Genomic DNA, 70,512 nt, shown 5'->3' with positions numbered 1-70,512 from the left:
GCAGCATTTCCTTCTTTGACGAAGACGGGCGGTGCAGGCCCGAGAGAGATGAGAGAAGCGCATCTTGCGCGGGAGGCGTCTCTTCGTCGCTGTACGCTGGCGAAAATGTCTTGCATTTGTTTTTATTTTATTTTGGTTAGTTGACGCATTATATGGCTTAGGGGCGTGCGCACGTGGCTTCCTCTGCTTTCCCGAAAACTCCTCGGCACTACTGCCTCGCCTAGCCCAAGCCGCAAGCGGAAACGCCGAGAGGCGCTCTGCGGACTCTGCGACATTTCTCTCCGCAAAGCTGCTCCCCCCGTACACGCCTTTCTGTGTGTACTTGCATTGATAGCGACGGCGACCCGTCGGGGTAGCCTGCCGAGCGGCAGCGGAGACTGGTTTACTTCTCTCGCGTGCGAGCGCTTCTTTTGCTGCTTGTCGTCTGCTTTTTCCTTCCTCGTCGTCTGTTACTGTTTTTTTTGTTGCCGTCTGTTTCGCTTTATTTGTCGTCTGTTCGGTCCTTTCGCTCCCTGTCGTCTGCTTGCTCGTTTTACTTCTGTTTGTCTTCTGCTCGCTCTGCCAATCGAGGGGCGAGGCGGCGCATCATCTTTGAAATTTTCGTTTCTCGTTTGTTTTTTTTGTTGTTTCGCTCGGCTTTATTTACATCCGGCGGCAGCAAGGGTTTCCCGGCTGCGCGCCGGCGCTTTGAGAAAAGCCGACCGGGCGGACCGCGCGCATCGAGATTGGAATGCTACTCGGGACTCCTGCTGCTGCTGTTGCCGCTGACAGACGTTGCGCGCAAGCGCTGACCCCCAAATCCCCCCCCCCCCCTCCCACCCTTTCCCTTATATGGCGCTTCTGTACGATCGTGCAACTTCGTTTATATATCCTACACCGGGCCGAACGTAGTACGTGGGCGACGTGGAACGTGAAAGACCTGTTTAAGGCAGCCCAGAAGCCACGGGAGTGTCGTTACGAGTAGTTTTCGCCCTGCCCGGCCCATGGTTATTGATGGCTTTTTTTGGCCAACGGGTGCGCGGGCATGCGAATTGGTCGGATGAGCAGATATGCCATGCCGTGTAGGCGGTCGCTTTTCTTTTTTTTTTAACGCGATAGCGTGATGGGCCCCGTGTCGCAAAAAAAAATAAATAATAATAATAATTAAATTCGGGGTCGTTGCCGACCGTCGTCTGGAGAAAAATCATTCAGAACCACAACTACGCATATCCCTCCGTAGACACTTAAATACTTCCTTTACCACGAAAGTTGCCCCACTTTGTCCTACATTCTTTCCAGTTATTCCTCGGAATATTGAGAATGACAGCCCACGAACAAGTGTCATGAAACAAAACAACGACAGAGCATGCCTTTTATGTTAAACCTTCTCATACTGAAATATTAAAAGTGCGAAACGGTAACAGAAAATTGGCCCGTGCAAGAGGCCGCGTTTCTACGTACCAGAAAGCGCGCCTTCGTGCGTAGCGTTCACCGGCCAGCGTTTCCTGGTAGACATTACGGTTACATAAGCTGCAGTTGCCGGGAAGCGTGAGAAGTAGTCGAGCATCTTTGAATGTTATCGCATTTCACTATTAAAAGCGAAGCTTAAGCGTCCTCGAATTGGTCGTCCTTTCGCTTAATTATTATTGCGATAGCAATTATATGGACACTCCAAAGCAGATTTCTGCCGTCGTCGTCGCCGTGAGGTTCCGTATGACGTCAACGGCGATGAAATCGTCGCCGCGCTCCGGACGCTGTATGTGCGAGTGAAAGGGCGCGAGGGACGCGCGCTTTCACGGGGAGCGAACGCACGTCGGACAGCAAACGCGCGTTCTGCGCCGTGCTCCATGAAGGGCTGCAGAATTAAGCGTCTCTTTCCTCCTTTCCATATATACAGAGCTAACGCAACTATTTCCGTCGCGCGAAAGGCTGGGGGCGGGCGGGAGGGAGGGGAGGCGACGTTTAGCTGTGGCACCAAATACGTATTTATGTTGAACATTGAACTTTATTTGACAAATTCTGGTGCTACAGAAAAACATGTTTATGGACATCTGTAAAAACGCCGCGCGCGTTCGGTGCGAACGCGGGCAAAACGCCGACGGCGTCGACAACAGTTCTGCGCGTTGCTGGTGCTGCTGCATGTCCAAGTTTATACAGCTGATAAAACTACTATCCTTACTCCATATAGCTATTTACTAATTTGCTATCGCAATTCGTGCTTCGCCTTTCGGGTGAAACTTCGACAAATTTTTGAAACGCCACGTGATCAAGAAACAAGGAGGTAATATAGAGCACCGGTCTTTCTCATTGGCCTGCTAAAATTTAGCATTAAGGTAAATAGTTGATTGGCCCACTCAACAACGTGATTCAAACCGATCCAGCCGAACCCAAGCCACAGACCGATTGACTGATTGAGCTCAGCATCCTAAAGAATTACAGCGTTATGTTGGACTGCGTAGAGTTGAAGTTTTAGCTAAGTGTACCTGCATGTAGTTATTTTAACGCGCGCCCCAATGTGAGTAGACAACTTTTTTCCTTTTTATTGCGATAGCAATTATATGGACACTTCAACCGGATTTCTGCCGTCGGCGTCACCGTCGCCGTGAGGTTCCGTACAGATTCCAAGGGCGATAAAATCGTCGCCGCGCGCCGTATGCGCGAGCGAAAGCGCGCGGGGGACGCGCGCTATCACGGAGAGCGAACTCCCCCGCGCGCTATCACGGAGAGCGAACGCATGGCGGAAAGCAAACGCGACCGTCGCGCGAAAGGCCGTGGGGGTATGGCAGGCAGGGAGGGAGGGAGGCGGGGCGGCGCTGTGCTCCGGCACCAAAGGCGTATCTTGCCACTCAATCTCCCACGCGAAAGCAACGAAGCGGAAAGAGTGGGGGAGGGGGGGGGGGCAGCTTCTCCTCTGCCAACAACTTCTCCTCTGCACTTTGCCCGGCGGTGCCGATCGCCCGCGCCGTCTCTTATCTCCACACGGCTCTGACCTTTGTATGCGCCGTGCATTCGCCGCTCAGTTTCCGTTGAAGCGATAGACCGCGCGAACCTGCGCTTGCTGCCAGCGTTTTGACAGTCGTTGGCTGCGGTCATTCAGTGTGATCTATTCATGTTTGCTTGAGCCCGCTGACACCACGATTGTTAATTCAGTTATGTCACAGCTGTCCCCAATTCGTCGTCGGCGCGAAGTCGATCGACGGGGTAGACAAGCTGGTTGGGCGTTCCCTACTCAAGCGAACACAGTGAAAGGAGTCAGAGTCGGGAGTAAATAAAAAAACAAGATATTTATCGACTGATAAATATACACAAAATATTGAAATAAAATAATAATAAAAAACACAAGATAGACTAACACACCTGAACTTAATATAACACAATGATGAGGACAAATAAATACGAGCGATTAACAGTAGATATAAAAATGAAACAGTGCGAGGATCAAATACACAAGAATACACTTAACAGCATTTCACTAAAACAAAGTTCAAAAGACATCAAAGTTCCAAAGAAAACAAATGGTGTCATACGCATGGCCGGACAGCAGCAGCAGCAAGTCCATAAACCGTGAAGTCGGTGCACAACGCTTTCCCGAAGAATGCTGGCGGTCCGATCTTGTCGAGGTGGATGCGAATTGCTGAGCTGGGTTGCTCGGGAGTCTAGATCTGACGACTTCCCTCGAGCAGGTTGAGCTAACTTGAGGCGAACTACCGTGAGCTTCGTTGCAGACGCTGGTTTGACGTCTCGTACGTCAACAAGTTCATTGGGGTTCCGACGTGGCCAGGCGGCCCAGGCGATACTGGACGGCACTAGCCCCCCAACGGTTTCTCAGCAGCGCATAGGTTCAGCTTCTAGACTAATCAGCAGAGCCCAAAACCTGCGCTTAAATAGCCTCTCCTTTCCCTAGTTCCCTGTGTAGGGAAACTGCCGGTATGCAGAGTTCTCCTAATTAATTCACGGCTCCTCCCAAAAGTCTTGGCCGCGCCCTTTTCACCATGGACGAAGCACCGCAGATTCTCCTCTCTCCCAAGGTCAAGGGCCAAGGTCGAGCCCGGCATTACCACGTGGCCGTACACGCACACTTCGGGGTCCGTAATCGGCGTGTCGCATCTCGAATCGAGATGCCGCCCTGTGAGGCCACGACGCCTTTGACGCCCGTAATTCGGCGTGTCGCTAATCGAAATTATACACCGCATAGTGAAGACCCTACGTTTTTGACGCCCGTAATTCGGCGTGTCGCTAATCAGCGTCAAAACCGCTCCCAAACTCTCGAAAATATGCCGCTCCGTGACAAGTTAGTAAGCCAATGTGTCCAAGTTTATGCAGCCGATAAAACTACTATCCCTACTCCGAATAGCTCTCTACTAATTTTCTATGGCAATCGATGCTTCGCCTTTCGGGCGAAACTTTAACATTTTTTTTTTCTTTTCCCTTCAGTAAGAGCTTCCAAAGTTGCCGGGCTGAGCTGGTCAGTCGCGACTGAATTCTGTGACGTCACAGGTACCTGGTGAGAGAAACAGTCTGTGGCGTCGCCACCTTTCACGCGTCGACTTTTTTGCGTAGCTAAGACGCCAAACCAAGGTAAAGAGGTTTAACTATGCCGTGAAGCGTGAGCTTACACCGATCCCCTTAAAGTCGGCTTCACATTTGAACTGAGATGCATTGCTAGAAAGACGTTTTTCAGGGGAAATATAAGTGGTCTTATATTAAAATGTGAAGGCCCTAGCACCTTTTTTATTATTTTATTAATTGTTTGCTATTGCCCCGACGCGCGCAGGTCTGGTAGAAATGCTGGAAAAGGGGTTTGTGTTTGAGTTTCCTCGTAGCAGAATTAGGTTTTCTCTTACATTCAAATTGCAATCCGACGCCGATTGGTAAACAGTCCGACGGCGAATCCGACGCCGAATAGTAAAGTCGTACTTTACCATTTTTCTGGCGGATTTCACTGTGAGAAATTCAATTTTTATTCATGTAAACCTTGCACCACGTGGAGGGCCTGCGCGGTTGATGTGGTTGGATGAGTTCTCCGCCACCCGCGATCACACGCCGCTTGCCGCCGCCGGATTTTTTGCGACACGGGGCCCTAAACGCTATCGCGTTAAAAAAAAAAACTGTCAGCCCTTAAAAAAATTATGGGGTTTTACGTGCCAAAACCAGCTCTGATTATGAGGCACGCCGTAGTGGGGGACTCCGGAAATTTGGACCACCTGGGGTTCTTTAACGTGCACCTAAATCTAAGTACACGGGTGTTTTCGCATTTCGCCCCCATCGAAATGCGGCCGCCGTGGCCGGGATTCGATCCCGCGACCTCGTGCTCAGCAGCCCAACACCCTAACCACTGAGCAACCACGGCGGGTCTGTCAGCCCTTGCACTGGGGTGGAGATGGAAGACCAGCGAAGCTGTATACAATGGTGGGAATTATGTATTACCAATTATGACTATTAAGATGTGATGGTGTAATTGGTTATCTGAACTATTAAAGAATGAGAAATATATATGATCCGGTGGTTTTCATTTATTCAGTGACCACAGGGACCATGGCTTATGGTTGGTGCGGTACACCGCCATAGGGTGTACGGCAAAGGTTGGCACGTTCTTCATAAACACGTCAACAACGCCGCGCGCGTTCGGTGCGAACGCGGGCAAAACGCCGCCGCAGTCGACCAACAGTTCTGCGCGTTGCTGGTGCTGCTACATGTCCAAATTTATACAGCTCCTCAGAGGAGGCTGCTATTGCCTTAGCAATCGCTCAAACCAATGTGGCTTACATAGTTAGCGACTCTAGAGCAGTCATTCTTAACTTTGCCCGCGGACGCGTCCATCCCCCAGCGTGTAAAATATTGAGAATGTGCGTCCAAAATTCTGATAGACGTATTGTGCTCGTTTGGGTGCCGGCTCACTCTGGCAATCCCGGAAATGAGGCCGCCGATAACATAGCCCGAGTACTTGTTAGCCGGGCAAATGACGACCCCAGCCGGGATTAATTTCTCAAGGGAGCGGGCACACACGTTCTCCGAAATTAGCCCACAAGCACGCCTTTCCCGTCGACTCTGCCCCCTCCCTACCCCCAACTATCCCACTGCCAACAAATCCTCTGGATCAGGGGACTCCAGACCCGAACTCTTCCTACTGCTCGTGGGGATTGAGGGAGGCGCCGGCGCCATTGCGCGGGCTTCACCTGTTCTGCCGTCCCTCGCCTATGCCCGCCCGCTCCCAACCGGTTCCAGCGGTGGCGCTCCGCACGCGGTGGTTTTAGGGTTCCTCGATGCGCGCGGCGCGCGCATCGAGGAACCCTAGGTGGTTTTGACTGTAGGTGGTTTGCGGTGAGGGCGGGGCGCTGACGTCACTACGCGGCCGCCTCGGCTGCTAGTTACTGAGCGTGGCTCTCTTATCTCCGAGACCGGCGCAAGGTACGTATGTACCACGTGCTTATTCTTACACCGTGGTATCTAGTACGTACATACATGCTTTCCTCACGTCCGCCGACACCTTTGTGACTAGGACTTGAGCTCGCGCACGGTGCCTTTGCCCATGCGGGGAGCGCGTACTTTGTGCTACGTGCGTCCTCACACGACGGCGATACTTCGACGGAGCACAGTCAGCTATCACCAGTCTACCGCTCTAGAGAACGTGGCCGCCCGAGGAGAGCCACGTGGAGCGCTGAGCCGGCAAGACAAGGGCCGACCCGGAATGTCCGTACGACCGACTCCACCCTCGGCTACCCCACGGCCGCGACCAGGGGTCACGCACCGGACCATGACAACGTGGACGAGCCAGGCAGAACAGGAGCCCCCCCCGCGATGCTTCGCGACCGAGGCGCCCTGGAAGGCACAGCGACGCGTCTGCCGGGAGCTGCCGCTAGACCGGATGCCCTGACCGTTCCCCGGCCGCACGATTGCCGAGATAGATCGTGCGGCTCGGGGGGGCACAAATGCCTGCGCCGGCCGACGTGGCGTTTTGTGCTTTGTGCCGCGCCACGGTGTACTACCGAAGTCACGTCACCGGGACCTTGCACGTGGCGCGCACGAGGGAGGCCGCGGAAAAGGCTCGTGGGGTTGGCGCCACGAAGAAGCGCCAGCCGTCGCCATTACCGGACGCGGACCTCGCGGCCCTGTGCCACCAACGGTTGCTGGAGAGCCCGGACTTCGCGGCACTCATGGCTGGACCGCCCGGGCCTAAGAAAAAAGCGGGCGCATCCGCCCACGAGGCCGCCCACGTGGAGACTTGTAGAAAAAGACGTACATAAAAGCCTCCGTCCTTCTCCGTCGTACTCGACCTAGTTTTTTTTTTTTCTTGCCGTTTCTTTTTTTCCCTCCCTTTTGAGACAAAGAGCAATAGTTTTTTTTCCCCCGCAGTAACAGGTTTCACCATTAGTTTTTTTATTATTACTATTATAGTGCATGAAAGTGTTTTTGTATGTCGGAACGCGGTGTTAAGAGAACTTGCTGCGCTGACGTTGACATTTAGCTTGTGCATGAAAGACTCAATTGTATTTGGTGCATAAGCCCCTACTAGCTGTTTCGCCAGGCTGGTAGGGGGGCATTTAAGGAGAGGAGGATGTGGGGATTGAGGGAGGCGCCATTGCGCGGGCTTCACGTTGAAACTTTCAGGCCGGGCGCGCGCCGCCGCCGGAGACTGCGGCTGCGCAGAAGTACATTCAACATGGCTCTGAGGCGGGAAAAAAAAAAATATATATATATATAAAGAAGTCAAAGCGCGCGCTATTATCGTCCAATCGGATGTACAGGAGAGAGCGAAGCGGCGTTGATCAAATTTGGATGGCGGTACTTTTCTTATATGGGGACTTCAAGTGGTTTTAGGCAACGTTTGTTTAACGTGGTTTGCGGTGAGGGCGGGGCGCTGACGTCACTACGCGGCCGCGTCGGCTGCTAGTACGTTATTGAGCGTGGCTCTCTTATCTCCGGGACCGACGCAGGGCACGTAGTACATGTTTTCATCTCGTCCGCCGACACCTTTGTGACTAGGACTGGAGATCGCGCACGGTACCTTTGCCCGTGCGGGGAGCGCGTACTTTGTGCTGATCCTTTCCTGACGCTAAGCAGACGAGCGTCTAGTGCTCGCGTGAGGTCGTACCACGCCGAGCCGCACTTGCCGAAAGCCCAAGCCGAAGGAGATTGCCCGAGCTCTCGCGAGTTGACCCATTGGTTATCGCCAGAGCAAGTAGCATGGCCGCCGGGACTAGCGGCGTGTCCCAGATTGAGCCTGTGCTCTCGCAGCGACGTGCTATAGACGCCCGTTTCTGTATTTTCGCCCTGGTGCAGGACCCCTTTGGTTCCCTGCCGCGCGGGCGTTTGTGCAGTGCTGGTACCGACGGATTCAATAAACGGTTTCCGTTTATTCTCCGCTAAGCTCGAACCCGCGGTGGTCGGTCTCCTGTGAGACACTAACAACCCACAACCTCAGCTCCTATCCCACTTCCGCCCCGTTTCGCCAGAGTGCACTCTCTGTGGAGAGTCGCACGCCACCTTAGACCACATCCTCTTCAGCTGCCCTGCCGATCCTCTCCCGCAGGGACAGTAACATACAATCCGTATGTTACTCTATGACCCAACTTCGCTGCGTGAACCGGGGTGCCAGTGCTATGGCCCTACGTGGCCTGGACACATGCGCGTAATGTGAGGGCTGTGCGGTGGCCCTGGGCCCTTGAAGGGTCCAAACTCGCTCGCTTAATAAAGTTTTTCCATCCATCCATCAGAATTTTGAGAATGACAGGCCATAAACAAATGTCATGAAACAAAACACCGGTAGCGCGTGCCTTTTATGTTAAATCTTCTCAGACTGTGATCGAGTCGCCAGCTCCCCTTGCGCCCGGTCGCAAGATACGCATTTGGTGCCGCAGCTAAACGTCGCTTCGCCTCCCTCCCTCCTGTCCCCCCACGGCCTTTCGCGCGACGGAAGAAGTCGCGTTTGCTCTCCGCCGTGCGTTCACTCCCCGTGAAAGCGTGCGCCCCTCGCGCGCTTTCACTCGCACGTACAGCATACGGCCAATGCGAGTTTTTTTTTATTGCGATTATATGGACACTTCAACCGGATTTCTGCCGTCGGCGTCGCCGTGAGGTTCCCTATAGATAAGATCTTCGCCGCGCGCCGTATGCCCGAGCGGAAGCGTGCGGGGACGCGCGCTATCACGGAGAGCGAACGCACTCAATCTCCCACGCGCAAGCAAGGAAGCGGGAAGCCAGCGCTGGAGGGAGGGGGGGGGGGGGGCGCACTTCTACTCTGCCAACAACAGCGCTCGTCGCTCGCTCGCACCGTCGCTTATCTCCACACGGCTCTGACCTTTATGTGCCGTGCATTCGCCGCTCAGTTTCCGTTGAAGCGATAGACCGCACGTACCTTCGCCCGCTGCTGCGGTGTATGCGCTTGCTGCCAGCGTTTTAACAGTCGTTGTCTGCAGTCATTCAGTGTGATCTATTCATGTTTGTTTGTGCGCGCTCACACCACGCTTGTTCAATCAGTTAGTAATAGTCGGGCCACATTTTCCAAGGCACGCTACACATGCAATGCTGCCCGGGTCGGCAGTGCAGCGCTACAGGTGTGTCCCTTCGCACGCGCTGCCCACGGGAAGCGCTTCTCATCAACACCACCGTTTCACACGCGCCTTCTCGTGGTCATCGAGTCTCTCTTCATGTCGGTCTACTTACGCCGCAGCACACCTGCTTACTTAATCAGCTCATGTTTACTACAATTCATATTGCTACCAAAGCCGCTCACCTTACTTCGTATGGCATTGCTGTGTTGCTATTGCATTCATTGCTTCGCCTTTAGGGCGAAACTGTGACATTTTTTTTTTCTACGCGCGGACACGACCATCGCAGACTGAGCCCTTAACAGCTTCGCTGTAAGAAATATTTGAAGAGAAGTTAAAGAAAAAAAAATTCTAGCCAGCCTACTCTGATAAAGTATTCTTTCACAACTAAGATAAAATAGTCGAAGTTCCATTGTTTTTTCTTAGTTTGCGCCAACCCCAACGGGCGTGCATGTATGACGTCACGGATTTGAAAGTAGATTATTGGGGGCGCTCTGACACCGTAGAAGTTCTTTAGCCATAGCAGGTTTAGTCTTTGGTTCGTTTGGTGTACACTGCAGTATAACTGTTTACCGATGTCTTATACCCGTGTCACACGGGCACCCAGAAACTCCTTTAGGATAAGGGAGCGCGAAACTTCCTAAGGGAGTTCGACCTCAAGGAAGTTGTGGCCGTGCCACACGGCCAATAACAAGTTTTCATAAGAAGCCGCCAGAGGCGCTATCAGCGGCGTTTGATGTTTGTAGAATTACAAAAATGTAACTTCTAATTACGCTCGTAGCTATTATAATTAACGCTCCTTCGATAAAAAACACTATTTATTATATTTGGTGCGAAAAACATACACCTCGCTAAAAATCAAAGTGCACTTGCTAAACATAGCAGTGCTGACAGCGACGCTAGCCACCATGTGCTTCTCTGTGTTCCTTTGCGGCGGGGCGAGTATGCTGATTTGCTCTTGAAAGTTTATTTATTTCAGCAGAACTGTTTTGAAAAACACTCGACATTATTTTTAATGCAAACCATAATTAAATTCTCAGCTTTACAACAACAAGCCTGGGCACGAGAGTACTCCCTTCAGCCGCTGAGGGAGATCGCCGATCTCCCTTGACCAAAAGCTCCGTTAAACTCCCTTAGTGGAAGGGCGACCGTGTGACATCGCATGCATCTCCCTCAACATAAAGACGACGGAGTTGAAAGGAGTTTGCGGATGCCCGTCTGACAGGGGTATTAACTAGGCCCCAGCAGGCGCTATCAATCTATGACGTCACGTCTACCTGGCGCGGGAAGTTGAAGGAGGTGTCGCCACCAGTCTCTTTAGGCATCTGACTTATCAAACGTGCTGGAAACCTCAATAGCGCTGAACAGACGGCGCTTCTAGGTCTGTCTTTTGTCGTTTTAGCGCCATTGAGGTTCCCAGTATGACAAACTAGCTAGCACTAATCAATGCCTGGATCCTCTCGTAGTTAAGAGGAAACTTTAGCTCGAACCCAACTCCGATGCTCCGTATTCAAATACATATGTAAACCGCAGAAACGCTTTTACGAGGCAACCATTCGACCGATTTGAATGAAAATTGTTGCATTTTAAGAGCAAGTTAAAAAAAAAAAAGCACAGTAGTTTACAAATTCGTAATTCTTCACTAAGTACAGTTATCGCCGTGGCTATTGCAGTTCTGTGAACTGCATCCGTTACAGCATCTAGAGCGGACAAACTTGATGTATTTTAACCTACGTGGATATATTACAATGGTTACGGGGGTTTTGCAAAAGTCCTACTCGCACATTAGTGGTGTATTTGAGAGCCATATATAACACATCAATTTTGTCCTCTTTAGATTTACTATACGATGAGAATCGCGATATCGATTTTCATTGCCACGTTACAGAGTCGGAGGAGGAGGAACAAACTTTATTGTGGAACTAGCACTTTATGATGGCCGGGCCTAAACCTCCCATGAGGGGACGTCGAGGGCTTGCCTCGCCGCTGCCTCACGGGCGTGCTGGGTCGCCCAGGTTTGGTCGTCGAGGGCGGAGCTCCGCAGAGCCTCACGCAACCTCGACGAGAGGGTCGTGGTGTTGATTTGTGTGTACTGTGCTGGGCACTCCCACAGCATATGCGGAAGCGTAGCCGGATGAGTGCCACAGCACCGGCAGTTGGGGGTACTGTAAACTTCAGGGAATATAAGGTGGAGGCGGGCGGGTGAAGGGTACGTATTTGTTTGTAGCAGAGTTGGAAAACGTGATATTATCATTTTTTGAAATTAGCGATTTTTAATTTATCAAAATATTAACGGCCTAAATCAAAAGTCAGCTTGCGGCAGTGACTACATTTTTAACTTTTAAATGCCACAAATTATCAAATTTCGTGCAGTGGTTGCCGAAAAAAAAAAACTGCTTCCTCCTAAAAGCGTTTTTTTTTTTTTTTTTGTATTGTAGAAGGGTGACTTACTATCTCTTTGTGCACGTCAGTTTTTGGAACAGTGAAATCGTGTCATAAAAGTCACAAAAAAAGAAAGCACCGCTAGTCACAAACAATTTTTTTTATTGATACCACTTTTGTTTCTTTACTCTAACAACAAAATGTTCTGCATGTCTCCGAACATTTGTCCAAAAAAAAAACGCTGTTCAGGGGCTTTGCAACAAACAGGTCGGGTTGCGGGAGGAAGAGGAAGGATTGCAACAGGATAAAGCAAAAAGCCAAGCCTACGTTTTCAAACACGAAACGGCACGCAAGAATGTATACATACATATTTTAAAAAAAGACAAGTGAAACGGGAGTAAGCGCACATTTCAACCATAAAAACACAATGCCGTTCCTGACAGGATAGGTCTTGGGGCATCTGCAAGAAACCCCAATCGAAAGCATGTACTCGTGTTGCAGCCAGTGGAATGCATGGCTCTTGGTACTCCGCCGTGACAAGTCTGCCAGCCGTCCTAACAAAAAAAAAAAAAAATTCTTAATTTCGAGCCACATGGAAAAGAGGAAGATGTCGACAAGTAAGATGCTCCTTCAAAAGATTGTTCACAGCTCTTGAAGGAGCACCTTAATTGTTGACAAGTGGAGAGGCAAGAGGCCGATGCTGTCACTGCTCCGAGGTGACGACATTAGCTGCGGCTGCAAATACGACAGCAGCTGTAACAATTTCTGATGAGGCCCTTTACATGCTACCGGGCCGCAGGTGCAATACGGTTCCACAAAATTCAGAGCCAGCCACGCATGTCACCAGCTGCAAGACGCGTCCAAGCAACTCCGATATCCTTTCCCATCACGGACGCTTGCACGTGGACAGTACAAATCTTGTCTCAAAAGGACCCGCCGTTGGCTTGTTAGAAATGCGGTGTTACTGGAAACGCATTGGCGAGAGAGAGAGAGACCGCGGTGTGCGTCATTCAGAAAAAAAAAGAAGGGAGCCACTTGCCAGATGTTGAAGACTTTACTGGTGTCGCCCTCAAATGCTGAAATTGTCAGATTCTTCATTCTGTCCAGAACGCAAATGCGAAGAACACATTTTTCTATTGGCATGTCATGCCAAGCGTGCCCCTCGTTGACAGCCCTAACTGCATCACAGTTACTCTGTGACAAAATGCTATGCCACGGCCGTATCTTTTAAGTACCAAAGACACCTCACCTCAATGGAGATGATGGAAACTGCGGGCTATTCTTGACAACGCTGACAGTGGCAGCAGCCCCCCCAGCACTACTACTAGCATTTAATTTGAGGGCGACAAAGGGTATGCCTTTGCGACAATGCACAGCGACGCACTGTATGGCCCTGCTACCCTGAAATACCCAGGACGTCATGCGCCCGGCTAAGAACACGGGGCACACATGCAGCACTGCCCGAAAGGACATTGGCTACCTCCATGGCACGGAGGTGGTGTGCATTTTTCTGGGAGTACAAATTGCATGTGCTACGAAAGCTAACATCCTTGATACAATGCCATGTGCACTAAAAAAACAACAAAACACTGCATCTGGAGGATAAGATTGCTTTCGAAGCGTTTACTGCATCGAGGTGACCATTATCAGAGGTACAAAAGGAAAATGAAAGTCGAGACAGCTAACTAAATCAGTTCCTTCGTACGGTGTGCGACTAAACTAGACACAGCTATCTGCACACAAAAACATTTTGGTGCGCTGAAACAGACTATGGCTGGTCGATTGAGCCTTCAGCAAAAGCAACTAGGCACAAAGTTGCGGTGTCACCGGCGGGGGCAAATATGAGCTGCCTAGCAGAGCCAGACCGAAGGTGCCGGTCGAGTCTGATACTGAGACAACTCCCACAGATCACTGCCACAAAGGACTTCCACGATGGGTCCTTCATAACGGGGCATGAAAAAGCTACTCCCTTTAATAGCAACCGCCAGGCAAGAATAATTTAGGAGGAGAGATCCATTCAGAAGCATGGCCATATAATGTCACAAATGGGCTGGGTCAGCACTGAGGTGAGCTAGTGACTGAAAATCGGACAACTGACTCCATCATCATGGCAATCGGGCAAGTCATTGCGAACCCACACTTGTTTCACCAGATCGCTTTCATCGATGCTTCTCCTTCGACACCTTTTCTTGTGTTTTTCTCCTTTAAAATGCTGCTTCACCAGTTATGTGTGTGAATTTTAACCCTTTCAGGTGTTAACCCATTGAGTACACCCTTGATAAACAAACTTGCACCACAAAAGGAGTAAAATCTTTAGGAGTTCATTTGCCCATTCACACCGGTGCCAAATGGATGGTTCTCCTCCTACGTATTTCTTGCTCTGTGTGCAAGTGACGACGCACGCCGACACGACACTACACGAGAAGGGACAACCATGACTAGAGTCACTAAGTGGAAATCTATAACACAACTGGCCACTGCCGAGAATGACAGAAAAATGCACAGAAAGAAGGCTGGCTGCAGCTTGCAATGCAGGTAAAAGAAGCTCTGGAGAACTGGTTGTCTTCTCCAACACTTGCACGCACACACACACATGCACACGAGTGAAATAAAGGGGGGCACAAAACAAGCACATGCAAAGCTAATAAAAAGTGGGGTAGTCAACCTGCTCTTTTAGAGGAGCAAAACAAAAAAAAGATTCCATTCTTTCCGTAGATGACAAACTTCCCAAAGGCCGTGGAAGCCGCATGCATCTCTTTGTGCCTCAAAAACATATACAACAGCTAGTTCTATGTACAAGTAAAACAACAGCAACAAAATCACTTGAGGAAATAGCGCAAGTCGCAGGTGAGTGTGCGAATTAAAAGAAACGCTGCAACTGGCGAGACGGTACTCGACTGCTCTCTTTTCCACTAATTTCTCTTTCTGAACCTTCTTTTCTGAGCTCCTCTTTCATGTGGCCATACAAGGTTTGGGAGAGAACAATGGAGAAGGACAATGCAAGGGAGAGTGGGAGGAAGTTCACGCCCGCGAAATATTTAGCCATGCAGTAACAATAATTTTGTCGTACAGCACAGTCTGTTGACATAGTGTAGCTATCGGAGTCTGACAATTTTATACACACACAGCAGCGACTTGTGCATTTACACACGTTGCAGAGAAGCTAATATCCAAGCCGATACGAGCCCTTTTTCATAATTTTTGTTGTAATCCTAGCAAAACAATGAAGCCCATGTTCTAAGTTCAAGGCAAAATACTGACAGCAGGATATGAACTAAAAGTTGCTGCTCTTGGCACACACTGCGCTGAAGATGACTTGTGGCTCATACCACGTCCTGGCTTACCGTGTAGCCAATAGAATGCGTAGAAGCATGCAGGAAAAGAAATAAAACAATTTGAGAAGCAAGTCGTTCCCAGTGTCTCTCAAGCCCTTACGACATCAGCTAGTCGCACGAAGACACAAGTGGGGAAAGTTCTGGTTCGGAGGCAGGGCAGATAAAGAACGAAGGATCAGGCGGCACTAAAGTTTGCAGACGACGAGAAGGAGTTTGGGGGCGCAGCATGGTTTCTGGTGCTTTTAAGCCATTTGCAAAAGTGAGAAAACAGGTTGGCAACTTCTGTTCTTCTGCGATGCCACTTGCTACCTTTTTCTTTTTTTTTTCCTTGTGAAACAGCCGCCAGATATCTGTAAAGAAACAGGAAAGAGAGAAAAAATAAAAAGAGATGACTTATGGCATGGCCTCAACTTTTAGTACTGTGAAATTCTTCGCTTTTGCAGCACTCAAGACATCGGCATTACCGCATAACTGTCGCAACCGTAGCAATCTGGCCCTGTTGGTATACCATGGTAAATTTTGAAGAGCACAAGTACATGAGAAAAGTACAAAGCGCTCTGTCTTTCCTAGTATTCTTCTCATGTACTTGCGCTATACAAAAATCATTTACCATTCAAAACTTTACAATTCCAGCATAAAACATCAGGCATAACCGCATAACTGCACTCTACAATGACTATAATCCGTGCATCACAAAGAGAGTGTTACACTTAAAATTAGCTAAGCAGTTTGATGTTTGAAGGGTAGCGCAAAGACCAGCACAGAAGTAAAGAAAGACGCAGAATGACCATACTGGCTCACACTACTCTTCAAACGCGAATCAGTGCCAACTTGCAGAGTTCATTATCTTCCACCAAAGCAGTTTGACTAACTTCAACATTGAAAGTTCACTTGGCTACTCTCCATTTGTTTTCATACTGTCACGTAGTAGTGACGTAGTAGTAGTAGTGACAGTCGCAAAAATGTGAATGACGAAACGAACTTTTCATTGGGCGAACTTGTGCCCACAAAAGCAAGTGACATTCGAAGCACAACGATAGTGGCGAACACAGTCGGCGATCGTCGAAATCTGATCAGTGGGCCAAGCCCGTCGGCTTTTATACATGAGTCATCGAAGGTTCCCGAGTAATCGCCGGTGCCCGCGTGTTTTCCAGAAAGTACTACACAATTCGCGTCGCACATACATGCAATCAGATTACACAAGGTTCTGTGACAACAAACAGTGGACAGAACCATCAGTAACACTCGAGAAACTTCCAATACATGCAGGCGCGTCCTGCGCTAAGCGATTACATTTGTTAGCCCGTGACACGCGGTCACCCGAGAAAATTAAACAAGTACACGTGTCAATATATACTGCAATGAAGTGGAATTGTCTATCTCAAACTGTATTTGACAGTGTTATAAAAGGAAGTAACGTAACACTATGGTGTCCCGTTTTGTGTATCTGACCTGCGCTTTTGCACTTATAGTTGATGCAATGCAGTGCCAAATGTCTTGAAGAAGGACTGACACACATATTTAAAGTTGTAGAAACTTTAAATATGTGTTTAAAAATGGTTCTCTCAGCTGAAAGGACCACACTTAGTACGAAGACTGAGACACACTTATCAGATTTAATTTGATCTAGAAGATGTCTTGAAATGCTGGACCTGGCGCCATCGACATAACTGTGATGCCTTGGGACAGAGTAACAAGTTTTCTGCCAACGTTCTGAAGCAATAAGACTAGTTATAATGGTGTTACTCATAAAAAAAAATTAAACAAAAGTGCTGTGCGCATTTCTTCTGGCAGCACTCGCAGCCATCACAGTTAACGCAGCGAACCAGCGCATCATGACATCACGACACACTCATCCTCCTGGGAACCGAAACTGGCTCGTATAACAAGTATTATATACATTCAACTCGACTTTAGTTAATTCGATCCCGGCTAGTACCCATACATTTCTATGGGCCCAAACTTTCGTTATTTTGATCATAAAATTAGCCTTCACCGGATAATTCGAACTTGACCAGCCAACATGTGCCAGACTCCTATAGTGAGACCCAATAGTGGCCCCTTTACAGCTTTGATGTCATTTCTATGTTAGTTTTCTACTCGGGACACATACAGAGTGGGTGCGCGTCTGATTTGGGGGCATGTTAGAATCGCGCAAGTACTGCCAAATGAATCAGCGGTGTGTATTCTAGTTTTTTTTCTGCATCTCATTTTATTCTGACTCGCCGGATAATTAAGGTCCCGTCAGGGTCAGATTGATGGAAGTCGAATGTATATTATTCGGGATGCTTTGGTGCTTTCCAGTATTTGTTTCTAAGAACTGCAGGGCTTGGACCTTCGTTTAATTGCAATGAATTGAAAAGTAAAAAATCAGTACTCCCACAAGAGCCAAGCAGAAACATCAGAATAAACACCCCAACACATCAATTATACAAGTATTTGCACACTTTTCCCCTTGGCTTTGCTGCAACAACAGCATGCAGAATTAAATCCCCGTCATGACCGTGACAGCACAGTCCCTTAGTTCTGCGGCCTCAATAAGTCTACCCTTACTACAGTGTAGACCGCTTATAACGCAAGTCCCCGGAGTCGCGAATATCCGCACTATAAGCGGTACCGCACTATAACCAAAGCAACAATTTTCAAGGCCCGCACATATGCAAAACATGTGCACCGAGCCGCCATGCGTATGCGACAGCCGAGGAATGCGGCTAGAATGTTTGCATTCAATTTACAGTCGAATCTCGTTAATTCGAACCAAATCACGCGGCGGCGCCGTCTCCAAACGGCATTGCTCCGGCACCACCATGTGGTGCCATGTGGTGCCGGAGCAATGCCGGCTTAGGAGCACCAGCTTAGGAGAGACCCCTCAATGTCGCGCGAACAAAACAACAACAAAAAAGAAAAAAAAAAAACAACAAAGAAAAAAAAATGCGGCAGAAATTTCACCCTCTCTCAAATGGCAAGGTCGCCGATTCTGCGTTGCGCCAGAACACGCGTGTACGTGCCGACGTCTTGGCCACGTTACCGTAGCCACGCGTCGAAAATGGCTGTGAACCCTTCTTTCTCCTTTATGCTTCCTCTACTTTCTAGTCACGTGTTGACCTTGCACGCTGCGGCTACGGACGGCGCAGAGGTAGCCACTGTAGCGGAGGGAAGCAGCGGCGCTGTCCCAGGCCGGCCAACAAAACTGCCCACGCCGGCAAACGCACGCTTCCAGATAACGGCAGAAAACGAAACTTCGGGGAGCTGGCGCTGGGCCGGCTGGAGCGGCGGCGCCTGCACGGCGGCGGGCGCGCAGGGTGACAGTCGAAAGTGAGGGAGCTACGGGGGAGGGGAGCCAAAGCGGCGGAGTTGCCGAGGCGAAATCCGCTACCCTGACACCCTCCTCCCTGACATTCCACGGTCTCCGCATGCGCCTTTCGCCGTGCTGTGCCGGCGCCGCCTGCTCCCAGAAGTTTTGTTTACTGCCGTTATCGTGAAGCAAGCGTTGGCCGGCGCTGGCAGTTTTCGTGGCCCTCGCTCGCTATGCGCGCCGTGATATTTCATGACTCGCACTCAAGATTCTGGTTTCAGCCTCACTGGCTGTTCGATTCGCACCACGTGCCCTTCTCAACTTCGTCTCTCTTTCTTCCTCGAGCACTCCTTGGGGCACCCGTTTGAGGGGAGCATTCGCCGTCTCCACTGACTTCCGTACTCCCAGGCAGCCGTACTATAACAGGTATTTTGTTTCCCGCAACTGCACTATAAGCGATACGCGTATACATGGAGTGCTATGGGAAAATTAACGGGAGTCTGAAAAGACCGTACTATATCCGGTCCTGCACTGTAAGCGGTTACGTTATAAGTGGTCTATACTGTATATTCGTGGCCGCACTGCCGACAACATTGTAGTGGTTTCCGTGGTAAGGTTCCTCCGTAGGCTTTTCTCAAAGCTCAGAGTTACGACTACTCACCGATCATTGCCCCCCTACACCGAGAGGGATATGAGGCTGTTGTAGTGGGTCATGTTGCGCTTGAGGATCTCGGCGCAGGGTCCCAGCACGCGCTCAAAGCGAGACCGGTCGAGCTTGACACACTTGAGAGGCCCACGCGACACCACTGTGGCCGCCCGCGGCCGGTCCAGCAGCAGCGCGATCTCACCTGCATGCGGGCAGTGACCAGTGGGGCTAAGGAACATGTCAAGAGGAGCGCTTACATCCTCCGCGGACCCAAAGACAGATGAGGGTCATAATTGCTTATCAAGTCAGTTCATACTATCAACGTAGACGCTACGAACTTGAAAAACACATTTTTTGTTTAATTAACATGGTTAGATATCCATGTATCTGACCAAAGTAACCGTCTCCTCTTTTCGTGTCATAAAAAAAAATATATAAAACATATTATAGCAGGTGTATGCCACACCGAGCAACTCAATATGAAAGACAGCAAAGCTGCACAAACGAGTTCTCATGCCCTTCGAAAATCCGAGGAGGCCTGTCTTGCCCCGAAATCTGCCCAAGACTTTGCAAATGCTTCCCTAAATCTGACAACCGTTGTGAAGTTCCTATTAATGGCTTCACAGAACAGCCTTTGTTTGATTAAACACAGCGATGAAGATGAACCATCGTGTGGTAGGTTGCCATTTCTAGGACTTTCAAGTAAACCTAGCGATGCTGGAAAAGCACTTTGCAGGTGCTTTTCCAAGGCGGACAACAAAAATATGCTTGAGCCACTTCCATACAGGCTTCACATCTGGGATGAATATTTCAGTAATCGCTGAAAGGACTGAGAACAATGTCCATTACAATGTACAAGGGGTTGCATGAGGATACATGCATAACATTACTTCCTTCTTGGTACTGCTTGCATAATTGGCAATTACAAATCGCAAACAAAATGTGCCAGGCAATTATTAACAGGGGCCATCTGCTAGTACACTGTAGGTCAAGCCGCGAGTCCATCACACGGTTACTGCGAGAGAAAACTGCACTGCTTGGAACGATATTTAGTGAGAGCTAAGACAGTAAGCTATGAGGTTCCTTATGACAGTCACAGGACCACATAGTTTCTAGGGTGGGAAAAAAATGTTAGAATTTCGTGGAAGAAAGACAGGGGACAGGGCAGAAACTTCTTTCCTGTCCCTCCCTTTTTTTTTCTGTTAAAATTATTTTTTGTGCTAAGAACAAGCAACAGCACCAACGCTCTCCTTTAGACAAAACCACAACCTGGCTCGGGTGTTCTCGACGTCAGATGAGCTGCACTGCACATGAGAGAAAACCATCGAAGATGCGTGGAAGCAACAAGGTTGACCGAGTGCTTATTGTTCGTCGAGAAGTGGCACTGGCCTCCCATTTATGGAGTTGAGTTTTGAACAGAGGTCTGTCAAAAGTTTGGAAGTCAAAACTGGGAGGCTCAATGTCCCCCGAAAAATGTACAGTGGGTTACGAGAGATCTAGTACAAGTTATATTTTGACCACTTCAGGTTCTTCAACGTGCGTCCCAAAGCACGACAGACAGGCGTTTTTGCATTCCGCCCCCATTGCAACATGGCTGCTTCAACTGGGAATCGAACCTACAACCCAAGTACTCGGCAGCGGAGCATCTTCGCCACCGAACAACCGTGCCGAGTTCAATTTGGAAGAATACATCAACCTCTGCGTGAGGAACAAGCTCTACCTAGCTGCTCCGCTAACATGGTCTACTGATGCTTGCTCTGCTTGAATGCTGAAAAGATAGGGGGAAAAGCATAGCCTGACACCACAGAAGGAAGCAGCATTGTGCCTGAAGTTATCGCAATTAAAAACCAGCACCTATCACACAGAAATAATGAAGAAAAAAGAAAAGGCATGTTTTTCTTCACAGAAAAATACACGTTGTCCACATCGGAGTTCTCAACACAAACAGAACAAGGATCAGGGGCAGCGTACCAAAGTAATCAGAGGGGCCAAGCCTGCCAACCTCTTCCTGTGGCTCGTTCTCAGATCGTCTCTGCAACACTGATGCTGAACCCTGCAAAGAGAATGGAGAAAAAGTTGAGAACAGCCAAGTCGAGCTCATTTCAAAATGATGGTGTCAAAGGGCACAGGTCAGAGCCATGATGTTGACGAGGTCGCACGCACACGTGCAGTGCACCGTGCACAGCATGTACCACAAAGCTGCTCACCTCTTCAATAATGAAGAAGTCGTCGCCGGGCATGCCTTGTTCCACAATGATGTCGCCATCGTTGAATGTGACAGGCTCGAGCGCGTCAGCCACTGTGAGTCGCTCCCACTTGTCGAGGCTCTCTGTCGTACAAAACACCACAAAGAGTTAATATTTTGATGCAGATACTGTCGCACACTATGTCAACACCTTAATTGTTTCCAGAGGCGAAGCTGAGCCATCCCACCTCATATGTGCGATGGAAGTGCTACTAGACACATTAAATAGCCTACCGCTTGTTACAGTGAAGCTGTCTATGGCTAGACCATGGCGCACGCGCGGAAAAACAATCATCATCAGCAATGGCTCGAGCGTCGTCGTCTTCTTCCACAGCTGGCTCGCTGGCGCTCATCATTCCAGCGTAGAATTTCACTTCTCCTTTGTCGTCGTAATAGGGAGGCCGCGTTTATGGGGGTATGAGCCCTTGCTTAAGGGGGTATGCACCATTCATTGTCTCACGTAATGGACAGATTGAATACCATAGGTGATATGCGAATGTGTGTGCGGTACTATCGTCACGATGACCTCCGATCAGGACAACAAATATGTTCGTAACTCCGTTCAAAATTCTGAGTCACCTCTGTGTCGTGCGCTAAACTGCTTCGCAGGTCATCCACCTTCACAGAGTGAAACAGCTCATTCATTTTTTTTCCCATTTTTTTAAAGAAAAAAAATTCTGTAGTGGGATATCAAAATGATCTAATTTAACTATCAAAAAAAGGAGACCACATGAAAGAGTAGGCAAACGCAAAGAAGGCCATGGCTGGCCTACTTTTATGTTTATCACAAGCCATGTAACTTTAGTAGGAAACACAACATGATCATTGTCAACAGAACATTAACTACCTGAAACTTGAAATACTTGTACGGAAGCATGTTAAAAGTATTTCTTTAGGAAAAGACCAACTCACACTCACCCAGAATGGAGACTTTGCTAAGAAATGCTTCGTACATCTTGCGTTTGCGAATGGTGCTTCCCTGGAACGCAAATTAGAGGTGTAAGCCAATGTGACCCGAGATCAGGATGCACGAAACTACTGAGAAAAAGCACTGTTTTGCCCATTAACTCACCATCAAAATTCTTCTGTACGTGTCTCGGTCAATGGCCCAGAGCTTCACGTCTGTCTTGGCCTGCAACAAGGGCACGACAACAGAGTCCAGAATAAAACAGGTAATTTGTCAGCAAATCACAGCCACCGAGTTGGAAAACAGTATAAAACCAGACACTTCGTGCGTGGTTTCTAATAGAAATCATTTCAACTATGGCATTGAAATTTGTTTTCACAACTACATTCAATTTTGTAGGGCAAAGTTTAAGACACCAAGTAGCTCCAAAGGAAGCGAGATGTGCAGATAATTATTAACAGGGTGCCACATGTATGTTACTTTAAATAGTGACAAGTTCTTTTATGCATGCACATTTGCTCCTTCCTCTAATGCTCCTAACTGATGAAATCTACAGCCCCAGTAGATAGTTCGGGTGCCTGCAATGTGCCAAGGCTGTTAAAGGGCCCCTACGCCACCCAAAGGTAGAAAATTAGTTGTGGTGTTGCAGCTGTGCACGAGTCTACAACGAACATGTAGCCAAAAGAATTTTTCGAAATGGTACCGTAATAGAGGAGTTACACGCATTTGATGGTCGAAACACGGCCCTCGCTCGTTTCGCTCCTTCCTTTGCTACACTCTATTCGTCGGCTGGTCTCTCCTCCTCGCCGAGTGCTCCTCCAAATGTCACGTGACATACGTCATCGCCAACGCGCTTTTCAAAACACTGTCCACTGTCCACGTCCACGCTTGCGGCAAACATACCGACAGCGACCCGGCCTCCAGTGCTGTAGAACGTCTGCCGTGCGAGAGGTGCCCAAAGTAGACGGCAGTTCGGCCGGCGCACCGCCCACCGCACGACTGACGGGCCAATCGACGACTGCGAAGCTGCGCGCCTCCGCCACCGGCGACGCAGACATCGGCTGCAGCTTCTGTTCCAAGCAAAATAATTTCTGCTCGATAAAGTGATGCGTAAATTGTACATCTTATGAAAAACGATATCCACTGTCAAACGTTAAATGCTAACGAGAGCTCCGATACTTGTCGAGCTCAGCTGCAGTGCAGGGCTACTGACGGCGTACGACCGGCTCGGCTGTGCTCTCATTGCAGCTGACAGCGCCACTAATATAAGCGAATTTTCTTCTTTGTGTCCAATTATTGTGAAGAGCGACAAAAACGGTAAGAAAATATTGCGGCTTGTGAGCGTCGGTAATTCATTCCAAAGCGCCGTCCGCTTTGGCTTTGAAGTGAACCGGAGGAGGCCTAACGACGATATTGGTGCTGTTGAGCGATCAGCGGCGGTGAGGCGGCCGTACAAATGGGTCCCGGTCTCATTCTCTCCACAACAAGGAAATCTCGCCGTTCACGAGCAAAACCGCCGTCGAACGGCGGCCCGCGAATGGCAAATGGCGTGCGGCGAGTTACCGTGCTGGTAACATGGACGGACCTTAGTCGCGACTTTGCGCTTCTTGGCTACCCGCTGTTGCTGTCGTGCCGGCCCGTGCTTATGCGAAGCGCGCCGCTATGGACCCTGTGTTGCATGCACGTCTAGAAAGGCAAACACTGTCGCAATCTGTTCGCACAGCTACTCAGACTGCTAAGCACGACTGTGCTGGAACGTGAGCGATTTGGCACTTGCGTTGCGGGCTGTAATTACCGATTCACAAGTGAGCAACACGGCGAGGAAGAGCACGGAGCGCGCGTACCTGCTAGCAGACTAATCGAAAGTATTAGGTTCTTGTTCGACCAATCTACATCCTCGCCCCCATTGACATCACCAGATGCATCCTGGTGACGTCATGATGACCGCTGGGGATACCGGAAAGGCCCGGAGAGGAGCACGGCATTGTTTTTTGATTTTGTGGCACGCCCGCTGCGCGTGGCGTGGCGCTGGTGCGTTTGGTATCATTGATCTTGACGGCATTCTGAACTCGATGCACGTGTTTACTTGAAATGTTCAAAAAATATCTGAGGTGGTTTAGGGGCCCTTTAAAATGCCTGCACACTCTCTTCAATCAATCATATGAATGCCCTCTCACTCTCCTTGAAGTTAGCATAAAGTGCAGTTCTTATGTGTTATGCAAACCACAAGTAGTGACAGAGCGCAGTAGCTTGTCTGTAAACCTATTACTCTTTACGGAATACTGGGCCACTGGAACATTGCTGGTAGCGACACCTATTGACAGTTGCGATGTGCTTGAAACGTGGAACGTTTTCGTTGAAGGAAAAACGTTAAGAAAAAGAATTTAAGACAGCAGGATATCGTAGATTACTGCAATAACCACTGTACTCTCTCTCGTTAAACCTTGCTCCACAAGGTGGCGCCAGCTGCTCATGCCTGCATCTTCACTAACCCAATGTTCCATGAAGGATAATAAGTGTGTGGGCAAGCTAAAGCGATGAACGCGACATGTGACGTACCTTGACTGTGGCTGCCCGAGGTGTTCCGTAAATGAGGGCCAGCTCTCCAAAGCTGCCATTTTCCGCAATTGTGGTGACATGCTGTCCATTGACGTATACCTAGGGAGAGAGAATGCATTAACCAGGGTGAGTGAAAGTCCGATTTCACGGTGATGGCTGTTCAGAGCTCATCTGGACTTTACAACACTATCATTTGTCCATCCAGTCTACTCTAGCGAAGGTAACCAGCAGTCAAATCCCACTTCAGGTGTCACGCCAGAGGTTATGCTTATGAATGTGCTAACAATCTTTACAGGATGCAGAGTAGACATATCGTGGGGAAACTGTGTAGATAGTGAGTAGACCTGCAGCTAGTTTAATGGGTGTCTGATGAAGTACTAAAGCCTGTAATTAGCAAGGTGGCAAGGAACCTTGGAGACGCGAGACGGCACTACAGTTGCCAGAGGAGTAGGGAAATTTTCAAAGAAATATCGCAGACAAAAACAAAGCATCAAGGTGCATTGCAGAACCAAAACTTCCACTGTACTTGTATGATTTCTTACAAAGAAGTGCACATTAAAGTGACAATACTCAATCAGACTGGCCATATTGGATAAGCAATATATGGAAAACTCTATTTTCACTCATTTGGCGGTAAAGCCGAAGAGGGAAATTAGTGCAACAAAAGCAACAAAAGCCAAGACACACTGGAAGGGAAGACGGAAGGCAAGTGCCTCTTCAGCAATGCAAGACCAATTAATACTTCTAGAGTATATCTGGTGGTAAGCGGTTGAATATACTATCAAAGAAAATGAATTTGAAAATATTTGGTGATAAGGGGCTGAATACTAGCAAAGAAAATACATAATGAATTTCAACGTACAAAGTATTTCCTCGTATTTCAGTTGTTTTGATGTGAGAAAAGTTCTTGAAACATGCTAGGCAAAGTACTTTGGTTCCTTTTAGAATGCAATGCAACACTTCTTCACAGATAAAATATTTGCTGGACATGAGTAGGTGCTGTCAAAATCCGTGACATCAGAGCAAGGTGGAATGGCCAGTCTCATTTTTGCATCATTTCTGAGTTACCAGGGCTCCCCTCACTAAGAGAGGCCACTTTGCTATTGCAAAAGCATAATTTACTAATACAGCTTAATGTTTTTTCTTCAGCATTTTTTAAGTTCAACACTTTGGTGTCCACCTTTAAAGACGAACTGCATTGAACTTTTAGGCCACGTAAGAAGCCTAGTTTCAGACAGCGTAGATAAAAAGCAGCCCCCGTTCAAAATGTTACCTTTGAAATGCTAGCTGACGTGCCACTATAGGCTCGGAAAAGATGTTCACTAAGCAAATAATTATTTCCGTTTCGTATCCGCGGTCACGGCGAAAAATCTGGAAAATTGGACAGCGAAGGATTTCAGCATCTGAAATTTCAGACGTCCTTATACAGTGGCTCTATGGGCTACGTGACGGCGCCACCAAGGAGTCCGACTTATCGGGCACGTTTGAAAAATCGGGCATCCAATAATTGGTGGTTGACAGTAGGGGCTATAGTTGACTGTACGGAACACGTGTTATTTAATCATACACGTGCACACCCGCCATCTTCGGTCACAGTATGAGGGAGATGCCCAATAAGGGTACTGGCAGGCCTTCAGAGCTATTTCAGACGTGGCTGTGGCAATTTGAGCCCTTGAGGTCAGTAAAAGGCATGCATTTGCTACTTTGGACTGCCCGATCTTTCAAACCATTTCGCAGTCCCTAGAGAGTCAAAAAAATCGGAAGTTGACTATCTTTTAACCACCAGGTGCATGCGTCATCTGCAAAGGTGCTATTTAAAGGCTACTAGTCAAAACTTAAGACAGTTACCAGCCCTACAGCTTTGTCAAGTCTCCTTCAGCGGTAGAGACTGCTCATTCATTAGCAATTTAGCCAAAGTGATATTTCATTGTAGTTGGCCTTTAAACGAAGGTTCAAGCCGTAAAAGAAACTCAACAATCAGTGCGAGCATTGCGAAATGCGCCACACTCACATCCACTTCCCCTTGGTCGATGACGTAAAAGTTGTCTCCCTCGTCTCCCTGCTGGATGATCACCTCGCCCGCTTTATGAACCACGGGGAACATGGCGTCGAAGATGTCGCTGCAAGCAAGAGGTTGGTGAAACAATTGCACAAGAAAGCTTTCTCGAGAACTCATTCACGCAGAATAAAAATGCTGGTCAAAACAACATAATGTAATGGTCCACTCAAGTTAGTCATCTGCATCGACCACAGCCGATACATGACACGAAGGGCTGCCAATTGTTTAATGCATAGATGTCTACCTAATGAGTAGCGCCTGCCACGTCTTTCCAGTAATTATGAAACATTGCAGTGAGGCCTATATAAGCTTTATTACCACTTGATGCTTCCTTTAAGAGTGTGCCATTCTTCACACCTGCCCGCCAAAGTTCTTTAAACATTATCACCAGCGTAATTCCTTTCAGGCCAAAAGTGAAAACTGAAATGGTTCTCATAATGTGTGACCTCAACACGGAGCCTGCAATTGCGCAACACAACCTGCTGCAGACGCGTATGCTGCAGCCTTGTGCTCTTACAGTTTCAAGATTGTTAACTTTTGTGAGAAGATAAACATTCAGTGTTGAAAATTTACAGACCGCTATTAAGAAATACCTAGCAAGTAGAAGATGTGCACTTGACTAATATTTCTCATTCTCAAATAGACTTGCAACTCATTTTGGGTCATGTGGGCTGATGTTTAAAATCACAAACGTCGGGAAGTAAAAGAGGCACTGCTTAGCAATGTTTCCTGCCGCGAGCTCATCAGCTGAAGCTGTGCCCTCCAGAGTCCTGCACAATACTGCTGCAAGTTATGCCAGGAAATAAGCTTCCTGTTACGTTTTTCTAACAGAACCAATACTTAACTGAGCAGTCTAAACAAATAGGCTTAGTGTCTGTAAAACCAAAGTCCCACAGGCTTTCTTTGTGGACCTTCAAAGCGTTAAGTTGCTCATAACACTGTAAGTTGCGAATATTTGAAGTACCCCTGTTAGTTGGAATGCTTTAGGCTACTGTTAAGTGCAAAGCCACACCAATCTGCACGGCGTGCGACTCACCTCCGCTCATTGTCGTCCAAGTGTGAGAACAGGACATTCTTCTCAATGGCCTTCGAAAGTGCCGCCATAGTCTTATAGTCCTTGGGCACCATCTACAGCGTGTAACACAACATCAACAGTCACTGTGAATAGTGCGCTGGTGAGGGACTGCATATCGCTAACAATGTCAACCTAGAACAAAGTATTATTGTCACACCACGATGGTGAAGAATCACAGCATGGCACAACAGTGAGTCACAACACTCTCTTTATTGGGCGTACCTGTGCCCCGAAAAAAACAAGTTACACTCACGCTGAACAATAGTGACGAAGACATGCGTCAATCGTGGAAATTTTATCTGCGGAACAGACCCGTCAGCTATCTATACATGGCTCAATGAACCTTCCAGTGTAATCGCTAATGCTTGTGCAAGTTCTAGAATGCACACCAGGTTACAGGTACAACCAACGGTAGCACTGGAGAAACTTCTGATACAGAAACGCACATCTTGCACTGAGCAATAACTGTTATGATTTGTTAGCCAGTGAAAGACGGTCACTGGAAAAGATAAGTACGCGTGGCGTTATAAACATTGTGAACCGGATACTGAACTGTTTTCCAACAAGCTGTAAAGAGTTAATAGCTAAGTATGTTCAGTTTACAGGAGGAATAGTTAAACCGATGAAGATTTATGGCTAAACCAGAGAAATCCATTGTCAGCGTCAGTCTGCTTCAAAGTGTTTTGGCACAAAACATACAACTCAAGAAGAGTGTTAAATCACAAGTTCCTTACTCCATGCCAAGCAACTTTGCTTATCTGAATTGGCAATGGCAAAGCACGGCATGTATAATGGGGAAGATAGTTATGTAAAGTTTTGTGGCGCAAAAGCAACTAAGGCTATGATGCGCCATGCACAGGATGAAAATATATAATTTGATAAAAGTGCTTCAAGCAACAAAGATCATGTACTTTAAAGTTTGTAATGGGGAAGAGGTAAGTTCAGCTCCCACCAGCGCAAAGTTGTCTTTTTGTCCACTTTCATTTAACATCCCCTTTGCTTTATCAAGCCCCTCAGTTCTCCATATTCTTCTCGCTTAGAAGCATCGAATGCACTCTGCACCAACACTTTTTGGCATTTACATTTTTGGCTCTGAAACTTCTGATACAGAAACGCACATCTTGCACTGAGCAATAACTGTTTGCATTTGTTAGCCAGTGAAAGACGGTCACTGGAAAAGATAAGTACGCGTGGCGTTATAAACATTGTGAACCGGATACTGAACTGTTTTCCAACAAGCTGAAAGAGTTAATAGCTAAGTATGTTCAGTTTACAGGAGGAATAGTTAAACCGATGAAGATTTATGGCTAAACCAGAGAAATCCATTGTCAGCGTCAGTCTGCTTCAAAGTGTTTTGGCACAAAACATACAACTCAAGAAGAGTGTTAAATCACAAGTTCCTTACTCCATGCCAAGCAATTTTGCTTATCTGAATTGGCAATGGCAAAGCACGGCATGTATAATGGGGAAGATAGTTAGTTATGTAAAGTTTTGTGGCGCAAAAGCAACTAAGGCTATGATGCGCCATGCACAGGATGAAAATATATAATTTGATAAAAGTGCTTCAAGCAACAAAGATCATGTACTTTAAAGTTTGTAATGGGGAAGAGGTAAGTTCAGCTCCCACCAGCGCAAAGTTGTCTTTTTGTCCACTTTCATTTAACATTCCCTTTGCTTTATCAAGCCCCTCAGTTCTCCGTATTCTTCTCGCTTAGAAGCATCGAATGCACTCTGCACCAACACTTTTTCGCATTTACATTTTCAGGCTGTTCTAGCTGCAATAACAACTTCACTGCTAATATGTTCCGCAATGTCCGAGCCAGAGCAGTCGTGACGGTGACACGCCGGGTACCTTTTTGACGTAAGATGTGGCGTCCTCCTCAGAGTAGGTCTCGGCACTGACCGCCCCGCGCCTGCTCCGCTGGGGCGGCACGGGCAGTGGTGACAGCTCATCCTCCTTCTCCTCGCACGGAGGTGTCGTCGCCATGGGCGAGAGCTGCTGCTGCTTGGCTCTTGTGGCCGCCTCCTGTGTTCCAACAACGCAACAACGCTTAGAGACACGTCTAGCGAGTACGCTGCCCCCAGGTAGCCGCCTTCTGCGCACCCAAACACTCCTGTGCAGCCGTTCAGCGAGTCTTGGCAACTACCGTATACACTCGTGTAAGGGCCACAGTGTTTCCACAATCTCGACAAAGTGCACTCCATTTCAGTCCCATTTTTCTGTCCTGTGATTCCTTTGTACCTGGAGAGCAAGCACGCAAGCACTAATATTTTGATAATGTACGTTTTTGTTCAAGCATGCATGCCACATTCACAATGCCCCGTCTAGTCCTCGTCGCTTTCACAGCCACCCAGGCTTGGTTCGGCAGGATGCACAAATACAGTCGGCTCCCTCTGCCCGTTCCGTGGTGTTATATATTTCTGTGAATTCACAGCATTGGGGTTGGGCTTCGCTAAGTTGGGGTCGCTCAGTTGGTGGTGCGGCTCTTTCATGAGTGCGGCCCTTACTCAAGTATATACTACCTATTCATAAGATTGGGGGTAAGCAGGTGCACATGTGACAATGAGAGTAAACGAAGGAATAATAAAAAAGGAACAAAGTCTCAAAACTTCTAGCTGTATGCATGCCAAAGAATCGCACAAATGACTGGCAACAAGTACGGTGAAATTGCAGCAGCCACATTGCCCCCCCCCCCCCCCCCCCTTGTGCTCAAGCGATGATTTCCGGCGGCTCCAGGCTCCCCCCCCCCCTTATTGAAAATGCACTTCCAGGGCTCCTCTTCAAAGTGTCATAAGTGCGTATTGTGAAGAGGCAACTCCAACAACAGAACCATTGGTATCAGCTTACCAAAGCACTGATACAAGACAGAATGTGCTGGAACCTGCATTTTTGACACCACCTGTAGCATTACATGGGGCTTCAGTTGACAAAGAAGCCATCAATGACAAGATGCACTGGAGCTGTTTCCACTGTTCAATCCTGACAGCATTGTGCATGTTACAACACTCTTGCACTTCTAAGAAACTTTCTGACAAGTGCACGATAGGCGAAGCTTGACAGAGCAATACAATTTTTGCAGCTGGTGACTTATCTACAGAAACACTGCCCGACTGAAGACTTGGCGCACATTGCCTGGCAGTGATGCCACACACTGCAACTTCACCACGCCACTCATTGGTGTTCATTGGTGTAAAAGCGATTGTACCAGGCAAGCAAATTAAAAAAAAAAAGAGCTTAGTCGCATAGAAGAAGCAATGCAAAGTATGCTGAGAATTCATTCAAGTCTTGCTTCGCCACACATCCCTTTTTGTCTTTTCTGCATTTCTAACTGCGCAATCTAACTGCACCAATTTCTAACTGCACCTTGCACCAATCGTAAAGGCCCAACCAAACAGGGCTCATCATACGCACCTGTTCTAGATGTCTTGCAAGAGTAATTGCGCAGGCAGCACAGATATCTGCCCATGACAGATATGAGCGTACGAACCAAAACTGACAAGCGTGCGCCAACATCACATGGCATGTGACCTTCTGACATGGGTGCCGCAAACACATTGGTTTCGGTTTTGAAGACTTCAACACACAAGCTTTGCGTGTTTCTCAATTTGAAAACAATGCAGTATTTCTAATATTGATAAATTAAATAGCAAAAAGTAGCATAACAGTGTTCAGAATAAACTTTCCTCGAACCCAAACACAAATGGTTCTGCTTAGGGTGATCTTGCAGCACTGTGCCACGCACAATGCAGTGTGCTATCGCATGGCCGATCGCCCTTCCCTTTGTTGTACGCGTACGGACTCGGTGTGTACTACAGCGTGACGCATATCCGATGCTCCTTAAGGTTCTAACTCTTGATTCAATTCTCCTTAATTCCAATTCTTTGTTCAGGTGGTGCAATACAACTTGCAAGCTTCTTGAAAAAAAGTTTACAGACGAGCCCTCCTCAAAGGCACAGCTGTCTAGTAGGGTTGAGACTCTGAAACCTCCCATGCTGGTGTTGTCCATGTAAGGCACACGGCAATATTAGGCACCTGCAATGTGCAGCACACACACAGCAATCTTGGAATCGCTGATGAGCGGCGCCTTGACAGGGAAGTCGCTTTACCAGTGCACGAGACCCTACTGAGGTTGGACTGTGGATATCTCACGCCAACGTATTCCAAGTGAGGCGCAGCGAGGCTGGGACACTCGCACGGCACAACACAACCACAACAACTCTAATTGCCGGATACTCACAAGCTGAAATTTGACGAGCAACTAGTCGAAGGGGCTCGTCCAGATGTGACACGCTCAAACAGTGGGCACAGTGCCAAGAAGAGGCCTCGAAAACACAACTCAAGGCAAAGCTACAGCTGCGCGTTGCACTCCCTCTATTAACATCCAGCGAAATTTGCACGTCGGGGACGTCCACCGGCTCGGCCCTAACGCAGTGCACACGGCAATGATATGAAGACACAACACACCGCTGCTCACATTCACTGTCCACGACCCCAATCTACGGGCCTTGCAGTTTGCAAGCACAATTTGCGAAAAGCCTCCAATACAGTTCGGCCACAAGGCGCGCTGTGAGCTGCCACCGACCCGCAAATAGACGCGTTATGAGCCGTTCCACGCAAAAATGGAGGACGCGGCTGGCGGCTCAGCTCGGTTGGGGGGGAGGGGGGGGGATGCCACCACCCCCGCCATGGCGACCTCAAATAAGAAAGTTCCAGGGTTCCCCGCTCTTTTGGCACCGTCCCACGAATGCCACTGCTACCCTCTACTGAACCCCAACCACCTCTTCCCCCTCCTCTTCTTGTCATATGTCCCCTTCGTTTGCCTCGCCATCGAGCTAGCTAGCCAGCACTGCACACGTTCCCGCCTGCGTGTATTTTTGAGAAGGTCCCCGACACACACCCCCTTCTCTGCAACGTGCGTCTGGCGACGGGAGAGAGGGAAAAAGAGGGCAAGGAGAAACAACTCGAGAACGATGGAGGAGGGGGAGCCCACGAGACCTGACAAATGGGCTCCACCACACCGGGATCGACTACTACCGTGGACCGGCATCGGGATGCCAACGCTGCAGCGGCGGAATCGCAGTAAGGTGCCCCCCCCCCCCCCTTTTTGTCCCTAACCTCTCAGGTTAGAGAGAAAAAGGCAGCATCATTGGCCTTGCACCACGAGGGATGTGTGTGTGTATGTGTGCGACAGGAACTGCACAACATGGTTCTCAAAAGCCCGCAAGTTCTGTATCTGGCCGTTCTGTCTGCTCACTGCACTTAGAACACAGTTTCCGTCGGGAGGGTGGCTGAACGGGCATGTTGGTGCTCCTTCATGACTGCGTTGCCAGTAAGTTCAAGCTTCTACATAAGTCAGTGGAACTTGTATATTCTGACTTGCTTCCACATATGCGGTAAACCTAAAATGTGACTAAATGTGAGCAAGCTGGAACCACAGAGTTTCCTACAAAAGTAACTGGAGGGCACTGCAATCATTCCGCTACAACAGTTGTGATTCGTACAGTGCAATTTCACTGCTCTGAAAAAGATAAGTATGCAGCCAAAGCTACAAAACATGGAAGATAGTGTTGGAGAAATCAGGAAGTCTAAACTTTACCATAGATCACTTACAAAATTATATCGCTGAGGTACTAAGGAATGATGCTGTTCTGCTTTGAAAATACATTATACCATTCATTTGTTCCCTGCCTAAATTTTGGATAATGTACTAATATTTTATTTACTTATTTATACCTCAAATGCCCCACATAAGGGGTATTACATGACAGGTGGGACTTTTATGACAGGAAACATTCTTCAATGCACTTCTTGAAGGTGGCGGCTTGGCAGTGCAACACAATATGCACATTTTTCAAGCAAAACAATGCTTGTCAATATGTTTTCCAACATTTAAATTTTATGCCAATGCTGCAACAATAAGCTTAAGGTAGAAGGGTCTGTTGCTAGGCCTGTTGGTACATACTTGTAGAAACGATGGAACTTGGCCTTTAAGACGCAAACACCAGGAGAGAAGTAGACGGACACATGCTGGGACTAGCAACAAGTTTAATGAAACGATGCATGCACGCTCTGGCTTCCCTGCGAACTTCTGTGTGGTTGTTTCACTAAACGTGTTGCTAGTCCCAGTGTGTGTCAATCTACTTCTCTCCTGGTGTTTGCATCTTAAAGGCTGGGTTCCGTCGTTTCTACAAGCTTAATTAAGGTGCTGAGAAAATAACTGGCATGCCACAAAACCACACGGATATATAAAGTTTCACCAAAGTATCCACCCACATTTCGCAACTTTCTCCAATCTGAAGCAGGGGTGTGACACATGAAGGCTTGACAATGCCCAAAAGAAAAGATTTCACAGGGGCTTAGGCACAGATTCTGGAATTGGAAATTTATGTCAAACGACTTCACCGCAGCCAGCCTAGTGGAGATCCCTCTAAGACTTACTATTTTTCAAAGTTGGTCTAATTGGTTATTGGCATTGAAACATGGTTACAGCACTAAAGGTGACGAATACAAGAACAGAATATGCAGAATGGGCACTGGAAATCAACTTGCTTTACAAAAGCACAAGTGATTATGTGCTTGAAAGGCACACTTATGTCAAAATTTTTTATAATTGATATGTGATGTACACCAGCATCTCTGTAAATGAAAATCGCTTAAACAACATTGCCGGCTAAACAGAACAGGCTCTCAATTGGTTGGCGTTGTATTCGAACAATGTAAAAACACTTTTTTTAATCCGAACAAAAATGTCCAATACTGGTCCCCATAAGCATAACTACAGAATAAAGCTATAAAGATTTTTTTTTTTTTTCAAGCAAGGACCAGGGTGTGTACGTGTGCTTTTTCAACACCTGTCTTCTGTGCATTACACAGCAACGCTTCCACCCTCTTTGCCTGTGCCAATGAAAGCAGCAATCAAGCAAAAAAAGGACCAGGAAAGGACCGTTGCGAAAAAGCCCACTGTTATTCAGCTATCGGTAGCGTAGATGACCTCTGTCGACATGGAGTGCAGATTTGGTGCATGCATCAACCGTACTTAGGTCTATATTGACAGCACAGCGATGGTCAAAGAACAGACAGACTGACCAGGCCGCATGCAAGCATATGTGCGTGAAGCTTGGATTTTAGCAACCTTTCTTTTGTTCTATTCACTTTACTGCTACTTCAAGAACAATTAATTCACTTCTGGCAAATCTGTTATTTTAGACCTCCACTATTTGCACTCGCAGACGGTCCCCTGTTGAGTCCGAATTATCGGTCGGTGACTGCAATGGTTCCAAAATAAGCGCTAAACACCTTGTGGCTTTCTTTAATAGCTAGCTGCTACATTTACTTATTAACATTCAACATTCCCAACAACAGTGTTAACGAGGTGTATAACATATGGTGCTGCACTCCTGAACATCTCTTCGTTCCCATGAGGTTCTGTTTAATGAGATTCTACTGTTCTCTCGAGTTTTGACGCATATGCCTTTCATGCACGCAATCATTCGTGCATTAAAGCCAGTTGATATCCAGTGCCTGTCCTCTACATTTCACGCTTGTGTCTTTCTTAGCACTGTAACCATGTTTCGAGTTGCCTGTAACAATTCGATGGCAGGAGATGCTTAATGACATAACTGTGCATGTGCTTATGATACGAGTTTCGAGTGTATGCTGAAATGATGTTCGGTATGGTTCATTCTTAAAGGGAACGCCTAAGTAGCAGTGAATGCATTATAACTGAAATACTTCGACCATATGCCACGGACAAGTGGCTGACATGATGCATTACCCCAAGATATATGCGCAAAATAAAAGAAAAATCTACAGGCCTTCTTTTGAATATCTCACTGGTAGGTTATTCTGTAATCCTAAATAGGTGTGAGGTGTTCTTTAATGTTAATCTAAACAGGAAACTGAAATTATTTACTTAAAAATGAAAAATGCGGATGACAATTATGTCGTCTGCATTAACTGGGTATTTAATAGATATAAACAACAATAAAATGAGAAAAAAAAAGACACGAACACACAGCCACGATGACGCAAATACTTATTTTATCGAATCTAACATCGCGCGTTTTGTCTGGTATCAAAATGCAAACTTCTGCAACTCATCGCGATATTAGTTCCCGAATAATTGGGCTGTCACCGTGCCTAAAGCCGTATTTTTTGCGCCGGACTTCCAATTTTCGGCCACCGGAAATAACACCAAAAATGTGAAAGCGAAACTATCATCATAGCCGCCAAGTTTCGCTTCTCCGACACTAAGCAAATCCGGATGCTAGGCGTTCGTAGCAGAATTGTAATAGAGCGTAGCTGGTGGTACACTAAGCTCAATGCAACCCAGTCACAAATTTCTTTATCTCTGCCTCCTCAGACCCCTGGTGATTAAAGAAATTGATGGAAAATTCGTGCTCTGCGCATCTCTTCCGCAAAGCGAAACTTGCAAAGCGAAACTAAGAACACAGTCGTACTTTCGTTGTTCGATTCAATCATTTCCGAGCTATGTAATTCTTGAATGCAGACGGTAACAGCTCGTTTACGGATGTCAGTTTTCCAGAAATATGTCTAAGCGAGAAACAAAAAGAAACTATAGGCGTCCGTGTTTTCAGTGACTTCGGTAAAAGTTCCACCGCACGATCTATCGGACTGCCTCGTGTTTTGAGCGTGAAAAATCTTCGCTCACTTTCGTCCTATTTTTACTACCGCGGGCAACTCGCAGCAGTCTTCAGCCGGCCAGCCCGCACGACACCCATGCAGTGGCTGCTGCGGCAAAAAACATTTTTAAAACAGCAACAACCACTCGAAGCAGCGTGCGTCGAAAAGAACAGGGAGGGAGGGGTTTGAGCACCGACTCTGCTCGTACTATTTATAATACGTCGCCTCGGCCCGGCACCCCGAATTCCTCGGCGCGCCGATGTCTTCGCCGGCGACGACACAGAACACACCGCTCCGATGAACACTACCGACACGGCTGGCGAACTCTTTTCCTCTCTGTCGGTACGGAAATCGCCGTCGGCGACAATATTCGACGTCTCTCCCCGACTTGTTTGCCTCATTTTCTTTTTTTCTTCCTTTTCTCTCCGTCGATCGTGAAGCGTGCGAGAGATTCGCACAAGCACGGACAGCGAAGGCGAGAAGGGTATGTTTGAAAGGCCTAGAGCCTCGCGTAGCCGCGTACTTCGTCGTGAGCGAAATCAAGAACGACGTCAAAATGAGACCCCGATTGGTTTCCCGATGAAAGTCTCCCGATATTCCGCGATCGCCTGCGAGACCGAGAATCGGGCGATCGGCTGAGATCCTCGGATCATCCGTCGCGCAGTTATTTTTTTTCTTTCGCATCGCTTTCGAGTAGCCGAGAGAGATTTGGGGGGAACGGCAGCGTTTCTTTCGGTTACCTTTTCCAGGCGTGCGAAGTAGTCCCGCAGGAAAGATATCGGGTTCTCCGGCCTGCTCACGCATAGTTGAACGATGCAGTCTTTCAGGAGCTTCTGGATGTTGTGCTTCTGCACGTAAAGCTCGCATTCGCGCAAGCTCTGCTCTTCCTCTTGAGTGGACGCCATCTTGGACTTGCGTGCGCCCCCCCTCGTTCCTTCGTCGTCTGCCAGTTGTTTTCGCGTGCTCCTCCGCAACTAGTAATTTCAGTCCGCGGCCTTCGTTCTCGACATCACTTCGGAAACTTCATAGTGCGAGCTATGGAAAAACTATTTGATTTCCTCTCCGCGAGTTTCGTGTCGATCGCGTTTTTATTTTAGTGCGAAAGAGCGCCAAGTGGCGGACTTATTTCTTGTAGCGGATGCGCGAGCCCGAATGCGCGAAAGGAAGAACTGCGCATGCGTCGAGAATCGCCTCGCGATCTGTGGCGATCTGCCGTGCTTGTTGCGAATGCGTCAACGTTCGTGCTTTTTCTAGGATTCAAATCGTGTTTAATTTGGGGTGTCTCGTTGTCGGGTTCAATTCAGCTCTTGGTGTTTCATTTTTCTTTCGCGATGTTTAATGTTTTCTCAGGCTAGGTCTTTCAGAAAAGCGTCGTCTTCGCGTCCCTGATGGCCGCAGTGCAAGCGTTCGAGCAAGCGCCGACCGTTATTCCCTGGGAGTAAGTTGCGTTTCACACAAATTGTTTCTACTCGCTGAAGCCTTTAGTTAATGTTCAGTGTCCGCGTGACGCTAATTCGAGTAAAATGCTATGTGGCTAGCAGTGAAGGCGGCCGCTGATATGATAGGCCTAAACCCAAACGTGGGACTGGCGTTCCAGAATCGTGCCGCAGATTTTGTTGTTGTTGTTGTTGCTTCTGCCGATTCAGCTCAACGCTGCTGGTTCCAAAATGCAGCGGCGCAGTAATGATTCTCTGCCGCAGTTTTGTTGTAAAGCTACTTCTTCCGCCTCGCGCAGCGGCTTACGCATTTTTTTTTCTTTCTGCATATTTCGCGCCCGAATGCCAGCCCGTGCATGAGAATAAATGCTTACGCGCTACCGACCGCACTACGTTTTCAGAGCGGCGCACCAGCATTTTTTGAAAGCATGAACTGCGTATGCTTGCTAAATAGCCTGTCTTTTGTTGCTCTTACCTGACTCCGTGGGGCGCCTTTACGCAAGCCACTCGGTCAACTTGGAGAGTTCGCCTTGATGGAGAGCCAATGCTTTACTCCCTGCGACGTTACTCGCTGCTTAGTTGTCATTAGCGGTGCCAACTCGTTAGCTAGCTCCGAGCTGGCGTTGGCTGGACTGAAGCACCGTACAAGGACTCGCTTGACACGCTTTCTCTTCGAAAGCAATAAAGGGTTTGGGAGGAGGGGGGGGGGGGGGGTGCAGCAGAGTCTTGGCATTGTTTGCAGGACTAGCTGCTGCTGCTCTAGTGTCATGCCACGCAACAAAAAAAGGAACACCTTATGTGAAAATGCGGCGCTCACCGTTGTTTCGCACCTGTTTTTCTTAAGCCATCGGTTTGTATTCGGTGGCAGAAGCGTGCGATCGCTTTCAGAAAGCCCCCGACTGTTTTGGAGACTTGGCAGTTGCCTTTTCTTGTTTTTCGTCGAGTTATGCGGGACACCGGAAGAGGCGTAAATCAGTTGAGCACGGCTCCCGAGTCGTTACGGATGAATACGCTACATTAGCAACACCTAGTAGAAAGGCCGCTTCGTGTGGGGCTTAGCCCCTCCGTACACAATCGCGTACTCACTTTTGACGCGCAAGAGCGCGGTGGTGCGGGCATTTGAAGCCGAAGGTCCGGCCTTTTCGCTTGCTTTGAGAGCTCGTCGGGTTTCGAAGCGTCCGCCATGGCCTTTCACTCGCATTGCCCGGGCGAGCAGAACTGATATACACGTTCACGACGCTGCTTCGCGACAGGTTTTGCCGCGCCCGATAAGAGGCCGCCTCGACGTCACGTCGTGAGACGGGCCTCTTAATCTTGGCATGCCTCCTCCCGTTCTGTTGTCTCGGACGTACGAGTGCTTATCATTGCGAGCGGTGGCAACGTGTAAAAGACAATTTGCTGCGCGCCCGCGAAGTGTGGGAGTACGGAGGACACACTTTTTTTTTTTTTTTTTTTTAGCTAGAACCTGGTGAGTCGTGCGAGGCTTTTGTTATGCTAACGCGTGCATTCGAAGTTAGCGAAGTGTTAGCGCCGAGAGATTTCTAACTTGAATCGTGAAGGTGGTACTGGTTGTCAAAGGCGATTGTTGCAGTGCATAGAACGCCTCTGTAAGGAAGTAGGTGCGGTGGCGCGAACCTCTAGGCTCATCGTAGTGGGTGAGGCACGTTCTGTGCTTGCGCCTAAGCGTGGTGCTGTCTTTGCACGACTTTTCGAAATGCCAGTTTGGTGAGGTCCTGGCACGATCTCGGAGAAGCCGTGTGATCAGAACTAATGCATTGCCTTGTACAAAGGCGTCCCTCGTAGTTGGGATGTTTTGTTTGAATGCAATGCAAGCTGAGCAAACTTTTAGGGTGTGTAGACAGCATTTTTTCACACCATTGTTCGGGCACGATTGTTCTATGTAGAACTATTGTCATAGCTTTTTGACAAACTGTTTATTTATCTTTATCCGTACGTATCTGTCGAGAATAGACTGAGAAGTAGTGCTTGCAAATATCATACAGGCTTTGTTAAACCTTCAAGAATATGCCGAGAAGCTTTTTTAACAAGAAATCAAGGCAATTGTAGAACATTCTTAAGTGTCACAGTGGAGGTGCTCGGAACTAAATTTGACACAAAAAGCATGTAGGGACTAGGCGATAACAAGTCATCTTGAGATGCCATTGAATCCAAGAGAAGCCATGAGTCTCGTGGTGACCTGTTTTACTTTTTCGCACTGTTTGCAACACCAGGGACACTATAATGCAATGTATGCAATGATTCATTTCATACTATTACATTATCACCCACTGCTTGTGACTGACACTGGTTACAACATACGTCCAGCTCCGCTCGAGTCACTGGGGAAGTGGAATGGAATTGTTGCATTATTACGACCAACTTCTCGGTTTCAGATTTGCGGTATGTTAAGTACGAACCATCTAACCCAGCAACTGGCAGTGGTACATGACAGCTGAACTCCTAGTCTCTAATGAGCGGTGGAGTAAATAAATGCAATTGGCGTACTGCCAGACAAAACTATTGCCGAGCCAAACAAAATGACTGCCGATGGCAATTATGTCGCAATTATGTCGTCTGGCAAGTTGTGTGCAAAATGAGAATGCCTACGCTGTTAAAAGCTTGCACCCTTTGGGGATTATTTCATTACCAAACAATCTGTCTTGCTCACATTTTCTTTCTCGAAAACATTGCGATTGCTACTTTCTGGAAAATGCAACATTGTCATCCACCCCGATAGCACCTTGTGGGTTTCTGCAGATTTCATTTATATTTGCCACTTTCCTGTCAATAATGCAACTTTATACGCTGATAGTGCACGCGCATGCTGTTCGTGACGGGAAAGTGCCTGGCATTGATAAAGGAAAGGCATGCAAGATAGATGACGATTGTTTGGGGACAAGATAAGCTCCGAAGAGTCGAAACTTTTCTTTAGAGGGGGTGTAGTTAAACTTTCATTACCCACTTCAGCAAAAGTGCCGTGGCTGGTCACGGCTCGTCATGTTGCGTACATGTCAATTTGTGCAATTTTATCATAAGATGACCAATTTGTAGAGCTTGTCTATGATTGTCATGTTTGTGGTAATAGTTTTACGATTCTTCATTTGCATATAGTTTAAGATAGAACCAATTTTGATAAAATGTACATGCAGTCTCTGTTTTTCAGAGCATCACCTGTTCAGACCCGTCAATTATTATGGGCCTATCCCGAGCAGCTACACCAGCTTGTAGAACCATTGTATAACGACAACAGAAATATTGGTCTCCGTTGCATGTTTATGGCACTGACCCTACTGCTGCTGGTATGAAACACAGATTGCCTGTTCATGGTGTCTACCCCCTTAAGTAACAAATTATAATAGACTATTAATAAATGCGTCAAATTTGCATGATTTTATGCCAGGATTCTGGAGACTTCTTTAAAAGTTAAGGTGGTAGAATGATCCTTGTGACATTTTACGGGTCATCATAATTAGAGTATTATTATATTTCTATTCATCGTACAGTCAGGCTTGCTGCATTTCTTCATAAAAAGAATGGAATTACCCGCTCAAATGGCATGCACAAGTTAATTATTGGCTGCAAGCATTACTAGAAGGGGGGGGGGGGGGGGCATTTGTCGATAGCGATACAGATCGCTGAGAAAATGGAGGTACTAATTTTAGCTAAGCAGAATGTTCAGTGTACCGTAAGCCTAATGTACATCCTCCCGCATTTTTAGCTTTATCACACGAGAACACTATAGTATGGTCGCACGTCGTCCTGAAGGGAACATCGCATTAGGCGACTCTTGCACAGGAGAGTGCTTAGTGCACTTGAGAGTACTTATGCCGGTCTCGCTGATTATCGCCGCTTAAAGGTGCTAAAATGACGCGTGGTGGACGTTTGCGCGATATAGCTAAAGATGCGGGTGGCTGTACATGGTCTACTGCTTGCCACCACTGCGCAGAAGTAAGTTGAGTACGCGCTTGTCTACATGTCACTGAAGGGGCTACAAGACATCAGTAAATCTTTAATGAACAATTGACATGTTCAACAAGAAATTTTTACTATTTCTCTAAATTCTAATCATTGTTTGGCTTCGACTAATATTTTTCATTTGAGGGTGGCAGGTCTGATCGTTGGTGTGTGTGAAGTGATGGCATTCTACTGTGCATGCTGCAGACGTAATCTGTGTACGCCTTCTGGTTTACTAGAGTCTGGATTCTACCACGGACTTCTTTCTCAGTATTTCAGGAGCATCTTTGCAGTCTGTAGGTCAACTTCAAACTGACTGAAAAGTAATAAATTATGTAAAGCTTATTATGCATATTTGAAAATGGCAATTTAAAGGACATCTTGCTTCAGGTTTGCTGCTAGAAAGACAAAATACAGTATGGTTATTTAAAAAAAATTTTCTTGCAATAGCCGCAGTAGCATAGTTCGTCGTTCAACTTCATGAAACCACTCTTTATAGCCGGTATATAGCATGAAAACTGCAGTGCTTTGCACTGCTGTTTCAGTGTGCGTAGGTAGCAGACGACAGATAACAGGCGGGCATAGCAATCGTGCAATGCCATTTTGTCTAAGTGGGCTGCTCCGATTGGCTACAATCCAGTCGGCCAAGTGCATCACAATGTCATAGCCTCGGCCCTGCACCACATTCGTCTTCACAAGCCCCTGTATTACGTGCAGGTTAAAAAAAAAGGCTTAGTTAGGGACAAACCGATGTTCACGAGAGTGCTGATACGCGACCCGTTCGTGCGCGCAGTAAACCAGAAGGCGGCAAAGAGATGGAGGCTTCCGTGCCCGTGGACCCAAGCCAAGCTTGGGAGAATGCGCGCAAAGCCCTTGAGAAGGTGCAGACAACCAACGGCAAGACCACACCTGGCACTGAACAGCCACCTGCTCCTGGCTATGGCGCAGGCTTCGGCTACCCCTTCTGGCCTGGCCAGCAGCAGCCGCCGCAACAGGGATGCATGTATCCCGGCTACATGGGGTGTGTCAACGTGGCTTTTTAAACTTTATTTGCTGGTTCTTCGGTTGGGGTGTGCTGGCAGGGATGTGGTCTTGATGTTAATTTCTTCTTCCGTCCTCATTCTTTTAACCTCCTGGAATGACAGTTGTTGCTGCTGAATGTGGTTTTGAATTCCAAGACTTTTGAGCCATTGTCTGGCACATTAGGTGGTTAATGTTAAGATTGCTTTAATTTGGGACGTGACTGCAGCGAGCTTTCAGAGTGATTACACCTTTTTCTAAAAAAAAAGACATGGGTAGCAGTCTAATACGTTTTAGGCAACTTTGTTCTTGGCACTGGGCTGTTATAACGAAAAATGAGCTTTCAGGAAGAATGCATAAACTTATTTTTACTTTCACAGACTGGGAGGTAGTACGGCATCTTTTGAAGCACGACTGATGCAAGTGTTGAGTATCGGCCAGTGTTGGCACGACATCTTTTACAGTCTTTAGCACACGAATTGCAGGAGCAACGGACAGCAGGGGACAAACACACAAGCACTAAACTCTAGAAACGATTGATGGATTATATGTATTCAGGAGGCATCAGTGTAGGTGGCGGTTTGCACTGATTAGAGCCCCCTTGCCTTATATGATGTGCAGCAGCTCTCTTTTCGTGTGTGATGTCTGCTTTTTCGATAATACCAGTGATGCGAGCTTTTCATTTTATTGTTTTTTTTTATTATTCAGTGGCTTCAATTTATCAACGCTTTTGTATTGGCAGCTCCTTTCGGTGAAAGCGTGCAAACTCGTAGCTCAGCACCGATTATGGTTGACCATAATTTCACGTGGCGTTGCGACGTTTATGGTGCTCGCCTTTGCTTGTTACTTATCTCTCAAATGTGCGGAATTGACCTTTTGCCATTTTTGCACAGGTACAATGGCTATCCGCCTCAAGGGCCTGGAGGTGCCGGCTACGGCTTCTACCCCAATTATGTGAGTGTTCAGCTCACATTGTGTTTGCTGGGTGCGGGGGCTAACCTCTAACCTGGAAGCAGCGCACAGTAGTCACACGTCCTGGGCGATGCGCGTAGGCTTTTAGGGTTAGCATTGTGATCAGTGTATCAAAGACCATTCCGCAGCACGAGCAACTTGCAGCGTTCGTCAGCTAAATATAAGTAATTTTTTGTGCATTCGACGTGAAGTAAATTGGCAAGTTCCCGCTTTTCACTATCTCAGGCAACTGTCCAAGACACGCAGAGGTGTCAGATAAACTTTAGATAGGCACATTTTATATTTCGAATTCTCAATATATTGAACTATTTCGCGATTCCCTTCGAGTTTGATATGATCGGCTTATTTCTTTTAGCGTGGGCTGTGTGCTGCTCGAATAAAGCTCAAAAAGGAATACCACTTTATAGGATAGGGATTTTGCGTACCCAAGCGTCTTTGTGTACCCTGCTTGCATTTTTTCGTATACCTTCTTGCGTTCTTTTGTAAGCTAACTTTGGGTGCGCTAAATCTAAAGCTTCCCAATAGTCGCATCATCGGGCCATCGAACTTGTTCCAGTTTTGTGCTGCAATACCTTGGTGTTTGTGCCTTTCAGCAGAACATGTATGGTGGCGGCTATTTCCCGGCGTCGCCGCCGGTGCAGTACCCGCAGCCTGGAGGCGGCGGGGCAGCCGGTAACAGCGGTTCCCCCACATCCGGCCCATCTGTCGCTTCGGGGGCACCGCCGCCCCCTCCTGGCGAGCAGGCCCCTTCCGAGAAAGAGGGCGCTGCCTCCGAAGCGCCTGCGAGTGGCACCCCACCCCAGGCGCAGCAGCAGCAGCAGCCCCAGCCTCCCATGGGGTTTGGCCAACCGGGCCCCGCTCCTGGCTTTGGCCCGGGCTTCGGTGCAGGCTATTGCCCACCGGGTCCTGGCTATGGCTTCTACTACGGCTACAACGGGATGGTGCCCAACGGCGAGATGGGGCCCAGGGGACCAGCGCAGTTTGGCGCAGGCATGCAGGGAAAGCGTGAGTGGAGATGCTTGCACTACTCTTGGCTCGGTGCTGTGTGTGGTTCCTGCGTTCTCACGGGGATTCCGGCACTTTATGTTGGGATGGTTGTCGTGGACGCGATGAACGACGATGTGGGTAACGAATGACAACAGCACAGTGCACTGCATGGGGAACAGTGTGTGCTTTCTACTTCATGCAGAAAAAAACTAGCCCACCAGTCCTAAGCCATGTTCATAGTCTATGCTGCATTCTTGCATGTATAGCCCACACCTAAAGCTACCTCATTTAATGGTGTTTTTCGCTGTTCGATCTGATGCGGGTTCGTGTTTTCCCCTGTTGGGGGGGGGGGGGGTATTCAGTTAGAGTCCCACCTGGTGGACTGTCCATTTGGGCTGTCGTCGGCTCCAGCTGCCCCAGCAAGACGGAGACTAGCTGGCTCCTTCTCGCTTGTGCTGCTAGAGCCAATTGAGACGGCCGAAATGGACAGTCCTCTGGGTGGACTCTTGCAGAATACCCCTCCTGGTCATTTCGGATGACTTGCTTCACGTCGAATCGCTCTCGGTTGCTCTGCCACTGAGCCACAAATCCAGACGAAAATAGGAGAGGAATACATCACTTCCGTCTTCGTGTTTATTGGGCCCGTTGGCAACTTACTTTAATTGCCATGGAAACATACGGAACGGAAGTCTGCCACGGTTTGCGGAACCAGTTTGTGTGATGTGTGTATAAAGACTTCCGGTATGAACCTCCTGTGGAGCATTTTTGCTCTCCACTGGCAGATTTGAAGTCTGAGCACTTGCTCCAGGATTTTGGCGGCCACTCCAGATCGACCAGTTAGAAACGCCATAAAGGCAAATAGGTCGTCACCTATTGCGGTTGAGCTTAGTGCATCATCTTGTTAGTGTTCACCATTTTTCACTGTGTTTCCACACTTTCTTCGGTTCCAGAGGCACCTGGCGCAGGTGGCGTCCGGTTCAACCTTCCCAAGCGAGGCAAGTTTGGCGGGCGGGGTGGTTCCCGTGCCAATGCCTTCCAGCAGCAGCGCATGGCACAGGGTGGCGGTCAACGGTCAGCCGCCGATGCAACTCAGCGCCTCGAGGACTGCATGTGAGTTTGCCTTTGCACAAGGGCACTTGGCAACTGCCTTGGAAGTTTTGGGCCCCTGTTTACATGACTGTCAACATTAATGGAGAATTTTCGCATAGTGCTACCGACAACGGCTGCGATGACTGTGCCTGCATGAATTTTGCTGGAATGGCTCTCGCCAGTTACCATGACTCCCTAGCAACGTGGCAGGGCCAAGGCTGCCTGCTTTGGTTCTAACTTTCCCGCATTACTCTCCTTTGTGACAGCAAGAAATAAATTGCAAAATCAGCCATGGCCGAGTCTTATCTCATGCTTGGGGGAAATGTGTTGAGCGATGTTTTGTAATTGCCGAGATGAGGGCCGGTATAACGTAAGACTCTTCCAATCTGTTTTTATTTCAAATGGGCCATTAGCCCTCCGTGATAGGTCAATAGGTCAAAACGGCTCCAGTTCTGCCCATATGGGCGTGATGGCGGCCCCGTTACTTTGATGCTTTTAGGCTTAGAGAGGCCGGAAAGTGCGTCGATTTCCACCTAGCTGATGGCACCAGTGCAGAGCGTCGGTCAGTGCTAGACAGTTTAGTATAGAGTGCATACAGTGAACCGTTATACTGTGCAAATTGTACAAAGCTTCGGTCTTGGCGCTAGATTTCGGTGTCGCACTCCACTGCTGCATTGTAAGGGCGCATGAGGAGGCACGAGCTGTGTAACACTTCTAATTGTGGTGTATTTTGACATGTGCACTTGTCTGGACTAAGCCATGCTGCTCTCGTTCCAGGGCCAACTTGACTCCACACGGTGGGGACTGGCCTGAAAGCCTCAAGTGAGTGGCTCTTTGCTCCTGGGTGATAAGTCGGGGGGAGGGGGGACAACTTAGGGGGATGGGGATTCGGTTGAACTACTACGTAATAGCCAGAAGTGACTGAAGCCAGTGGAAAGCGTAAGGGAAGTTTACCTCTTTCAGGGTAGTTACAGATGTCTACACCTGTCTTCGGATTATAGAAGAGGGCAGGTCTAACTTTATGCCTCATAATAAAGGAAAAGTGACACTTAGCAGTTTGATTAATGAGCATAGCAGTAGACTGAGGAAGCTGGAGCGTATGGCAAAATTTTGCAATGCCCTGCTCTCACGACTACCACCGACATCATGACCGCCAGAGAAACCGCAACTAAACATAGAAAAGCTGTTAAAGTAATTTTTTGACGGTGCTCTGAGGTTTGCCAGCCTATTTGGTGTTTCAAGGTCTAGTGTTTTTATTTAATGCGAGAGAGTGCAAAATGTCATGTAAGTGCTTGGCCCACAAATCGTGCACGTGGCTTGGCAGTAAGTAGCATTGCCGATTTTGTTGCAGGCAGTATGTCATGTAAGTTCTTGGCCCATAAATCGTGCACGTAGCTTGGCAGTAAGTAGCATTCCCGCTTTTGTTGCAGGCGGTATGCCATGCGTGCCTTTGGCAAGTGCAAATCCGAGCTGGATCGCGATCAGGTGGAGATTGTGCTCAAGGGCAAGCTGACCAAGATGTACCGGGACGGTGCCATGTGGTCCATCGACTGGGACAAAGAGCCACTGCCTAGGTGAGATAGCCGCAAGTTCGACGAATAATCGTCTGGTCAGTTAGCATGGTTGCAAGTCAAAAATATTAGCTGTTGCGGAACCCATACAGGTTCATTGTTCACGAAGCAGCGTACATGCTGTCGTCAGCTTGTGCAGATGGCGGCTTATGCAGGAACAGGAGACTTAAATTAGGGCATGGTGCTGTCCATCCGCACCTAAAAGTACTGTCAACTTGGAGGGGTGACACCATGCCCAAGTTATTTCAACAGTTTGTAACAGGCTCATAAACCTCTACTTCAACAGGCTTATGACCGTAGCAGGCGGCAGAGGAGATTTTGGGCATGGTACTATCCAACCGGCACCTAATAGTACTATCAACTTGGATCGGTGGTGTCATGCCCAAGTTATTTCAACTTAATACGTCAGATGCTATGCTCAGACTACGACAGTGTGTGCGCCGAATTGTGCACAAGAAACTCGTATGGGTTCTCAAACATCGCTTATTTACTTGGTCAGCCCTAAATTGACGCATTCCATTTCATGAGCACTGTATTGAAATAATCGTCTACATTTTTCTTGCATCTTTCCGCAGCATCCACAGTGAGCGTCTGCAACAGGAGCAGCAAAAGACTGGGCCGGGTACGGCAATCGGGGCTTCTGGCCCAGAGGGTGCAAATAAGGGTGGCAGTGGTGCCTTAGGGCTCGGCCTGCCACTGCAACCGCCTTTGGGCAGCACGGCTTCTTCCAAGCTGCCGAGCCCGTCCAAGCCGGGTGTGGGCTTGGGCCGGCGGCTGGGTGGGTTAATGGCCGGGCGGCTAGGCCCCCAGACCACGCCTGCAGGAGCTGCCGGCGGCAGGCCCTCTTCCTCGGCCAGCGGTGGTGACTCGCCACCCGGTTTCATTCCGCTCAAGAGCGGCGGCGGTCGTCGGGGCGACTGGGGTCGAGGGTCGTCGTCGTCGCGCAGGTCTCCGCGGTCTCGTTCGCGGTCTAGGTCCAGGTCGTGGTCTCCTCGGTCGCGCAGCCCCGCCCCAACACATACCCCGGCCAGGGACCGTCGGAAGAAGAGGCGTTCGAGGTAACTAGACGTTTGTCTTTAGTGAAAAGGGATGGAACTCGAGAGGTTGAATAGAAATAGGTGCCTTGAGTGTTTCTGGCTGCCAGCTCTTGAGCCATTTTGCTGTACCTGTCGAAGTGGGCATGGCACAAGGAGTTGGAAAGGGAAAGAAGTCATACCTTCAGCATAATTTTCTTGCCATTCTGGGGTTACGCCATCGGAGAGCAAATTTTCTCAAAATGAAGGAGCATTTATATTACGCAAAGATTTCTTTTACAAAAGGGATATAGGGAGAAGGTAGCCACTCTTGTCCTTGAAAGGGAAAGAAGTCATACCTTCAGCATAATTTTCTTGCCATTCTGGGGTTACGCCATCGGAGAGCAAATTTTCTCAAAATGAAGGAGCATTTATATTACGCAAAGATTTCTTTTACAAAAGGGATATAGGGAGAAGGTAGCCACTCTTGTCCTTTGCTTTTGAACTATAACAGCCTTTTGAAAACTTTCATCCTAATCGTGCTCCTGTCATTGTTGCTTTGTCTTGAAGTGGTACATTGGTAACTAGAATAGCCTTATGGCAGCATTGTCACTTTATGGTGAACAGCTGCATTTGCACACTTGGCACTCATTCTGTTCACTTTCCGGAAATCCATGGCTCTGTGTTAAAAGAAAAGGTGCACTACTGTTCTTGTTCCTCACCAACGTGCATGAGGCTGTCAGCAACACAGGCAACTTATTTGCAGTCCATGATGCGTAGCTGCTAAAAGCTGTGTAGATCTTCCGACTTCTTTGCCTCGAAGCTTCAGGGCGATTTTACACACAGTCAAACCTTGATATAACAAACCTCGATTAACGAAATTCGCAATGTAACGAACTATTTTTATTCCCTCATCTTAGTTCTATTGAAATGACAAAACCTCGATATAACGAAATTCTCAATGTAATGCATTTTTTTGTTGAACTTTGTCATATGGAGGTTTGACTGTACCCATGAATCTGACCTTGTAGGAAGAACGCTGCAGTTCAACACATTCTGAAGCATTGTGATAGTGATAGTAGAAATTGTGTGGCGCCATTTATTTGAATTCTTGCATCTATTTCACGCTACTCTGTGTGTGTGTGTCTCTGGTGCAGCAGCTCCATAGAGTCAAGCCCCAGCCCAGAGGTAACTCGCTCGTCCAAAAAGGTTCTCAACTCCAGCGTCTCTTCCTACAGCCACGGAGGTAATAACAATGGTGGGAAAAACAAGAAGTCTGGCCAGGGTGGCCGCAAGGCCAACAAGAAGCAGAAGAAGCAGCAGCAGCAGCAGCAACAACAAATGTGAGCCTCGTTAGCAGTTTTGTCATTACGGGCACCTTGCTTGCAGGCATTTCAATTGGAGAGTGAAGCCGGTTTTAGTGAAGTCCGAAAATGGTATCGGGACTACCTTAGATGTGGCTAATTTGCCAAAAACGGCAAGCGGGGAGCTGTCTTTTTTTTTTTTTTTCCCTAAACTTAATGAAACTAGGCCGGTATAACGTAAAACTATTCCAATCTGTTTTTATTCCAAATCGGCCATTAGCCCTCTGTGATGGGGTCAAAATGGCTCCAGCTCTGCTCATTTGGGATTGGAATAGCTTTACGTTGGTGCCGGCCCTAGTCTTTTATGTTTTCTGAGCTTGATTCGAATGTGCAACCACATTTACTGTAGACTTATAATTAGTCCTAACAAAAATAAAGGTACTACATTGTTTACAAGAGCAGCGGAATGAACACAACTCGTGTCATGGCTAGATACGAGAGCCTTCCAAAGTGTTTGGGTTCAAAATGTGTTTCCCTCTGATTTAGCCTCGCATAGTCGTAAAGAACAAGCTTGCTGTGCGACAAGATTTCTGTAAATTCATCCCGCTTGTGCAGATAAGAAGATAATCAGTTATGGTGACTATAAGCAATTGGAGAATTATGTGGGGGGATGAACTGAGATAAAATAGTTGTCAGTACAAGCAGTGAATACATACAGAAAGCCAGCGAACTTCCTAAGCAGCATAGATTAGGAGCAGTACAAGCCAAAGTACCTTTTGTGGAAAAAATGATTGAAACAGCAATATCTAAGTACTCTAGAAGTTTTTCTTTGGCAAAACTAGCATTCACCTGCAAATTTGTAGCAAAAATGTTCACTGGAACTGAAGTCCCTGTAGCTAAATGAAATGCCTGCAGTTGACATATATGCAAGAAAAAAGAAAAACGCTTCTCCTTAGTGCTGCTGTTGGTCAGGTTCTGATCATGGCAGTTAATTCACTGAAGTATCTTGGTATTGTCTGGTAATATTTGGTGTCAGTCCCTCGGAAATAGATCAGCTGGGTATACCGATCCCCAACGACACAACTTGTGCTCTGCAGTTAGCGTCTGTTAACCTTCGAAATGCTGTCACAGTATCAGCGGTAAGGGTTAGCGCCCCTGCCCCCTGCAATCATTATGGCACATTCGACTGCTCATACCAGACCTTTCTGACAGTGCCAGGTCACGTAAAGAAACTTCAAACTGTGTTAGGAGTTAGGTAGCCGTAATGTGGCTTCAAGCTCAGTTGCCCTCTCGGGCGTCTTCTGAAACGTTATCGGAGCGCTCCGAAACGGGCCATTCAGACCATGCTATAAGTAAGTGCAGTGTTTGACTGGAGCCTGTGCACGCTATCACTGCCTCACCCTGAACTTAGGCGTGTCCTCATTCTTGTTTTTCTCTGCCCTTTTGCAGGATTCAGTTTCAGGTGGAGGAGGACATGGCGACCACGGAGAAGCTGCAGAAGCGTGCGGCGCGCTTTCAGTCGGCGATCTCTGCAGGCAAGAAGAAGCGGCCCTTCTCGCTCGTGCTCAGCATCAACGCCGGCCCCAACCTGGGGCCCTCCTCCGGCGACGGGGACACTGAGCTGGACTGGGAGTCCTTCCCCATCGTGGGCACCTGCCAGGACCTCGAGAAGCAGTACCTCAGGCTGACCTCGGTGAGTGCCCTCCCCCCCTCAGCCTCCTCCCTTGAGAGAGAGGGTGAAGCAGTTGGTGCTGTGCCAGGTGTATGCTCTAGTAGTTGCGAGAAAGCTTTTGGCGCTGTTCAACCTTCTCGTCTGCACAATCTGCATATAAGCCCTGTGGGCACCGAATGCTGTGGCTTAGTGTTTGACGCAGAACACGGCCATTGCTCCGAGTGTAATCTAAAATGCGCCAGTGCTTCAACAGGAACTATACTCAGCTTCATACACAGTGTGCAGTGTTGTGGAGGCTAGCAGGATTCCTTGCAGTAGCTGCATTTGCACTAAGAAATAGATTGGTGTTTCTTGGCAGCAGTCATGTGAAATTGTTTTTTATTAGGGATCGGAATAAGAGAAAATTTGAATCCTCGAAAGGTGAGCTGTGTTGTACATCCGTTAATACGTCGTTTTAGATTGTTTTTCTTTTCGGGTTTTTCATTTGCAGCTCACTGTAGCGGCCTCCACGTGCAGGCTGGCATGAACATGTGGGACCATGAACTGTGTGGAGTGTTGCAATTTGACCATCAGACTTCTTGCATAGCTTCCGCGATGTTGCACGCTGAATATTAAATGGACTGTATAATGCATAATAGTTCATACTGAGCAGTGCTGTAACCTGTAGCTCTGCAGTTTCAGAAAAATCGTGCGCATGCGTTTTTTTTTTTTTTCTGTTGTCTTTTTCGTGCGTGTGCTACTCGTCTTGGAGTTGCAACAGCCGACTGATTTTTCAACTGTTCGGTCTGTCTCGTCCACTTAGGCTCCCGACCCATCGACCATCCGTCCCGTGGAGGTCCTTCGGGAGTCGCTGGACATGGTGAAGGAGCAGTGGCTGCAGAAGCAGGACTACCACTACGCCTGCGACCAGCTCAAGTCGATCCGCCAGGACCTAACGGTCCAGTGCGTGCGGGACCCTTTTACTGTGCAGGTTTACGAGACTCACGCCCGCATAGCTCTCGAAAAGGTGAGCAATTCATTCTCTCTTGTTTTTCATCTTTTGGCACTGACAGCAAGGTTGTGCTGCTCGTGACCTTTAGTGGTAGCAGTAGTAGTGGGTCTGCATGAAAGAAATGCAACCTTGATGTCTATGACAAACTGGCAAAGGGTCTCCTGTCGATTTTGAAGACCCGTAAGTGACTTTGCCACGTCTGTACATGGCATATAAATAAAAAAACAATTTAGCAGCCATGCTATTAGGGTGATGACTGAAGATGGGCGCACTTTGCTGGCTGCAAGCTAGTTGAGCTGGTCAAAATTCACATGCGCATCTGGAATGTGCCATTTCAAGTTTCTGTTTTAGTGTAAGCCATTTTTGGGGTTCAAGATCGTCTTACTTCGAGCTGTGAGTGTACACATGTTCACTTCACTGTAACCTGTATTTTATCTGATCTTGCATTTGGGGATCCAGTGTATTGTTTATTATAATATGGAGCATTAGAATACTCGTTAAAATAAAGCATGGTCAAACCAAATTTTTACTTGTTTGGTATATACAATAATTTGTTACATCGAGGTTATGCCCATGTTGCTAAACTGCAATGTGGAGGGCAACAAAAGGGAAAGATTAAATGGTATGTGCAGTGTATCTCACTTGCATGCTTTTTGATAATTTGTTACCAGTTTTTTCGGCTCCCTCCTCGTGGCTGTGGTGTTGTGCTGCTGAGCGAGCACGAGGTCACATGTGTGATTCTTGCCTGTGGTGGCCTCGTTTTGATAAAATGGAATGCAAGAACGCTTGCGTGCTTGGATTTAGATGCACGATAAGAGAGCCCACAGGTAGTCGAAACTGTTCTAGCATTCCCCACTGTCACCACTCACCACAGCCTGTCTGTTGTATTCGGATGTTAGACCCTGTATTTTTCTATTTATCCATACGCCATGCCAAAAAACTTTTATTGTAATGTAATTGTTTAACAGTGTAAGTTGAGACGGTCCCAAGAAATTGCCCTCGTAGATTCGGCAAGCTTCTGGTTCTCACTGTAGTTGCCATCAGACCAGCGAACGCTCTTTAGGGTCACCGTTGAAACAGGCATGCTCACTGTGCCCTGGCTCGAGCGTGCTCGTTTTCAAACTGTTCTATTTGGTCGGATGTTGGTTGTAACACGGACTCTCGCGCGTGCTTAAAGGGAATGCATGCTTTTCTTTTTCTTTTCCCACCACAGGGTGACCACGAGGAGTTCAACCAGTGCCAGACACAGCTGAAGACCCTGTACCAGGAGCTTCACAGCGGTAACGCCCTGGAGTTTCTCGGGTACCGCATCCTCTACAATGTCTTCGCCAGGAACACGTTAGGTGAGAGCTTCAAACTCTCCCAAGAATTCTGCGTGGGAACATCATTCAGGCCCTCTGCTTTGGGCCTAGTTTGGTAGCAGTGTAGGAATTAGTGCTGCATTGTTTTAGTACTGTCTTGGCTGCTTGTCCAGCTTGTTCCGTGTGTAAAAAAAAATGTGAAAAACCAGGACTTGCAAAAGGTCTGTCTGGACAGTGGACTGTGTGTCACTGCGGTGAAGCATTTATTTTATGCCCTGTAGACCAGAGGGGCCAATTCGGACGAGGGCTTCACCTCTATGCCTTCATTTGCAGCAGTTTCGTATACAGTTGACCGATTTTTTGGACATGCTCAATAATTCGGACGCCTTTGTGGCAACCTATAGGGCCAATGTATAAGAACTTCTAAAATTTCGGATGCAAAAACCCTTCAGCATTTGATTTTCTGGTACCTGACATCAGTGTGCCCAGCACAGCAGTTCTTTTCGGTGTTTGAATTGTTAACCTGCAGGAGGGTGGTTGCTGCACCTTGAAAGAGCAGCTATCCTCCCCTCGTGACATTGAATTACTGCAGTTATGATACTGTCAAGCAAAAATGTTGTGCTGTACTAGAGAACCTTGTGGACCACACAGCACAATATTCCTGTACATTATTTGGTGTGCAATGAACTTATTCAATAGTATTTGTATTTAAAAAAATATTGAATTTGATTCACGCTTGATTTTCTTTATTCAAGTTCTTCTCGAAACTGAAAATTTGATATCAGCACATCCCTGTTACATATGAATTCTCTCTGTTCCTGCATGTATTTATCGGTCCTCCGTAACTCTCTGGTCCTTCCCTCATTGTCGTGCAGAGCTGAAGACGATCCTGGCGCACCTGAGCTCGTCGGAGAAGACGGACGAAGTGGTGAAGCACGCCCTGGAGGTGTGTCACGCGTGGAGCCTTGGTAACTATGCGCGGTTTTTCAAGCTGTATGAGCGGCCGCCCAAGATGTCGGGCTACCTCATGGATTGGTTCGCGCTGCGGGAGCGCCGCAATGCGCTAAAGGCCATGGTCAAGGCGTGAGTACTCTCGTTCCCAACACCCTTCCCCTCTCTCTCTCTCTGGGGCACCCTCCCCACTGACAAAGGGGGTTGACAAAGCTCGGACATCGCACAGCACCAAGTGCTCTTTTGAAGTTTCAAGAGGGTGTTTTTCTTGCATGAATGCAGCCGCTTGTTTGCTTGCTTGTTTGTTTGAGTTCTTGTGCGAGTGGTTGCCAGATTTTTTGCATCTGTCGAGCACTGTGAAAATGGATGCAGTAATGCTAGGAAGTGCGGCGAACGCGCGCCACAGGAGAACATATTGCGCCAGCACTTGCGCGATATAGAATGACAGGCAAGAACAGTGGCTAATCTTGAATAAGCTAACAAGACAAGGTCTAGGAAACATTGAAGGGGGAAGTACATGCACGAGACGTACAGTTTTGTTCCAGTTGGTACAGGCCTGCTGGTTATTATTGAAGAGTACTGGAGTCCTTGGAAGGCACCATTTGGCAACAATGTCCTACTTGTGCAGACACGCTACAGCTGCTTCCGCAAAGGCGTGCCATTTGTTATTGAGGGGTTCTTGGAAAATGTGCGTCCATGTCTCTATACAGTGTTCTGCTGCGCTAACTGCACTTTGTCACACTAACCAGCACAATTGCATGCACATTTAAGTTATTTTGTTGCTGCTTTCGAGTGACCATACAAAATGTTTTTACTAACCAGTGCTAGTTGACTAGTGCACTATTTCAAAGCTTGCGTAGACACTGGGGATGACATCTTTGCTCTTTGTTGTGAATCATTGCCACACAGTATGCTCAAACCTGTGGAGTTCAACCGTTTTTTACTAATCACAGCATGTTTATGGTTATGCACCTGCATGCTGCCGAAAATTGAGAGTACATTCTGGTGGTTAATTCTAGCATTTAAGACAACGGGGGGGCTTCTGTACAGGGCAGTGCCTGTAGCATATTCCACTGGGTTAAAAGCACGCATGTCCTTTGAAGCACAGTTACTGTTGGGGACAGTTCGCAACACTTTGCAACCACATGATGGGCTGCATTGGGCCACGAAATAGTGCAAACGAGTGCATTTGTCAAACGAGACAGCACAAAGGTTGTCACATCCTTGAGTCATGAAGCAAGCTCACGTTGTTAGCACATCTTCTGTGATGGCGGTAGTCCGCTGTGCATGTACATGATTAAGAATTATACTTCAACAGCATCCTTGTTTGCACGTCCTCATCCATAACTGACTTGAAGATGACAAATTGAGTTATGTATCAAGTGTATGTTGGCACACTAATCTATAGAATATGACATGTTATGAATTTTCTTCATGTGCATTATGTAAAGCAGTCTTCCACGAAGTAAACATTAATGATCGTGACGCCTATTTCATGATTTGACGTCAGGGGATAGCTACTTCAGAGAGACACCGCCATTAGAGCCATTTCATTTTTTTTAACACTAACAACGAAATCATATGGCAGTTTCCAGCTTCGGGGATAAATTAGGTGGTTATCTATTTGGTGGGGGTGTACTAGTTCTTGAATTAAAGCTCACATGCCATTGCTTGTGGATACTGTAGAAAAAAAAATTGTCATACTGACTGTCACCAGGTCTCTTCAGCAAACTTTTCTGCCATGCTAAAGCTCCATAGATGCAGCTCTTGAATTGGCCATGTGCTGCAACTTGTCAGGATTATCCTTGAGCACGTAACTGTTAAAATTTCAAGCTTGAATGCCTGTTGCACTCTTGCACTCTACAAGCACCTCGTTTTTGCACACTGCACACAATATAAGGGTAACGGTGGACAGTGTTTCGGTAACATCTTGCAGACTTAACAGTTGGTTTTGTAGGTTTTGCGTGGTCTGATTCAACCGACTACTGCGGTGAGTATGTCCCCCGTTCACTACTTGAAAGGAACAGTATACATAAGACACAACCTAGTGCCTCGTTGAGGCTGGGTTGGCTGATATTCACATGAGTTCCCTTTGCTGACTTCATATACTGAATTCTGTGAAGGAAGGTGCAAGCTAAGACTGGCAGTGTCATGCTGTAGCTTTTGTATTGGCTGGTATTTTGTTCAGTGGCACTGGCCACTTCTGAAATAGAAGGCAGGGTGGTTTTAATGGATTTCGCATTTCCGGGGTCGGTTGAAATAGTGCCTAACCAGTCATAGTCAGTCTTGTAGGATTGTAGTTAAACTTGATTTTGCTTTTGTCGATGCTGCAGGAATATTTCAACCACAGTTCAATAGAACACTAGAAGTAACCTTTCAACCTGTTCAGGATGTGTGTGTACATTACTGGTAACTTCAGTTTTGTAATGTTCTCATCCATAGTCTGAACATCTGGCAGCCAATTGTTGCTTCGATATTTCCCAGATCATACAAGCATAGCTATGATTTTTCAGTAAGCCAACCTTGCTTCACAGCTTCTTTATGTGGAGTCAGCTGGCCGGGTGAAGCCTTGAACTCGAACCTAGAGCTTTGCTTGCGCGTGTTTCTGCTAACTGCTCTCATCCTGTCTTGTTGTAGATACCGCCCAGTTTTGCCGGTAGAGTATGTTGAGCGTACGTTGGGCTTCGCCGACCGCGACGACGTGCTCGCGTTCCTGGCCGAGCTAAACGTGACCCTGGCAGAGGACGGCGCCAGCGTCGACTGCAAAGAGTCCCTGGCAGCCGTGCTTGCCGCCTGAGCATCGGCTGCCAACACTGCGGTTGCCGCGGCGACAGTGGTGGTTGCGCCCTTTTCCTCCCCTCGCTCACCCCTCTTTCCTCCTTCCTGTCAACATCCTTTTACCCCCAGCCGCCGCCTTTGCCCAGGAGAAGGGGTAGTGTGTGCGTATCTCCCGTCCTGTCCTTCTTTCCGGAAAAGCCCCGGAAGCAAGTTCAGCTGGGAGTGTGACCACGGCGTCACAGACTGTAAATATGTGCATTTCGTCCCCGCGTTCGGTGCACCTGTGCTCGCAAGCGTCGGCAACGCACGGTCCTCCGTCAGGGGAGGCGGGCTGGCTGCTGAGCAAAGGTTTCCCGGACGGAAGACGTCGAGAAGGCGGGGGTTCTCTTTCCTCGCCAGCTACGGACAGTTGTGTTCCTGCCGTGGGTGGGTGTGGGAAGCAAGGATGGGTATTTCGTGTTTGGAAGCTGTTGGGGAAGCGAAATCGGAAGCGCGCATTCTCTACTACTTTCGCGATCAACCAGTTGCAGGGGCTTCGATTGCACAGTCAGCTCTGACGTGTGCCTCATGAACTTTTTTCGAGCTGCTTCGGTCCGCCCAATGCTCTCGAGGATGGTCTCACCAGGTCACGGCATTGGGGAAGGGGCAAAATTCGACTACTGCCTACAGAAAAATCGCCGCTCCGCCCCTGGAAGGGGCCTAAATAATACCCGAGAAGTGCAGAACCAGGTCTGCTCTTCACCTGTTCCAGCTCCGACCGGTGTCATTTTCTCCGGTCGACGTTCAAGTCATCGACAACTGGTAATGCCTTTCGACTGCTGGGCCAGTCCTGGAATCGCATAGATCAACTCTTCAGCTGCAGCAGGCTCCAGCAAGTCGTCAACGATATCCAGTGCAGCCAGACGAGCCATTGCCAGCGGTCTTAGCTAGGTCTACAGCTGTTTCCCCGAGATTTTATTGGCTGCTTTAATATCGCTCGGAACCGTTAATGTAGTGGCTGGCAGCCACCATGTTGGCAGTCAGAAATTCTTTGCCAAACCGTACATGGTCATGCTTCAGAGCTTATTTGCACAAGAACAAGTGTAATCACAACAGAAGCAGCTCAGCTGTGCCTGACTTGGTAAGACAGAAATGCCAAGCCAGGCTAGCTAGCTTTTCTCACAATTCAGCTTGTCATGCAACCATTCTATCCAGCACAGCCTGAAGGAGCTTGCCAAGCTGAATGGCTAAGCTAAAGAGTGTGTCAATGTCTTTGGGGTGTATCAGCCGTCAAGTTCTCAAGACCTCCCCCTTTCCTCCTAATGATTGCAGTTGTCTGTGCACTGTTGACAATCAATGAAACAGTGCCAAACACTGCACAGCCAATGTCAAGGATCACCGGAAGACATCTTTCTAAGGTAAAGGTCTTCTAGAAGTCTCGGCTGGCCAAAGCAATGGCTCCCTGGCTCTCCTCCCAAGCCTCATCAAGCCTCAGGTTCAAGCTGGGTCAACCATGTTGCTGAAGCGCCGATTGTCACCAGGCTGCTCTTTGCGCAGATTTTCCAGATGGAGTCCGTCTACTTCGGGAAATGCAGAAGACCCATCATGACGCCAGCAAGATCCGGTGGAACCCTCCATTCCAGGAACGAAGATAACCACAAAGGTAACAAGTCTTGTGGCACCTATGTGATACGAAAGCCGGTGCTAAGGACATTTCACAAAATGCCTGCCCAGTTTTTCTTGAGCCAGTGCTAGTCACTGGTTGTGTGTGCATAAGTTATGCCCGTCGAGGACATTACTACATCTACCACTTTGCCAGGAGGAGATGCAATGTGTTCATTCTGTACATAAATTATGTAAATGTGTAAGTAGCCGAGTAAAAAAGCACCTTATATGTGAATGTGTACATAATGTAAATAATAAAAAGTAAATTTGCCTATTTGGTCCGAGTGATTTCATTATTCAAGGTCAGTTGCTTCTCTTTGCCCCATGTACTGCATTAGGGTGAGTAAGAGGGGCTTTTTCGGTGTCTTTTCAGGTATTTAAGGACCTCTCAACAGTTTTCATTCGAAATTTTAGTTATTACACTGAAAGTTGTAAAGCGCTGTCTAGGGAGCACTTTAACTCAAGTATATTTCAAATGGGTTCATAATTACAGGAAATAAAGGAAATGTCGCCATGCTGCTGAAAAGCGAGCTTCATTGCCCAGATAGATGCACTCCCTCTGCTTCTAATAGACTCCATTCGCGCCCCAGATCTGTGATGTCCTGAATGCAATAATTACATTGTATGTTACGATGTAAAAGCACAAGACTTATTGCTACATCCTATTGCATGACGCATACATGTATCTTTCATGTGACACTTAATTTTTGGTCTCGAAGAATGCAAGCAGCAAGAGATGTCTAGCATTCGTGCATTGTCTGCTATATGCATCGCGCTATCCAGCACGCTGGCGACAGTTTCCATGCTTTTCAAGATGGTGGACAACCAAAACTGGAAGACCATGTCACGTCACAGGACTATACTATGCACTATAGACATTTTCATCAAGGAGAGCACGAATCTCCTCTCTGGATTGTGGCACAGGAGCACAAAGGCATGCACGGCAGCGTCTGCAATGCTTTTGCGTGGGGTTTCACATGCTGTTCCCAGAGGGCATTGTGGCAGCTCCCAAGGCGTTCTCGTTGGAAAGGCCTATAGCGTCCACAAGCAACATTCTGCCCCTGCCTTCTCCCATACAGGGGCCTAGGGCCTTGTCAGGTTCATGTCACGAGCTCAACCTCCTTTCTTCCCCTCTTTTGTGGCAGTTTCGCACATTCTGCATTGGATGATTTATCAGTCGTATACCACAAGTGTGCGGCCACTTATGGTACACTGCCATATGGCAGTGTACTTACGGACACTGACAGTTCCTTGAACTGTCGCATATTGGAAATCTGTTCAAGGTGACTTGATGGACATGCGTGATGCTTGAGCCTGATGCATGTGGCCATTTCACCATAAACCTCTTGGGTAAATATTTTCCAAGAATTTAGCACGCCGATGCAGCAACGAAAGTTGGCTCTGACGACTCCCCTAATTGGCATCCAGGCTTTTGCTTCTGACAGCCCGTTTTTCTGGTACCGCGAACTGTTCAGATGGGTAGGTTCATTGTTAAAGGGACACTAAAGAAAGATTAAGCAAAGTTAAATCTATAGGTTAATCGTCCTAAAGCCTATTATCGCTTTCTGTGTGCTGATATGTGACATAGTTGTGCAGAAAATTGCCACCAAAGGTCTTGCTGAATTCGAATCGCCAGCACAAAAACGGGCGAGCAGGCGTAATCTTTACGTGACCACCATCTGTCACACTCTGTGTCATTGCTGACTTCGCAAGAAAGGTACCATAGTCAACAACAGGCGACACCATTCTGACCTTCCATTCTAGCATGCAAAAGCACTAATAATGGTGAATTCATTATTATAGAAGCCTAATGTTTCAATGTAGCTCGACTTCATGTTTTTCTTGGAGCACACATTAGCAGAGAATGAGCCAATCTCTGCAGTCGGTTGCAAATGCTCAGTGTCGTGCCAAACGACACGCAGAAGATGGCACTGTACTACCGCGCTCAGTGCGAGTTCAAGGTTTAACCCTTGCATCTCGCTCTGTCCGGTCGAAATTTGCACCGTGAAGTCATGTACCATAAACTAGCCCATCATACTTGCTCGATGTTAGTTATATATTTGCTTTTTTGTAAACGGGGTGTCACCAGTAACTGGAGTGCCATTTCATCTATTTTTCATGTCATCTCTGCCATACGTTCTGAGAGACCATTCAGCAGTGGGCTCCCTTGTAACTCGCATTGAACCTGATGGTGCTTGCTTAGTGCATTGGCAGCACTTCCACAGGCAAGTTAGTGCAGAACCTGCAAGGCGCGAGACTGCGTGGTCGCTTATTAGTACTGACATTTCAACTTTCTTTCTTGATACTGTCAAACCTCAGAGCGCACTTAATTAGCTATACTAAGGGCTTTTCTGCGAATTGTGTCAACGTCGTTTTTCAGGAGCAGCAAGACGTCACGACAAGCTAGCACTCGCTCCAGCTCGCTCAGTCATCTATCCTGTTAGTCATTGTGCAGCATGATGAAGCAACAGGAATGAGTGGCAAAATGTCAGTATGTCCAGCTCATTTACTGAAAGAAATGTAAAGTTGAAAATGTTATGGTCAGTACTCGTTTTTTTTTTTTTTTTTTTTTTTTTTTTTTTTTTTTTTTTTTTTTTTTTTTTAATGGGCCACATCCCAAAACTAAGCAAAAATTATTTTCAAAACTACTATAATAGGCATCATTTGGACACTCGGGTATATCAGAACGAGCCAATTAACCTGCAAAAAATGTGTTACAAAAGCGCATTTGCCATTGACAAAGGCTGCACTGTGCAATTTTTGCGTTTTTCTCGTATTTGCATTCGATGGATTTGGCTCACTTTGAAAAAGAGCTCATATAGCTTTTTTTTTTTTCCGCGCGTCGGTTCAGTTTACATTTTTCATCTTCCTTTCCCAATTCGGAATTCATAAACTTCACAAAATTCCATCGTTTGTGTAAGTGCAGGCGGACCTTCTACACTGGCCGGTCGGGTTTTGTCTCAACGCAAGTTTTATGGTACATAGAAACATTCATCATCGCTTTTTCCGAAATAATGAACGTGTATACTCTGGTATGCCAGTGGTTGTACAAGGGCGGGTGGCCGAGTTAACGCTGGTGGCTGTGTAAGTGTTAATAGACCTACCTGTACATCGTAAAACCCAGCAGGCGACTCGTGGTTCTGTGGCCAAAAGAAAGATTTAGGGAACTATCGTCGACATCTTGTGCGCAAGCATAAGTGATCTAATGTAGAAGGCATTCCATTAGGTTGAATGCCGTCGCAAGGTGTCTCCACCAGTGCTGCTCGCCGCTTTCTTGCTCGTCGCGGCTTTGCTAAAATTAAAAGGAAGTTTTAGCACGTCGCTGCCATCTCGGTCATTTGTTGGGATGGCGCCTGCTAGTTGGCTACAAGGTGCATACGCGGAGGGCGTGGCTTAGCATATGCTCACAGTTGACACCTGGTGTAGACAAACACCGCATATAGTGTTACCCATAGTGATTTTTTTTTTTTATCTACAGAAGACATAACCTCCGAGATTGGGCGGTGCGAGCGCCCGTGGCGCCATCTCGGAGACCACGCATGAAATAAACACAGGACAGACACGGCTGCCCCACGTCGTCAAACCGACAAAACACGTATAGTTTTCTACGAAAAATACTACAGGAATCTCCGACGTTATTGTCTGCGGGCGATGCCAGTATGGCGGTTCAGCCATCGTGGCAATGATTGGCAGTGGTAAACATTACACGTATTTGTCTTAAACTTCGTCCTTCTGAATTGAAATGGCTTCGTGACTTCGCAAATTAAACGTTTTTCAACAAAATATTGCGTTGTAAATTCAACAATTCGCAATGACTGCGCATGTAAAGGCTAGTTGCCTTGCTGCGTTTTTAGAACGTGATAAATAACGGTCTCGGGAACGTTCGAAGCTGCAAGCAAGTAGACGAATTCATTTGCTAACCATGGGACGTATACTGCGACGATCGCCATCGCGTGACGTAGTGCTTAACCAGCCAATCGGCGCGCGCCTAACGGCGATACTAAGCCACCATAGCGAAAAGTGATCGCTGCAGAATGCGTCCCCATCACTCCCATTGTTCTGGTTGTAAAACTTAGTAGCTTAGCGATCGCAGCGCCAGTGTTCCCTCTAGTGACGACTTTTGTAAACGAGACATAACGTCTGAGATCGGGCGGTGCGAGCGCCCGTGGCGCGATCTCCGAGGCCATGCATGAAAGGGATAAGGAAGAACAGACACACGGCTGCCCCCACATCGTGGAGGCGGCACAAGAGAAAGATGGAGTCGTTTGCGTAGCGGGGAAACACGTTGTTGAAGAGGCCTTCCCCGGAGGGGTCGGCGAGCCGGCGCCGGATCTTCTTCTTTCGCCTCTTGTCGAACTCGTACGGGTCTGTCTCCGCCGGCACCGTGCCCTGTAGTCCTTTCTCCACGCACGTCTGCGGCCACACGGGAAAGCACGTGATGCAGAGAGAGCCCCCTCCTCGAGTAGTGACTGCCATGCGCGTCGCAGACACCACGAAGGTGGCATCAAAGCTTTGGACATTTACGTGATATTGGCTAGTTACTACTACGTCTCGTGCTTAGCAGGCAACCTGGCGGAAGCTACGCTAGTAAGTGCGGTCATAGAAGGCTCACTCTGAAGGTTTCACTTGTGCGTAAGCTTAGCTCATATCGATCATTATGATTATTTATGCAAATTTAGTGTTTGCAGTATGCCTCGTACTACCCGTATAGACTCGTGTAAGGGCCGCACTTTCGCAATTTTAACGATGTGCGGCCCTTACACGGAACCGAAGCAAAAGGTGTTCCGGAAGCGAGCAACACGCGGCAAACCTCCCGGACCGGCTGCTTTCCACAGTTGCCGGCAGGCGGCGACACAAGTTTATGCTAGCGCCGTCGCTGCAGCAGCTCTCATCCCCATAAGTGAAGGCAAATTTGCACTTTTTTTTAAAAAACGAGGCATTTAACTGTGGTAAGTGTTATACTAAACGAAGCAGGCCCTAAAATGCGATCGTTCTGCAAAATTTTAGCAAGAACAGTGCAGCGGTGACCACAAAACTTTTTTTTTTTTTTTCAGACAGACGCAGCGAAATATTCAGGACCCTGTATTAAAACTCGCTTTCTGCAAAGTTCGTTTGCGGAACGGTAACGCCATTTCCCCTAACCCATCTGTTTAACGCTAACGTCTAATACGCGCACGCCGTTTGTGACCTGGAAGTGGGAAAAGAAACGCACGAAAGGTAGACGTTTATTATTTAAGTGTGCACAATTTTCTTTAGATAGTACTAATGGAGTCGCCGTCTGAAGGAGGCGTGTGGAGACAACGCCACCTATAGACTGGTGTTGGTGTAGTTCGACGGATCGGATAATTCTGACGCGCGCGTGTTCAACCATTATGACAAGGGAGAGATGGATGTACCTTGAAAGCCTTCGTCCGTTTCTTGAAGTCCGGGTCGTGGGTGGCCTTGCCCTGCACGTGTGAGCCGCGCATTGCGGTTATCGGCAGGGACACAAGTTTTCGCAAGGAGCGGACATAACGAAAGGCAACGAAGCGTGAAATTCAGGACTGTTAGAATATGGAAGTCCTTGAATGGAATGTGTATGGGGGGACGGGAGGATGCTGTACAAGAATAGATAATACGAGCACGTAGATACGCACAAACTCTGTTCATAACGTCTGTACTATAATATGAGAAACACTGTCTTTAAATATCCAATCGAATGCCGACTTTCTTTTTAGGTTAGAGATGTACAGAAAGAAAACGTTAAATTGTATTTTTGTTATTATTCATCGATTAAACAACTCGCAATTATACAAGGTGTTTCAGCGAACACTTTAAAACATTTCTAAAGGTTGCCTGTGGCAGATAGCACAATTCTAGTTCATGAGCTGGTCTACTCGAAGAGGCGGACATGCACAAAAAAATTGAAATGCATAATCGACTAATTACCTTATGGTCCATATTGCAATTTACAAATTCTAGCCGTGTAGTTCGCAAGGCAGATCCACTTGGAACGAATTCTCGGAATGACGCCAGTTTCGAGATATTAATTCCCGAAGTTTGCGGAGAAATGCATTGGCGTTACAGTTACGTAACAAAACGTCGTTTTAAGCATTGAAGCGCAAAAGTAACTGGAAGTGTTACACACTTAAACTAGTGTATTATGACATATTTGAGCAGACTCAGCTTAAAGAAACGATAGTGTGTGTGCGAATGTTCTTACTTGGTAAGGCTCATTTCGCGAAATTACCGTATAGACTCGTGTAAGGGCCGCACTCTTTTCCCCCCAATTTTGACGAGGTGCGGCCCTTACATAGGACCGAACCTTTTGGTCAAAATGGTGCCGGTGCAGCCTTGAATTGTGCACACCCCGGATCCCCGAATGTACCATTGCATCAGAGGTCAAGTAAGGTCCCTAGAAAAAAAAACTTGTTTTATCTAAGGTCCTTAAGGTCAACGCGCAGCTCTCGCAATATAGTAGCGGTACGCGGAAGTATGCTGTGCGCGAAAATTTGCCTATGCGCACGCACGGCATCGGGGCACCAAACGCGATTGCTTCTGTGCTGGAATTTTCTTTTTCTCCAAATTTTCGGCTGCCAAGTTGGGGGTGCGGCCCTTACACGGGTCTATACGGTACGTGGAAGACCGTGTATACTCAAAATACGCAAGTTTCTTGAGTTTGCGTTTGAAGAACACTGCGCATGCGCTTTTCTTTTTCTCGAGTTGGGGGTTACGCTTACCGAAGTTTTGGAGACGGAATCCACGCTGCAAGTCAGAAAGATGCCCAGCTGCGGTGGCGAGCGCGCCAGAAGCAAAGAAAAAAAAAAAGTAGCTGCCGTGAAACACATTCGAAACATTTTGTCACAGCGCGTCGAGGCTATATGATATGATATAGCCTGGACTGATTACTGACATCATATGTATCTTTCCACGTGCGCGCACAATTATATATATATATATATTATTTTTAACCAGATCCATGCAAACTTCTTGGGAGGCACGCACGCCATTAACAGCATAAGCAGAGAATCAACCGCTTGAGGCCCGCAAACATTATCGGTGTAATAACTTACAATATCCATTTATAATATCCATAAGTAAACTTATACAATGAAGTGGGTCGTTTTACACGTTGCTAGCTGCAGCATTTTTCTAAAGCAACGTCACTGCACGCATGCCCACAACCGACTGCAGGTCGCCGAGCAGTCTCCCTGCGTCCGCACTGCTAGACATTTCAAACTACACGGAGGCGAGCCCTCGCCATCACCCTGCAGAGCGTTTTAGTACCAAGAAAATCCGCACGTGCGCTCAACACTCGCTGCTTCAAGGGGCTTCGCTTTACAAAAGTTAAGAAAGAGTATACGTGCGGCTTGCACGTTTAAATTTCGGTTCTGACTCCGTGACCCTCGTTGAATCAGCGGCCGATAATACACCGTCAAATTCCGTCGTATTGTCGAATCGGCCATCTTGTCATCCCCGATTGTTTCACAGGGTGGCTGCGTCTTCTCTGATTGGCTCAGAACGCCAACGTGATGGTGTTTTTTGACAGTTTCCAGGATGTATAGCGATCATATCGGGGCAAGATCGTTTCACTTGAGGAGATTGTTCCCACGTACCGCCATGGGTTCAGCGCAGTCCAGCATGAGGTCGGTGACGTGCGCCCGGTTGGAGAAGCACTTCTTCACCAACGGCTGCGTCTTGGAGTGCTCCAGCTGCACGGGAAAAAAAAAACTGCACTTGTCAGTTACTAACAGTGGCGTAGCCAGAGGATGGCACAACAGTTAACTTACAGGACACTCGCACAACGCAGGCCTTGTATACAGCAGACATGTGGCACATACCAAACTTTAGGCCTCATGGTAAGTCTCCAAACGTATTTCTCAACGTACTTGTCCCGTTTTCTCACTGAGCAAAACGTTTGCCCGTATGCAGCCGTAACTGCATAGCAACGTGCTTTAAGTCGTGACATGACGGGAGAATACCGGAGCTTGTCATTCAAAAGCAGGACAGGAGGCAAACTGTGCCGCACAGTCGGGCATTTACCTTCCAGTGAGGGACGTTGGAGACGCTATAGCCTCTTTATTATTGCGATAGCAATTATATGGACACTTGAACCGGATTTCTGCCGTCGGCGTCGTCGTCGTCGTCGCCGTCGCCGTCGCCGTGACGTTCCCTATAGATAAAATCTTCGCCGCGCGCCGTATGCCCGAGAGGAAGCGTGCGGAGACGCGCGCTATCACGGAGAGCGAACGCACTCAATCTCCCACGCGCAAGCAAGGAAGCAGGAAGCCAGCGCCGGAGGGAGCAAGGGGGGGGGGGGGGCGCACTTCTCTGCCAACAACCGTGCTCGTCGCTCGCTCGCACCGTCTCTTATCTCCACACGGCTCTGACCTTTAAGTGCATTCGCCGCTCAGTTTCCGTTGAAGCGATAGACCGCACGTACCTTCGCCCGCTGCGGCGTATGCTTGCTGCCAGCGTTTTGACAGTCGTTGTCTGCTGTCATTCAGTGTGATCTCTTCGTGTTTGTGCGCGCTCACACCACGCTTGTTCATTCAGTTCGTAATAGTCGGGCCACATTTTCCAACGCACGCTACACACGCAATGCTCTTTTGTTGTCGTTGCTTCTGGTGTTGTCTTTCAAGGCTTGGATCTCGAAGTAGGTCACTTTCAATTGTTCAGCAGATGTTTTCAATGCTGAGTACATTTCGCTCGCGACCTCACAACTCGCTCTGAGTGGACAGGTTGCCTGCCACATTTACAGAGGCGGCCATCTTTTCTGCCTAATCATGACAATTGCGCTACGCGTCCCTATGATGTCACACGATGTTTCCTTAAAGGCAAATCAGAGGAAGACTAAACCAGTTTAGACTAAAAGTATTCTTTGACAACCTGTGAGGGTCGAGTTGCCTTCCCACGCCTCCTCCCCCAGCTCGCGCGTTGTGCTCAGCTCGACCTTCGGGAACCGCCGCCCTAGTGGCAACATGGCGGACACGGCTAGCGCGCCGGAGTTAATTTCCCGCCTAAGCCGTGTTCCTTCCGGCGTCGAGTCACCGTGATGAGCATACACGTCACAGGGACGCGCCCTGATTGGCCTCTCGAGTGGCGGCCACCGGGCGCCCTCTCCACTCGAGCTTTAATTCCGCTGAGCGCTTCATCGCCGCGGCAGATGCTCACAGGCCCACGAAGAATTGCTCACGTGGGAACTTCGTTCACGCGCTTGGTGGACCGCTACCCGATTAACCCTAGAGCTGCGGGCGCGCGTGCTCGGTCGGTCCGCGGTGAGTCTTTGCCCATAAGCGCCGTGACTGTCGCACTGTGCTGTATTTCGGGTTAATAAACCCGTGTTTGTTGACACTCTGATTCCGGAGCCTTCTCTGCGCCGTGTCGGAGAGTCGACGAACCCAGCGCCTTTGTGCGTTGCAGAATGGAGGAGCTTCGGGCCCTTTCCTGGCCGTCGCTCGTAGGGCGAGCCTCGTGCAAACCCATCTCCGCTAACTCTATAGTTTCGTTATTTCGCGGTTATAGGTTGATTGTTAGAAAAAAAAAATGGCGGTCAAAGGTTTTTTTTTTTTTCGCGCCGGTACGCCAGTGTGACGTCACGGATTTCAAAGTATTATTGTTGTGGCTTCGTAAAAGTACTCGAAACTTGCAAAGTCCAATCATTCGTTCCTTTATTATAATGTGACGTAGTCATATTTACGGACAAACAAGTAACTATGCCTGAGCATGCAGACGCCGTAAAGACCCATAACGTCACTGTGATCTGGTGCGGGAACTTCACTGCGGCGTCGCCACAGGTCTCGTTCGATCCTGCGCCTTTTCTGGCTTACCGAGCCTACTCATGGTGAGACTTTTTTTTTCTCTCTCTTTTTTGTTTGGTAATGCAGAAAGGTAATTTATTAATGCGGCGAAAGCCTGGTTAGTTCTCTTTTGTGCCTTTTATCTATTATTGCGTGGTCCATTTTTAGCTGGCGTCATCAGCCCTTCGAGCTTGTTAGAATGCCGAAGTGAGGTGAACCATTTCATGCGTTGCAGCAGCGATTCGGTCGTTACGCTTTGCATCGATAATATCGCTATCGGCGGATTGGATTCTCAAATATTTCCCGATGAAAATAAATCGGCGAGTATATAGATATTCAGTGCTCTGAGTAACCCCGATTTTCTTGAAGAAAAAAAAAGGTTGGCCTCACCTTGTAAGACGAGTAGTGCTTCCTGGCGCACTTGTCTGCCACGACTTCCACTGAAATCGACAGAGGAAACGAAGGGAAAGGGGGGGAGGGAGAGAGAGAGAGCTCAGATTAGTCATAACGCTTCTTGTACATACTCTACCGTTATTATGTACAGGGTGTCCCAACACGAAAAACTCCCGATACAGCTTTCTATTGCCCAATACGTGCTACATATAAGGTGCTTTTCCGAGCGTGAATTAAGAACGCCGCGAATACACGCAAGATTGCCTCTCGAGGCACTTTGCGTGTACTTCGGGGGCGTCTGCTGGGCGTTGCTCTCACCCGCCGCTATGCACTCGTCATCGGCCAGTCGAACAGCCCCGATTGCGAACACTATATCAGATGCCTGAAGCGCTGGAACACATATTGTGCGATTGCCCAGCATATATATGCTGGAGCGAAAGACGTTGGATGATTCCCTACAGCCAGCGTTGGCAGGCAACCATGCACTGTCGGAGGACGCTATATTCTCGGCCCATGCATGGCCTGACACTGCAACTTCAATGGGGACAACTAAAGCGCTGCTGAACTTTCCGCAGGACACGAAACTGGAGGAGCGGTTCTAGCAGGGCTAATGTAACGTAAGCACTCAGCACTTCTCTTATCATCATCATCATCCATCCCCGTAACTCTTACTCCCCTTCTCTCTTCCCCAATGCAGAGCGCACTTGTTCAGACACTACCAATAAAACCTATGTATTTTTCTTTAGTAATTATTAAGGCGAAAGTCTTATACGTATGTCTCATCGCTCAGTCGACTTAACAACGTCCTTGAGCGAAAACCGTGTCGTCGACTCGAAATCGTACAGGTGAGTTAAATAAAGGCAGTTAAAGCGGACGAAAGCGTGACTAGGCATGAGTGGACGACTAAGCAAATAAATTATGATCACAAAGCGAATTGAGGAGGATGACAACGAATTAAAAGGAACCAGGGTGAATTAAGAGCA

The 70,512-nt window shown here is 47.9% G+C and overlaps 3 protein-coding genes across 13 annotated transcripts in view; 1 reads left to right on the top strand and 2 right to left on the bottom strand.

Annotated features, from left to right (window-relative positions):
* Positions 1–12,058: 12,058 nt before the first annotated feature.
* Positions 12,059–39,344, bottom strand: LOC119453063 (cAMP-dependent protein kinase regulatory subunit). Of its 5 annotated transcripts, none has more exons than XM_037715056.2 (11): positions 39,197–39,344; positions 29,883–30,056; positions 27,992–28,083; positions 26,908–27,016; positions 24,897–24,995; positions 22,503–22,562; positions 22,349–22,409; positions 21,393–21,514; positions 21,157–21,238; positions 19,201–19,387; positions 12,059–15,594 (listed from the first exon to the last, which is right to left on the bottom strand). In XM_037715056.2, the coding sequence occupies exons 1-10, from the start codon at positions 39,293–39,295 to the stop codon at positions 19,215–19,217; spliced, it is 1,071 nt and encodes a 356-aa protein (XP_037570984.1). In that variant the 5' UTR covers positions 39,296–39,344; the 3' UTR covers positions 12,059–15,594; positions 19,201–19,214. The 5 variants fall into 5 exon arrangements, with proteins under 5 accessions (XP_037570984.1, XP_037570986.1, XP_037570983.1 ...); XM_037715058.2 differs by lacking the exon at positions 39,197–39,344 and adding an exon at positions 38,586–38,743; XM_037715055.2 differs by lacking the exon at positions 39,197–39,344 and adding an exon at positions 37,415–37,770.
* Positions 32,896–59,628, top strand: LOC119453062 (leukocyte receptor cluster member 8 homolog). Of its 7 annotated transcripts, none has more exons than XM_037715052.2 (14): positions 32,896–33,110; positions 42,858–43,085; positions 43,978–44,038; positions 44,650–45,061; positions 45,994–46,153; positions 46,910–46,954; positions 47,563–47,706; positions 48,279–48,761; positions 49,877–50,059; positions 51,470–51,713; positions 52,495–52,698; positions 53,897–54,026; positions 54,860–55,067; positions 57,573–59,628. In XM_037715052.2, the coding sequence occupies exons 1-14, from the start codon at positions 33,034–33,036 to the stop codon at positions 57,730–57,732; spliced, it is 2,739 nt and encodes a 912-aa protein (XP_037570980.1). In that variant the 5' UTR covers positions 32,896–33,033; the 3' UTR covers positions 57,733–59,628. The 7 variants fall into 7 exon arrangements, with proteins under 7 accessions (XP_037570980.1, XP_037570978.1, XP_037570979.1 ...); XM_037715050.2 differs by having other exon boundaries at positions 32,904–33,110; positions 49,874–50,059; XM_037715051.2 differs by having other exon boundaries at positions 32,906–33,110; positions 44,653–45,061; positions 49,874–50,059.
* A 2,341-nt stretch (positions 59,629–61,969) lies between these two features.
* The window catches only part of LOC119453998 (uncharacterized), a 14,604-nt gene continuing 6,061 nt past the window's right edge, over positions 61,970–70,512 (bottom strand). The window contains exons 2-6 of the mRNA XM_037716017.2: positions 69,527–69,576; positions 66,953–67,048; positions 66,077–66,124; positions 64,754–64,804; positions 61,970–63,770 (exon numbers count right to left, since the gene is read on the bottom strand). Of these exons, the coding sequence (XP_037571945.1) occupies positions 63,465–63,770; positions 64,754–64,804; positions 66,077–66,124; positions 66,953–67,048; positions 69,527–69,576 (551 nt within the window). The 3' untranslated portion in view covers positions 61,970–63,464. The remainder of the gene's footprint in view (positions 63,771–64,753; positions 64,805–66,076; positions 66,125–66,952; positions 67,049–69,526; positions 69,577–70,512) is intronic.

Source organism: Dermacentor silvarum, chromosome 5, assembly GCF_013339745.2.
Source record: "Dermacentor silvarum isolate Dsil-2018 chromosome 5, BIME_Dsil_1.4, whole genome shotgun sequence".
NCBI lineage: Eukaryota > Metazoa > Arthropoda > Arachnida > Ixodida > Ixodidae > Dermacentor > Dermacentor silvarum.
This window is presented reverse-complemented; position numbering and strand designations above follow the sequence as displayed.

What these genes read in the sequence shown, in the direction of transcription:
- LOC119453062 (XM_037715050.2), top strand. Translation starts at nt 33,034, where the DNA reads ATGGGCTCCACCACACCGGGATCGACTACTACCGTGGACCGGCATCGG. An exon ending in ACGGCTTCTACCCCAATTAT is followed by an intron (nt 44,039 to 44,649) that starts GTGAGTGTTCAG and finishes TGTGCCTTTCAG; the next exon opens with CAGAACATGTATGGTGGCGG. An exon ending in CGCAGGCATGCAGGGAAAGC is followed by an intron (nt 45,062 to 45,993) that starts GTGAGTGGAGAT and finishes CTTCGGTTCCAG; the next exon opens with AGGCACCTGGCGCAGGTGGC.
- LOC119453063 (XM_037715055.2), bottom strand. Translation starts at nt 37,579, where the DNA reads ATGGCGTCCACTCAAGAGGAAGAGCAGAGCTTGCGCGAATGCGAGCTT. An exon ending in TTGGACGACAATGAGCGGAG is followed by an intron (nt 27,017 to 27,991) that starts GTGAGTCGCACG and finishes TCTTGCTTGCAG; the next exon opens with CGACATCTTCGACGCCATGT. An exon ending in ACTTCTTCATTATTGAAGAG is followed by an intron (nt 21,239 to 21,392) that starts GTGAGCAGCTTT and finishes TTCTCTTTGCAG; the next exon opens with GGTTCAGCATCAGTGTTGCA.